A 72,089-nucleotide genomic window follows, 5' to 3' on the forward strand; every position below is an offset into this window, starting at 1 on the left:
TTTCACTTGAGAACCCTTGTCATGTACACAGGGCCTTAGTACCTGGACAGTTGTTTCACACAGAAAAATCAGATAGTTGTGTCATCCCCATTTACCTCATGACTAAATAAAAATGTGTGTAAAACGCTAAGCTGGAGGTTAAATAAGGTTCTCCTCTCCAACTGCTGGACTGTTTGCCTACAGCTCAGTATTATCCCAGCAGCTTGCTGTTGGCAAACAGCATAAATAAAGGGGTCAGAATCCAGTAAAACTGAACGAACACGCACACACAGGTTTATGCCTTTCAGACAACAGACTAATTGTCAAAATGAAATTAGAATGAACCGACCCTGCCGCAAAAAACATTTGCTTTTTAAAATCCCGGCGTGACCACAACTTCAGTGGATAACACAGAGGTGTTGTTGACCCAAACGCAGACAGAGAAAGCACATTAGGGAGCACACTGATTTTCCATGCCTCATTTAAGAATTTCAGAACAGAGTTGTGCCCTGTCCGGTTTGCCCTTGGTCACCAATGAGTGCTGTGGTTTTTTTCTGGAGCAAGGGCAGAGCGGTGTCAGATCAGAGATGCCTCCTCTGTCTCCAGGTGACAGAGCAAAAAGGAACGGGTCATTGGGTTGCACCAGGGGAGAGTGGCGGCAAACAGAGTATAGGACAAAATGCTATCAACTCTCTCTACCATACCCTGATGGCATTAGAGACGGATGGGTAAATCTCGCGGCGGCAAAGGCACACGAGGGACGACGCTTTCCACCTGTGTGAATATGTGTGAGTTGCACGCTTGTGTGTGCGTCTGTTTGTGCGGAGGATTGCACATGTGCTCACACAGCTGTGGTGCGAGGCCCCGCCACTGACCGACTTTTCTCTTGAACGCCGCATCATTTGAGCACACCGAATTGTTGTGATTTATTTAAAAAAAAAATTCAAAGCAACCTTGCAATTAAAGCGAAGCAAACATATTGAAAATGATGTGCGTCTCTGTTATTTGCTGCTCTGGCTGCCACATATGGGCCACTGGTGGTCTTTATGTATACAGCAGCAGTGAGTTCAATGTGCAAAGTTGAAGGACTATTATGAGGTATAATTGCTGTAGTATATCAAAAAATGACCATAATCCATTAGAGATAAAGAAGCTATAATGAAATACTATCTTTTTTTTAACTATATTTATCTCATGGAGTGGCGTCCTGACGTGTTCTCAGCCTGTATGATCACACCCACTGCAGAGTAACCAGCCAGTAAAACGAGGAGTGTTTTCGTTCAGGGGCCGCATACATCCCAGGTTTATGTTGAACATGCCAATCTATAGTCTCATGATAAACTTTAAATGTAAACTTTTAAGCTTGTCTTTGTCGTGGCGCTGAGTGTACATGATAAAGTGTCTTTATTTTCACAAAGATCTCAATATAAAGCCAATTTAAATGATGTTTTCCAGTGCAAAATACAGTGATTTGTCCAAAAAAACCCACCTTTTTTGCATTATGCATGTTTTCACAAACTCGCCCTGACAGCATAGCTGTTTGATGCATTCAGCCATGCATTCAGATAGCTGTGATTTATTTGCATGCGTTAAGATACATCTCAGTGACAGATGCCCATAGGAAATTACTTTTTTTCAGCAAATTCATCAACCCTTAAACAACGTTGTTCTTTGTTTTCGTCCTGATAATCCACAGGCTTTATTTAAACTGGTATCCTATAATAAGTTTTCAGTATGCTGCGGTTAGGTGGCAAATAAACATTTTCTTCGCGCAGCCTGTCATCCTCAGGCAGAGCCATTCTAAATTTCAGTCCGTCTAGACAGAAGACTAAAGGGAAAGAAACCACTTTCCCAGGATTATGGAACACCTTGCCTGAGGAGCTTGAACTAACATTCAGTGGGATTTATTTATTTTTTAGTTTTTTTGGGTGGTACACTTTTGACGCTGTTTATGCCCCCTCTTTACTGTGCTATTTATTACCCTTTACATTGCTTTATTGCCTTTTAGCCGGGGATGTTTTACAGTTTCGAATCACTTTCATCAGCTTTATGGCTGTGCTACTTTTGATATCCATCTTAACTTTGAAGCAGATGCAATATTAACCGTCTTTCTATATATTCATTTCTGATGGTATTGCCGGAGCTCAGCTTGAATAATTGAAGCTCTGCAGTTCTGCCATGTAAATGTATGAACACGGTCACATTTACTCCGACTATGGAAATGTAAAAACACTTGAACAAGTGGAGGATGTGAAAGTTGGTACAGCTTACACAACTTTGCTCTCCAAAAAGGATGATGGTGTGGCAACACAACAATGAAGGGCATTCAGTATTGACTAAAGAAGAAAGCTGGTGTGTGCATCCAGTTCCACTCCTTGACTTCTGTTCTAAAGGCGCTATTTATTATTCACTGAGGGGGTGAAGACAATAATGCAAATTATTATTGGATATGCATATATCTCTGAAGGAATAAATGTAGCAGGATGAGTTTTTCAAAGCTTGAGGTCTGCGCTGATTAAAATGTGTGCGATTCCCAGTAGGATACTGTGCAATTATTTGTTTGTAAAGATAAGTAATAAACCTCAGAAAATGAAATTCAGCTTAATGAAGAAAAATTACGGCTACAGAAATGCAGCAAGATTACAACAGATGTGTTGTTTTGTTTTTTCTTTATGTCAAAATTAAGAGCAGTGGAGGCCTCGAGGCTAGAGAAGCGGATTTAGATCGTATGTTTCCAGGTTTGAATCTCAAAGCTGACGGGTCACCACTGTGAGTCCCTGAGCAAGGCCTTTTGAACCGAATCAGCTGCCCAGAGTGGTTGAGATGACTGCACACTGCATCCTAAAAATAGGATAGGTAAATAGGGGGAAATGAATTTCCCTAAGGGTATTGATAAAATATGATTAGTTTAATTTAAAATCGCAACATTCTATGACAATGATTGTTCGACACCTCCCCTCAGTGGCTGCGATACCAAAGAAAGCATTTTACCATACATAGCTGAGTTAAATTAAATTGAATAGATGTGTTGTTTTTTTCATCTATGAGTTGTAAAAAATCTTAAAATGACATCTTATACATCTAATCACATCTCTGCTACTTGATGTATGTATGGCATGAGAGTTGGGGGTTGTGGGGTGCTCAATGGGGTTCAAGCTCTGAAGAGTCTATAGGAACATTTTGTGCATAATGACAAATCAATTCTAACGTGCGCACCCTGTACTTATTAGTTCAGTCATCAGGCAAAACACGCATGCCTCATTCAGAGTTTCTCTTGCTGAATTCACACAATCCTGCCCAGATCCAAAACTCTGCAATTTACAATCCCGTCTAAATTATACCTGCCAGTGCCAAAAAACATCTACCTAGGAAAAGTGTGTTCACAGCAATCAATATGCTCTCTTTCCTCTATGTGCCTTTTTTTATTTATTTTTTTTACTTTCCTGAAGCACAGATGTGCTTTTTTGGCAGCCGCCCCCTTTGCGGCATCTGCCTGTACCTCAGTGCTCAAGGATTAACTGGGACAACTGAGAATAATTAACCATGCAAAAACCCACCCTGACTCTTCATCCACCTGCCTAACAGGATAGATAAATAAATTGATGACCCTGGCTTGCATTAGTATTCAAGCCTTTCCACGAGGCAACTCTCAACTACTCTCTCCTTGGTTTTCAAAGGAGTTCCTCTTGTCTGACGAACGATGCGCCGCTCTGCCACTTTCGCTCCCGATACCGAATGTGTAGGTGGAAAACTTCAATGGTAGACCTCTGTGCCTGGAAATGGTATACACCTTCTCCCGCCTTCTCCAAACATAAGCAAGGAGATGAAACGGGTGAAGCGCTGACAGCAGGCCTAATTTGCGGAGCGACAAGAAATCCTGGCTCACTCTTCTTCTTCTTCCCGTTTCTATCGATCAGCTTTGGATGAAGCCTTGCAAAAACCGAACTCCTGCATACAAATGACTGAATGCCGCCTGGTGAAATCTACTTGATCTCGGTAGCTGGAGAAGCAGCACAAAATACACCACCAAGTTCTTTTTTTCCCCCTTCTATTTGAAAGCTTCTGAGCTCCATCTTGCATGTATAATCAACGGAAGGCTTCATGCACTTGGTGATGTGCTTTCATTTCTTATGGCTTGGTGGGGAAAACATGTACTGACTGGCAGAACATGAGCGATCAAGAAGTGCAATTTTGGAGCGGATGCCATTAAGAGGATTACTTGTGGAGTTCCCCCCGCCCCCATATTCTTGGTGCGAGTGCCATCGCTGAAACTACAGTGAGCACACATTCGTGCATGTCACATAAAAGAGTAATTGGATCATGTTAAAGGTAGCCAGTTAACTTTACCTCCTTAGTTGAGGGATTTGAAAGAAGAAGAAAAAGAGAACATTCCAGTTGTCGGGTGGCGGGTGGCAGGAGGGCTTTTTTTCCCTTAACCAAAAGGTCACACGATCGATGGGCACAAAGTGTGTGTCCATCCATGACAAAGTGTCCTTGAATAAGACATCTTGCAGGGAAAGAAATCTTTGAAAAATTCATCGAACCGTTTCAAAAACATTGTCATATCTGTAAAATGCTTTCATTGGTTTGCATTTTACTCATGAACACATTAATTACAATTTTCCTTTTTCAACACAAGTAATGAAGTGGGCAGGAGAATGTGCAGAAAATGCCACCGAAATGCCTCAGGAAAGGAAGAGCATTAGGTGCTGCTGAGGCTACTTGCCTTATAATGCTATTTTCAAATGACAAAATAATATGTTATGGATCATTTGACTCCTCTCTCAACCCCCCCCCCCCCCCCCCCCCCCCCCCCCGCCCAATTCCCCCTACCCCACCCTCCACTTGCATCTCCCTGAGACGGAGGCGTGTGTTGTTTGCAGGGTGAACAACGCTGCCTCTTCTAATGTGGCATCTGGCAACAGTGAAATATCAGCGCGTGGAAGGCAGCCGGGAGGGAGTGCGGAAGGAGGGGTAGGACGGTTGGGGCGGCGTTGCTGAGGCGAGAGAAGATCTGAACCTACGGCCAATAAAAGTGTCTGGCGAAGGGGGTATGCGGCATTCAGCCCCCCCCCCCCCCCTGCTGAAGCTGGAGGGTCTTTAAAGAGTCATCTCCTCTTTTCTGTGGCTGGGAGCTAAAGAGGTAATACAAGAGCTCAAGAGTCTCTGTCACATGATTCAGTGGGCCATTGTCAGAAAAGGTGCTCAGGGAGTGGAACAAACCATCGCCTGGGAAAATTACGCCAGGGAAGGGTGTGCGAGTATATGTACGAAAAAGGTGGGCGGGAGGTCATTTACGAGAGCGGGAACGGGTTAGCAGGCCAAAATCATTGGATGAGTGTGTGTGTGTGTGTGTGTGTGTGTGTGTGTGTGTGTGTGTGCTGTCGGCAGCCGCTGGGGAAAAGAAGAGTGCATGGGAGACTGTGGTTTTCCGCTGTTTACCATGACATTTGCCTGAGGTATCACTAAGCTGACCTTTCCGTCTTGTTTTTTAATTTGTGTTTCTGCAAAGATGAAAACACTAGCAGCTTGAGAGTTGAATAAAATAAAAAAAAAATAAAGGACGTGTCTGATGCTCTTTCACTTCATTTATTTTCTCTCTTTCCCTCTCTCTCTCTCTCTCTCTCTCTCTCTCTTTACATTTGATTTTGACAGGCTTGTGACTGTCTGTCTACACATTTGAGGTGCCAAAGAAAAGGAGCGAAGCATGAAAAATTCAAACAGACTGGGAGGGAAGAAAAGAGGGGTGGGGGGGAGTGAGAGGCAGAACCGATAGTGTTGCGATGGAAAAAAAAAAGAGGGAAATTTGCATCGGTAATAGAAGCAATGATTAGAATCAAAAGTGAGGCGAAGATTTACTGTGGCATGAATGGCACACTGGCACTTGTCTGCAATCGACTGTACTGTAGACGCCCAGGGCCACGATTACTCGTCTCCTCAGTGCATTAGAACTACGTCTGTTAGCTGCAATAAATAATACACAGGCTTGGCATCTTCTGCTCAAGATACCATGCTGCCACATAATTGACACATAAACATTTTTTCCTTCCCCCATCACTCCCTCCCCTTTATCCCCTTCACTTATTCGCTCGCTGGCGTTTCATCAAAATCGCAGGAAATACATAAAACACTCAAACTAATTAATGATTATGGAAGACTGGGGTAATGAAAAGTGTATAGATGGTGTAGGAGTGCTAAAACCCATTTAATTTCATTTAGAGGATTAATTAGGGGATGGAAACCCGGCCAAAAAGAAGCAGATTTATAAAAGCAGGCAGTTCAGCCAGTCATCCTTCACTCATTAGGGTGTGACAGTTGCCGGCATGCCCAGGAAGATGCCCAAAGGCAGAGTGACATGACCATTTTTCAAATTAGCACTTCACAAGTGACCTTGGTAACATACACCCCTTCTATAGTAGCATTGTTTAAACGTTACTTATATGTTGTTGCCAGAACTACTGTGTGAATCATTGGACTTAGTGCTGGTTATTAACATACTCTACATACTTGTTCTTTGTTACTTTCAAACCAGTTCCACGTGAAAAAGACGTGTACATTTATCTCACATTTTATATCTCACAATTTGTGACCCATAATGCAACCAGCAACCATGTTCAATCGAAAGGATCTATTCATTGTATGGCGTTCAGTGTCCAGATGATGGTGGTTTGACCTCAAAACATTTATTTTTTATTTAATTTTTTTTAACATTTGGAGGATTTTTTATTTTATTTTTTTTCAAGTTTGTAAAATAAGCACGAGTACACTGTAGCCTTGACACTTGACCTTTGGACAACATCTAGTGAGTGAAATGGAACAAAAAAAAAACCAGGAGGTAATACAGATCGTCTTGTTCTTACAAAGGGCATACCGAAATACTTGAATTTGAACTTTTGTTAACCAAAGTCAAATCCAGTCATAGTGAAAGTTTGCAAGATTTGAAGAAATTCTCCCGAACTCGAAACCCAAAAGGCAATCATTAGGCAGAGTCTTAAAAAAAAAAAAAGTTATTGTAAGAATCAGCGTTAACACTGAGAGAGTAGACTGATTTCAGCTTAATGAGTGTATACTTCATTCAAGACAACATGAAACTTTCTCATGGAAGTTCTCAACAAGTAGGTTGAAAGAGTTCCAACAACAGCTATCTGTGTGTGTGTGTGTGTGTGTGTGTGTGTGTGTGTGTGTGTGTGTGTGTGTGTGTGTGTGTGTGTGTGTGTGTGTGTGTGTGTGTGTGTGTGTGTGTGTGTGTGTGTGTGTGTGTGTGTGTGTGTGTGTGTGTGTGTGTGTGTGTGTGTGTGTGAGAGAGAGGATATATTGTTTAAATATGCACAGCAGATGGTGGTATTATTTCTAGAAAGATAGCATTCATTCTGCCTTAAGAAAATAAAAAAAAAAATAAAAAATCACAGTTTAACGGTGAGGGGCGGGGGAAAAAAGTATTGTTCAGCAGCTGCAGTAAGTCTTTCCTTTGGACATTGGACACGACAAATTCTGCACACGGCCCATTAGTGGTAGCTTTTTCGACTTTGCGAGCCCGCTATGTACCGGATATGTACCACTTAGGCTTGACAAGTGTAGGGTTACTTTGAGAGACTTTCTGAAATTTCGCAGCACTTTGAGACAAGCGCTGACAGCACTTTTCCATGAGAGTAGTGAAAGTGACACCGTTCTTGAGATGGGAGGGCGACGAGCGAGGAGAGAAAATGGAGAAGGAGATAGCGGAGAGAGGAAGGGGTGTTAGGGAGAACAGATTTAGGGTGTATGTGTGTGTGTGTGTGTGTGTGTGTGTGTGTGTGTGTGTGTGTGTGTGTGTGTGTGTATCGGGGGGTGGGGGGGGTTGGAACTTTGCTTTTGCATTTCATCTCTTGAGAGCGCTGACTTCAGCACGGATTAGGCGACGTGTTTGTTCTCACCGCTCTGTTCTCCTGTTCGGCGCGGGAGACGAGAGACGCTGTACTTCATGCACTGTCAAGGTCAGCAAATGCCTTCAGATAATGATATTCTGCTGTAATTTTACCTCTGTGTGGAAGCCTGCTGCTGGCATAAATAGATGAGGCCCCTCAGCACACCGCGGATGCTACAGGAACAAACTGTTTCGATGTATTTGGGAGAATAAGTCTTTGTAGTTGTGCGTTAATGTCCACCCTGTGTCAGTATTTGTGTATAAATTTGCCTCCACATTCAGCTTGAGGATACAGACCCAATTTAAAGCACAGTGTCGATTTTCCTGATTTCCAGGAGTTACTTTCTCTTTAAGACAGTGACAAAGTGCCCTGAGAATCTCCCCTGCCATTTGTTAAATGAGCCTAAGCAAGGCAAGCCAAGGCGAGGAAATCCCTTTTGAGTGAAAGATACAGGCAGTTGAATTATTGCCATGATAACTTTCTTCTGGTTCACAATGTGCCGGCTACCGGAGCTCGTGTCTCTATAATGAACCTCGTGGGCTTTGCAGAAGACACTGCGAGCAGCCTGAGCTGTGTGCGGTAGCCCTTTCCCATAGCCTCTGGCAACCCAGCACGCTAATGATGCTGTACTGGTTCAAAGTGTTCCACTGAGCACATTCCTGTGTGAGCAGGATACTCAATGCACTGTTGTGAGAGGTTGTGCGAGCATCCCTGCCCGTATTGGCACTTGTGTGCTTTCCTGTGTATGCGCAGCGGACCATGTTACCACAAGTAGCCTCACAGAAGTATATTGTGTTTTTAAGGCACACTGTGGATTAGGTTGTAATTAGTGGAAATTTGCTTTGAAGGCGAGTGAAATAGCTGACCGGCATTTGAAGGAGGAGCTGACCGAGGTACAAATAAGGAAATCCAGATGCTGCTCTGTCCCATAGCGCCAAGTTATGAATGCAGGATCAACTGTTGCTGGAGTCATTACTGCCGAGGATGATTCCCTAATTTACCTCATGCAATACAAAGAGGCATGGTTTCTCTCCGACTTCAGCTAGAACACCAAACATGTGCTTCTAAACTATTTACTAAACTGTTTTGTTAGCATTTTTGAAGTTGTGTACCCATTACCCCTCCCAAAATAAAAAAGGCTGTGTCCACGCATTGTAACAAAAACAAAGAAAACATTTTTACTCATAAATCAACCATTGCAGTTGCAACGCCTTGAGAAAGTCCCCTAAGGTGTGCATGTGGAACTCACGGATTACTCGGAGGAAACAAGAATAGATTCTCAAACAAGAGCAGAAACAAAAAGATAGGGGACATCTGGAACGTAGTGGTTCGGTGTAACACTTGGAATTACTTGGGAACAAGTTCGAACTGCACTGACTGCAGACCCAATCACTTTAACCAGGAGGGAACCGACACACTTGTATCTTATATTCATTCCCCAATCACATATATGTAGTTGTTAAATTTTAGATACAAATCAGTTGTTTTCACTATAGGTTTGATTCCTCATCACCTGTCGACCTGTCGACATGTTGAAGTATCCTTGAGCAAGACACTGAAACCCCCGAATGGCTCCCAATGGACTTGCATCATTACCGCCTCCATTGGTGTGTGAATGGGTGAATGTGACTAACAGCGTGAAGCACTTTGGGACCGCTCAAACAGTTGAAAAGTGCTATACGAGCGAAATCCATTTAACGTTCAGATTTCACACTTTTTTGCCCGAAAACATGCAAAAGAAGAATTTATTTAATACTTGACGTGCTACGCTTATAATTTTGGATACAGAAGAAAATGTGTGTCGAAGGGTGAACATTTTAACGTCCCTTTTTTTCACGTTTCAAGTGAAACGGCGTATCTGTGCTTTTGTTTCAGAGAAGTTTCATGCTACTCAGCCCACATTTTTAAAAATGATGTGGTTAACATGCCAGGCCATCGCGAGTTGAAGCTGCTGAAAACCAAGATCCACGATATATAAAAATGGACAAAGTATATGTACGTGAAAATGTCTCATATTACTAGAAATGGTACACAACTTGCTCCATTTAGACAAATGTAAAATATTCTTTTTTTTTTTTCTCATTTCAAAATGTAACATGTCACTCCAGGGATTGTCACAATTAACATAGACTGAGCAGCCATTTTTTTTGTTGTTGATCATTTTAGTCTTATTGATGTTGCAGAAGACAACTGCACCTAAGAAGCACTGTCATGTTACTGGTTTATATCAAATGATGAACCTTGAAAAAGGTCAGGACAAGAGATTGAAATGTCAGAATTGTCACAACTGTCTTCAGTCTTCCCTACAATAGCAATTGGTATTCTGGCTCTGTCTCTCTATTATTTTGAAGCATCATAGAATTTTTTATTTATTTATTGCAACCTGTTTAAAGCTGTGTCGTCCATGGCTAAAGTCACTAATGGAATCAATTATATTATTACCAATAAAGACTATTTTTGATTTATTGTCCGGTATAAATGTATGAGAAAATCACGAACACCTCGGTGTGGCCATCATACACAACTGTACTGAGTAATAGCTGTTATTGTGCAATACAGATTTAAGCTCATGTGTCACTGGGGTTCCATAACTGTTTTTACTATTTGTCCCATTCATTCCACCTTTATTTGCTCTTTAAACATCGGCAAGGTTGTAACAAAAAATGAGTGTTCATGTTCTTACACGAGCATCACATTTCAAAGTGAAATTCTTTTGAGGTTCTGCGGCACGCACAAGAAGACGACCTGCCTCTGCAACTTCTTCGGCAATTCTGTTTGAAAGTTGTCGCAGCCTGGTGACACGGGAGCTTAACCTCAGAGTAAAAGGCTGACGCTTGTTGGCCATTTCTTCCACCAAAAGTAAAGTCGCACTGAGCAAATGCAACCATTGCTCGATAAGTGATTGGTTGACTTGGATCCAACAGCAGCCTGATACTCTACAGAGGTAATGCAGTGGGATATTGCTGCCAGCTACCTGCCCTCTCTCAGTGGGTTTCTAACCTTTTTAGCTGGTGTGAAAAAGACAGTGTTGGAACAGTGGAATTATCTCGACCTCTAAGGTCTTGGCCATACACTAAAGAACTTCTGCTGACGCGTTTGTCGGCAAAGGTCTTTGTACCACGTCATCCGGCCCCTTCCAATACCAGCAGTTTCACTTTCCTTAATGTCAAGCCACTTTTGTGCATTCAGCAGCAGCCTGTTCCTCAGAGGGAAAGGTTAAGATGCTGTGTTAGAGGGTTTTTGGGCAGGATGCATCCTGTGCTTCAGCTGGAAATGTCCCACGGGGGGGGGGGGGGGGGGGGGGGGCACAGCTGAAATAAGCTGACAAGGCCACTTTGGCAGTAGGTCATTGTGTAAATGTGACCCAATTAATTTCAGATGCAAGCAAACAATTCTTTTGATCTTAGTTTTGGACAGCAGTGGCTCACACAAACTGCCCCATGCTGTATTATGTGTCAGGGCAGAAAAAAAAAAAAAAAAAGAAGTCCTGTGCCAAATGTTGCTGAGCATCTTGCCCCGAGGCCTGTGGATTCCCAAAGGCAGATCCCTGGGGTGACAGTTTGACTAACAAGTGGAGCTGCTGCTTTGTGCTGTTTGATCAGTACGGCATCTATAGACTGTTAACTAATGATACCGCCTGATAATGATCTGAATTTTTCTTCTGTGACCAGCCGGAGAGGTGATTTAGTATCTCTCAAAATAACCATCAGCTCATTGTGAAATGATCCTGTGGTTTTCAAAAGTTTCATTTCTGCTGGGTTGTGCAACCATGCAGGTTTGTTTCTGAGGTTTTTTTCTTCTTTTTTTTTTCTTGTTGTTTTTTTAAAATCACAAGACAAAAACATGAAAAATAAGAGGTTGTTTTATAATCAAGAACATGGCGAAGGATTGAACTGGAAGAATTACTATAACTCGATCTGTTGCAAACAAACAAAACCTTGACCACAAAATTTGTTGCGATCCACCTTAAGAAAAGATTAAAATCCCACATTATTTGGTTGGATTTTTACAGCAGATCAGGCTAAAAAAATGTTTTTTTTTTTAAAACCTTGGATTCATTGATAGAAATTAAAAGATAAGGAGAAACGAGTTGCTGCTGTTTCTACACGCACATGGGCAGAAGGACTATTTACTGTAGACCTGGCGTGCATGTGCAATAGCAGTGCTTCACGTAAGTGGCATTTCCCTCCGTCTACACGGAGACAGGGAGGTTTAAAGCAGTTCAAATTTGGGAGCTCTTTTCAAAAAAAGTCGCATTTTCAGTGGCTTTGAGGACCGTTGTCATGTAAAGAGACACCCAAAATACGTGCTTATTTTGAATTTGATGACCGAAACACATCTAAAAGAATCTAGGACAGAGGCATGATTCCATTTCTATAGTAGTCTGACGATGAAGTAACAAACTGGTGAGTTTATTTTTTTATTTTTTTGTTTCATTCAAGAAGAATGTTTGTCTCATCAGTGGCTGACATGGAATTTCTGTTTTGGCTGTTTTTTTTTTTCCAGAGTTCTCCTTTAAAACACAGAATGTTCCACTGTCATGCCATGCTGTTGTCAGTGCTGCAATAGGCGCTCTAGTAGTGGCGTTTTGGAAGGTGTACCTCGGTAAGAGAAACTTGGCCAGGAGGAGATGTCACTATTGTTCGACTGTGATCACACAATTCTTCACACAACTGCAACAGGCATTTGTGAATTTTATACTATTCTGGAAGGAAATTCCAAAAGTGTTCCTGTAACCATGCAGTGGTTACAGCACGGAGTTTCGTCTGAACTGCGTTATCACCAGTGTCCCTCGCTGACCTTAAGCTTCGCACCTTTTTCTCTTTTCTTACATCTTTTTAGTCCCTTACCCCAGGGAGTCAGTTACTTGTTCAAGCTGAAGGTTCAAGGGAGCAATGCAGAGATCAGAAATCTCCCATTGGCCCCAAAAAGATGGAGCCATTGGCTACCTCTGGTTTGGTCGAGCAATGCTTGCGGCAAGCTCTTGGCGCCCATTTTTTCATATTCCTCACGTTCGCTCGGATCTATATTGAACATGGTTGTATCCTTAAGCCCCCTGCTGGCTAAACATACAGAACATTCTCACGTGGAAGTCTCTCTGTCATAACCAATTAATGCGACATTTACGTCTGATCTCCCAGTACGGCTTCTCAAATGTCTTTTTTTAACTGTAGTTTATCATCACAGTGACAGCGGTTCCTCAATTTCAATGAGCAGTCTGCAGAGCAGGAATGATCATTCAACATCAGATGGATGTGCGATTTCAAATGCCCAAAAAACAACATGTGCCACCACAGATCAAAGAACTGATTGGTATGCGAGGTCTCTGTGGTCAAAGATTGGCTGCTATTGTAAGCTCAGTGTGAGGAAGATAAAGACGGGAAATCAACATTGGAGCCACCGTGATGCCAGGACAGGGTTACGTTCATCGTGCTGTTAAGGACAAGAAGACACATTGCGCTAATGACAGAATAAATGCAGTATTGACAAACACAATTACATGTACCTGTGCCAGAGACTCAGTACTTTAAGTTGAGGTTACACTTGTCTACGCTGACAATAGTCTCCATTTTGTCATTTTGTTGAATCCCATATACATTCGAATGAACATTGATACCCAAACAAGCTTTTCTCATATCATCATTAATGACGGCCTTCATATTTGTGGCATTCAATCAACAGTCATCTCCTTACCCTCACAGGAAGGAGTCTGTCTCTGGATGTTGTTTCAAGAAAAAAAAAAAAGAAAGAAAATATACTATCTTTACTTTATCAAGCCATATTTGGAATTTAACGGTCTGCACTAATAGTTAACCTTAATTAGACATGGTTGGAGTGGTGGGCCGGGTAAATGGTTGGGGGGTCAAAGGTCTCACTGAGGGAGTCACAGTAGTGGGTTATTAACCTGCAAACGTCTGATCTTTGTGCCACGCCCTTAAAATACTCCCCATAGGTAAGTCTAAGGCCGTGAAATGTTGTCGTGTAAACAATTATACATTTTCGAGTGAACACAGAAAACTTTTGTTTACACAACAACGGGGCTACTGAAAATGCAACTTTTTGAAAATGGCTCAGAAGATGGAAATTCTCTGTGTCTCCAAAGAAAAGAGGGGATTCATGCAACATGTAAACTCCTCCTCACAAAGCAAGTTTCCTCTTCACATCCTTCTAATAACCAAAACCTCTGAAAGGCGTCCTTTTGATTTTCCTCCTGGCACAAGTCCAAAAATAAGTACAATAAAAGAAATAATTAAATTTTTAAAGAGTTAACTTTCCCATCTAACTATCTTCTTGTCATACTGCACTGTGACTAGAGGCTCACAACACCTTTTTAATGTTACCTTAATGGAACACTGACAGCCTCTGTTTCTATGCATATATACGCTATTTGTGTTACCTTCCAGTGGACGCACAGACAAAAGAATTGCAGGTTTTCTGCATTTAAATGTAAATGAAACTCATTATATTCAGATTGAGAGTTTCAACATGCAAATAAAGTGGTGTATAGTGCAAGTGAATAAGATGTAATTATGGCGATGTCTTATGGGGCCAAAACAGACTGGCTGTGGTCGCTGTCCATGGTGCTGATTTACTGTCATGAATGCAAACAGACTTCACAATACACCCAGGATATAATACAATAGAGCTTATGTATTTAATTTGCATGAGCTGTTAGACTGTGGGTTGTTCACTATCTTTGTGAAATTTATTTAATTGCTTTTATAGTTTAAATACATACAAATGATGGTTTAACCAAACTTTATTGGAATACCAATCATCTATTTTAAGGCCTGTTCTTTGTTTACGGGAAGGTTTAATAATGTAAATGTTTAGTCGCACCGGTGAAGCGGGCGTCATGAATATTCACAGCATGACCAGAATGTGTTTGTGCAGAGTTGTTGTGGGAAATGCCATTTGCTTTTCAAAAACTGTGACAAGATCAACTTTTATGAAGAGAGTGTAGGTTGGCTAGGTGGGAGGTCCATCTGGCACTATGGGATGCCCTTGTCATTGACTGGGGGGGACACAGCATGGACATACACAAGGAGAGAGGCGACAGATGCCAAAAAGAAAGAGAATAAAAAAAAAACATTAATAAAGAACAAAAGAAAAGTCCATGTATTGACAGGAGTTGCAGCTGGCTGGCACCTGAGGGTGGCATATCCTTGACATGTGCTCGCCTTTCCTTGATAGCAAATGAAAGATGAGAAAGGAAAAGCAAGGTATGTGTGAATGTATGCTTTGCAGTTGCCGTGTGTGTGTGTGCGTGTGTGTGAGTGTGTGTGTGTGTCTGTGTGTCTGTGTGTGTGTGGTAGACTTTTCCGCTGCATCAGCTCCTTGGCGGTGTCTGTCTGTCGCCAAGGGGCCCCAGCCCTGGCCCCGAATCAGCCGCCGAGCTGTGTCCACTCAGCACTTCCCCTCGCCGCTGGTAAATTAGTCCCAGCAATATGCCACACTGCTCCTCACACCCTTCTCTCTGGTGTGCTATTGTTCATGCCCTTGAGGGAAGTGTGTGTGTGTGTGTGTGTGTGTGTGTGTGTGTGTGTGTGTGTGTGTGTGTGTGTGTGTGTGTGTGTGTGTGTGTGTGTGTGTGTGTGTGTGTGTGTGTGTGTGTGTGTGTGTGTGTGTGTGTGTGTGTGTGTGTGTATAAGCCATACATGCCCACGTTCACTGTTTTTCACTGTTTTCAAAAATATTTTTCAAACCTGGGCATTGATGTGTGCTTTACTTGTTTGAATATATTCTTCTTCATAAGGGAGGTACTTCTCTAGTTCACATACGTGCTGTGCGTAGTGTCTGAGGCATGTTCACACTTATCAGGTGTTTCATCTGAAAATGAACGCTGGTGTGATTTCACTGCAGTGCTCAGCGGTGATGTTTAAAAAGCAGGTCTCAGTGTGTCTTCACCAAATGTGGTGCTCTCTCATTCCAGCCTTGTAACGCCATGTATCATAACGACTTTGCAGTATATTTTGATATTGACAACACTCACATGTTGTAGTAATCGGCTGCATTTTGTTACATCCTTTGGTGGTTATTTCAGAATCCGGTTGTGTTTTGTGAACTTGCATTAAATAATAACCAACCACAAATAATGTCTTTATGCATGCTACAAGTCTTTCTGTTCAAATTGTATGAAATATTTCTCTCTCTTTGGACCAGTAAACTAATGTGCTCGTGTGATCACTTTTATTTTTAAGAAAGCAGGTTTATTCTACATTATTTCAAAGAAAATCTTTCTATTGTCGACGAAATCTAAAATTACTGCCTAACTGACTATAACATTGGTGGAAACTCAGCAGATATGAAGACATTTTGACAAAAATAAGTTAAATGTTGCAGAATTTTCAATTTGTTCCACCATTGGATGTCAAAATACAGGTAGTCTTTAAAGGAAAGAGATAATATTTTTTCAGAGTTTGGATGATTTGAGGATTTGAGGATAGGAAATTTTCAGTTAAATTTGATATTTTCTTGCTCGCCATGGACAACTTATTTCCCTGCATTGAATCCATCCTATCTGTAGTTTCAGTCAGGCACTCACAGTGTCAAACTGTCGAAAGTGGGATTTGAACCGGCAAACCAGAAGCCTGCTTCTCTAAACCACAACCAACAATGTCAATAACCACGTAACCTGTACCCCATTGTTGCTCCTGCAGATATATGTAATAACCTTTCTAAAAGCATAAAGGAAGTTCTCTGGTCAAATGAAGCATGACGCAGCGTTTGTCCTTCTCTTATTTGGTAGACTTGATAAATCGGCTCAGTTTGTGGTCTCTTGCCGAGTTTCTGAAGTTCGTCCCACAAAACTATGCTTTTATCAGTATTGCTTCAGAACGCTGCTACTCAGAAAACTAAACGTTCCCTATTCCCCATCCCGCTATAATGTGTCCATTTTTAAAATAAGATAAGCTGTTCAGCTACATAAAGTGTGGACAGTCAGAGGGTATAAATAAAGATATGACATTTAAAGGAGCCCACATTGCTGGCTGTAATGATACAGAGTCACCCAGTGGGTGGTGGAATTAACGAGGCTACTGGCTCCCAAAGCACATGGAGGGGGGCAACCCCTCGTGGCTAAAGTGCCTCTGCCAGAGCTGCACTGGCTTTTACTATCTTCACCACCAGCAGGCCGGAAAGGAAACAAGGATTCTGTGATCCGTGACCCCCCCAGTGGTGAATCCGATCACTGAAGTGGACCCCTAGCCTGAGGCTCCAGGCAGGTGTACAAGTGACTGTTCAAGGCGAAATCATCCGGGGCTTGTTGGCACAGCTGGGGCCCTTCAGTTTCATCACACTTGTAGATAATTATACTGCATTTACTTTTTTTTAATACATTCGCCAACTTTACTTTAAAGTGAGGTGAAACATGAAAATCCCAGTTTGACATGTCTTTATACACACATCAACGGGGCAGTATATATTTAGAAATTCCTCTCTGATAAATAAAACTATGATAAATAATGAACATTTTTTGTCATATAAAACAAGTTGAGTGAACACCGTCAGATTACAATCCATCAATATGAGAAATCAGACCATATCGTCTATAATAATAAACATTAAAAAAAAATTTTTTGAAGCTGGACATCTCATCAGTTTATTTATTCAGGAATTTATTAAACAGTCATCAATACTGAAAGTGAAAGTTGGGTCATTTGATGGATTTGGAAAACGCATTACAGCCGACTCACTAATGAAGCTCTTGGAGTACTGAATATGAATTATTGCCATTCATGCACACACATATTCTTTAGTTCTGCATGGTGAAGTGAGGGAGGATTTTTAATGTTTAACTCGATATGCAATTCTGTGACTTCACACAATATGTGTGTAGATCAGGGGTGACAAACACATTTTAGTCCAGGGTCCACATACAGCCTGATTTCATCTTCAGTGGTTTGGACAGGTAAAATATTGCCATAATAACCATGAAGTATAAAACAAAAAATGTTGTGCATCAGAGTATATGTGATGATAATATCTGTATTTTCATGAAACCAAACAATTGCATGCAAAAAATGCCGAAAAAAGACAATTTCATTGATACTTTCGGATGTAAAATACTGTAAAATGTCCCCCAAAAGACTTCTCCTGTCAGCCCTCAATGGGATTTTTAGTAGTATCCTAAAGATGTGCATTTACAAAGTACATATTTTTACAGCAGTTTTGTGACCATTCCAATATGAGTCACGCATTTCATACATGCATTGTTGGCTGTCCAAAAACTCCTTTTCTATCTCACAATCTCTTTATTAAAAAGTCAGGCTTTAGCTTTAGCTTTTTCTTTTTCTTTTTTTCTTTTTTTCCTTTTCAAACCTTTTCATTGATGCCGTTTTTCAACTTGTGAAATTCATGCAGTATTAACATACTGGATGTGCGTGTATGGATTGCAATGCAAAGGACAATACGGTCGATGCGGCCCCCTCGCATCTCCTTTCCGTCAACAGCCTTGATCAGCAAGGGGAAGAGATTGATCTTGAGATCAGAATTCCCAAATATTGCACAAACAGCAAAGCGTATCATCTGTTAAGACATGAATGTAAAACTGATACATGTTTTCATGCATGAGCAAAGAGCAGTGCAGGAAACCTGAAAGCGCTGCTGTCGGGATCTGAAAGGTTCCCTATCAGCTTTCAAGCCCACACATTCAAACAGAAATGCAGCCCCCATCCCAAAAGTGCTGAGTATCTTGAGGTTGCACTATTGATATAAGCCCCGGATCAATTGCCCCCGGCTGTCCAACCTCCGCTTAAATCAGACAAAAGAAGCAAGTGTTAGATGGTAATTTTGTATTGACAGGGACTTGGTGTGTAGAGGTGGGGGCATGGAGCCATGAAACATTTCAGATCAGAAAGGGCAAGCAATTTCTGGTAAGGTGGAGAAAAAAAAAAAAAAAAAAAAAAAAAAAAAAACCTGAATAGCAGCTAAGCTACAATCTAATTTAATTTGAGGAAAACCTTTTCCAGAGTGAGTTACACACAACAAAACAGGCAATCTTTCTCAGATCCAGCCCTCATTTCATTAATTCCCCAAACACATGGTTTGGGGCATAAATATTAGAATCCAAATGGTGTTCTTGGGAATTTGTAAGTGTGGAGAGAACATGCTGGCTCCCGTTGCCATTGTCTGGGGAAATGTAATTTTTGCATTTGTATGCAGGTGGAGTGGGCCCTGACTCCAGCGTGTAGATACCTCAGAGATGAAGTGCTGATATCATGTATTTCCTGGTTGTTTTTTTTCCGTTTCCCCCTACTAAGTTTCATGCCGCCCCACACAATTCCCAGGCACAACTTCATTGCTTTCCACTTTTCTCTTGGCGACTGAATATTGTTGTTTCCTCAAATCTCTCATATTCACATGCTGGATAGCACCTGGCCCATGTTAATACCATTCATCACAAACCTTTGGCATATCAAATGCCTTCTGTCAAGGGTCGTTTATATGCCCCCTTGTCTTTATGGGGAGAGCGGTCCCCATCGATGGCGTCGGGAATATTAAGGACGTACGCTGCACGTCGACGAGAAGCCAAAGTAAGTGCCGATGTTGTGAACTTGGCAGGGTGGTCAGTCTGTTATTTCTGTAGCCATTACTCATATTCACGGTGAGCGAATACAAAGTTTCTGCTCTACCATCGTGCACAAAGCTGTTTTCGCAGTGGTTCGGACAGCAACGACAGCTCATTAGTGCAATCCAGTGAACTCTGCTTTACTTTTCCAGTTGTCAATAATAGTTTTGTGAAACGCATTACTTGGAACAACAGCACTTTGCCATCGGATCTCATCCTATTAGCAAATAAGGTGAAATAAAAGAGTGGGCATTTGCACTGAAGGCAAAGCAATATTAAGAACAGAAATCTATTGATGATATTGCTTTGTGGTTGCATAATGATGACATAAACCTCATTGTAACCACATACACCACTCTCAACAGGTTTGCTGCTACACATTCATTGATCCCGCGCCGCATCGATGATACCACGTCGTGTATTTCTTTGTGTATTTCATGCCGATCCTCAGCGCGGTTCATTGTGGGCGAAGGAATCAACCAGCATCAAAACTAAAATCTTGAAGCCGGCGTCTCTGAATTCCAAAATCTTACAAGACATCGATGCCATAAAGTGGAGCTCACAGAAAACCACAAGCGCACACAGGAATCTTACGTAGAGCTCAGCTACATGTAAGAAAGTCTCAGTCGGCAACCATCCCTTTGGTATGTGCCGGGCCTTGAGAGACTCTAGGGTCAAACTTACTGTTAGGAGGATTCCCATGTGCAATGCACAGCTGTCCAACCTGCTGATAAAGCCAGGCCAACGTTTCCTCTCTGTGCTTTTCGCCTTGCGTTTGAGGTGTAAAAGCACAAAGCGCCATACAAGCTCATCACGTTTACTGATGAACTCAAACAAAAACATACTTCCGTTATGTATGCTTGTTTTTGTGGCATAGAATACAACATTTCCTGCAAGATGTAGTACTTTTATAAGCACATTGTTATTTCGAAAAGCAGTTATACAGGCAACTTGGAACACAGCAATTTATACCTGGTGCCTTTGGTATAAATGGAGCAGTTCTTGGCTGCTCTAGTTTGTCTTCATTCCTCCGTCTCTGCATGGCCGTGCTCATAAACTTTTGTCGTCCTGTCACTGTGTCCCATTAATTACACTCCCTTACTCCTGTTGAGGTTTGGGGGGGAATTTTATTTTACATGTCTGTGGCATGATGACAACGTCGGGACCATATTCAAAAAAAGTTCTATGTTTTTAGTGGCTCCATGTGTCATAAATGGACCCCCAAAATGTAACAACTTAAAAATACTGTGTATCCAGGGCCTCAGTTTAATGGGATTCCTGCACTATGTGAAGTGTGGCTTATAATAATATTATGTGCATCATAAAACCCCATACAACAAGTCAGTCAATCTGAATGACATGAAACGGTTAAGACGCCAGACTGAACACCCTTGTATGTTACTCAAAACGTTCCCATGTTTATTTAGACCTGCATTTTGATGCACTAAGGCAGTTTTGCTCCCCCAAAAAATCAACAAATAAATGAAGAGATGCCTTTTTTTTATGGCCCATTGTCAGCTTCATTTCCGTCATCTGGAAGTGGCCATTCTGTGCCATAATCCTGTCACAATTGCCGCTCTGTTTGAGGTTGATATTTTAATTTGGCCATTTGTATGACTCTGTGAAGCTCAAAACCTTTCTACCCCAGCTCAATTTTGAAGACGGAGGGAGCAGGAAAAGGAGGGAAGAGAAAAGGTTTGGTGCCTCCGAAGGAGAAGAACAGAACAAAATGGATCCAGGTAACGGGCGACTGCAGTGCGGCATTCAGGCACCCTGCTGCATATACGGCTCTCCGCCCAACTTTCTCAGAACTCTTTTCGCGGATGCAACAAACACTGTTGACTTTAGAGATATAAAATATTCATATGCGGCTTCACCAACAGGATGATAAAACTGCCACGTGACTGCGATCCTGCCGCAGAGGCATAATGTCTGAAATATACATTTGTAGATTTTGATGAGCGCAATAACAATGCAGGCAGAACTGCTGGTTCGGCAGGCACAACAGACGCCGCAGATTGCACCGTGCCATATATTTTATTTTTAATCATGCAAAGCCCCGAGTCTAACGACCAAAACAAAATGCTACATCAACGATAATGATAATAGCGTTCATGATTAAGAAAGCAAGGCGCTAGTAAAGTGTAAGAGAGTTTTGCGTTGACAGAAACCACATTTACTGTCCATATGGTAGCCTGGTGAACGCCATAACTCATGGTACAAAGCATGGCACGGAGAAACCTGGGAGGGGCACTCAACAAGCAAACAAGAATCATTAAAAAAAAAAAAAAAAAAAAAAAAAAAACACACCCAAGGAAAGGCTCACAATTATCCTTATATCAATCAGAGAAGCAACATTCATTTCCAATTATCTATAAATCATAGAGGCAATTTGTGGTACTAAAGGCTGTCGCGCAATCAGTGAGTGATTAGTTCAGTCGCAATTTCAACAGTGACACTAGACACAGACGCTAAAATAGTATGTCACAAATTAGAGGTGATGATGATCTCCGTGGAAATGTGCTGAAGAGTGGGAGAGCAGGGCAGATGGCAGAGACTTCATCATTGGCCTGTTGAGCAGCACACAGAGTATCTCTGCCAGAGCAATATCAGCCCCCATCCCATATGACCAATTATCAGGGTTTCACCTTGGGCTGGTGATGGTGGGTGGGTGGGTGGGTGGATGGATGGATGGATGGGGGAAGGGGGAAAAGGACAACCACACCTGTTACTGGGGTAAACTTAATTCTTAACACTTGCAGTCTATTCCTCTCTCCGGTGTCAAACAGCGACAACAACAAAAGGTTAAGCAGATAAATGCACTATTTATGCAGGACGATGGTAAGAGGTTGTTTGTAAGGGCTGCGATCGGTAGACGCGCCGCCTTTGATGCACTGAGCTACAACCATGGCAACCACCTCTCTAAATTTGTCAATTACACCTCCTTTGTGCTGGCCTATTGTTTGGTCTTTGCATGCCACACAAAGCCAATTTCTGGCTGTGCTCAACAGGAAATCCCATCTTCAAAAGGCAATGGGGAAAGGTGTTTATTGGATTCGAGAACCTGGCCGCAGATAAGGTGAATTACCCTGCTGTGTCATCTCCCAGATGAGAAAGTGAGTGTGAAATACGAGTCGTTTGATTGAGAGAAAGGAAAGTGAAACACGAGCGCAGATTAAAGCGTTAAATTGCTGGGATTTGTAAATGCCTCCGGGCCCCCCGTGAAATATTTATCTCCTAACATCAGTCAGCATACTCACAGATTACCGCTGATAATTAAGAACATATTCAATCATAATCGTTTTTACGAGGAACTTTTTAAAAGTCAGTGCAGTTTCTACGTTCCTTTGCCCCATGTAGGTATACTTCTGTCAGTTGTGGTTGTCGATAATCAAAAACAACCAAAAACTTTCTGATATTTAGTATGGAATTTATCCTCACTATGTTTAGCCCACTACACAAACCACTCTGGTCTGAGGGGAAAACATTGCTACTGAATATTTCTTACACTTCTCATTTCTTTGACATTTTGGGGAGAGGGGTCGGCCTACCTGAACATTATCTTTGGAATAATAACAGTAAACGCAATCTGATGTTGTGGCCCTGATTGAACCGTGTAAATGAGTGTGTTCACATTGAAATGAATGCCAACATACAGTGTGGCGTGAGGGTTGTGCTTACACTACAATGTAATGTGATCGGCGGTACAGCTACAAATAAAAGAATTTCACATTGACTGGCCAATAAGTGATTGAGGAGTTCTCAAAGAAAGACATTATTTTTGATCAAACGTCTAGGTCTAATTAACAGGTGAGTTTTTCCAAATGAAATAACACAAAATACATGGTGCAACACACAGAGAATGCAAAATGCAATACGATATAATCCTGCCGACACGTGCTCGTATGCATTAAGTGCACGGCGCATCATTTCAAACTGCTACAAGAAGTTGACTTGTGCTTTGACCAAAATAGAAATTGTATTTTTAATTTATTTATTTTTTATTAAACTCTGTAGTTTTGTTATTCCAAACACCAATTCTATGTCCCCAAGAGGTCAATATGGCTTACAAGTAGGATCCACATTATGAATAGGTAGTTAACATTCAACAGAAACCGGATTGCACATTAAATTGGCTAATTAAAACATTTTTAACAACATTATCAACATTAACATACACTCAAAACTCTTTGGCACTTCTCTGTTGGCTTGTGGACATGAAAACTCGTGACAGGTGCTGTGGATGATTCAGTTTATTTTCTTTCCCAAGCCAAACTGTATTTTGATGCCATTTTGGAATGATTCAAGTTCCTTTAAGTAATCAGGTTGTAGCCACTACTGAAAACGGGGGGGGGGGGGGGGGGGGGGGGGGGGGGGGGGGGGGGGGGGGGGGATCAATGCACCCTCGAAAGTGAGCTTATAGTTTTCCTTCTTATTTCTTCTTGACACATCACAGGAATTCAGATCCGGACAAAAATCAGGAACTCTGATCCAGTTGAATCTGAGGTCAGACTATATCCCCACTACATTAATGAGGAGTGTATTATTTAAATTACACGTCAGCCAGCAATGGGGCCGACATGTCGACTTCTCCTCCAAACTTGCTTTGGAAGTGGGATGTCTGACACCAATGTCACTGCTCCACCTGGCTTGAGCGTCTGCTGTCACCTTTGGGGAGCGAGCTGAGCACTTGCCAGAGTGTCGATCAGCCAAACTGTCGTTAGGCCAGAGAACAGTTACGCACTGCCAACTTTTAAATCGCTGCCAAGACAATTTTGTATGCAGGCATCTCCTTCAATTCGGATGCTCTTGCCTCTCTTGCCTCTTCCTCCATTCTTTTCTCTTCTCACTTCCCTCCATCCTCCTCACCACCTGTCCTGCATCCGCTGTGATCGAGTGTGAAGTTTCTCACTTTTGTCACCGAGACAAGGGATTGTGAGCGTGTGCGAGTCGTGTACGTGTGAGAGCGGACCGGTGCCAGAGACTTGTGGGGTCTTCAAGCCTGCTGGACCTCCCGTTTCCCCCCACCAGTCACCCCGCCGTTGCGCTGAAGTGGAGTCCATCTGCTGAGTGTCTGTCCGTCTGCCTTCCCAACCCACACAAGGACCCCTCACCATGCCACAAGTTCATTGAGAGTCCAAACCAAATGGAATGTTGCTGGAGACAGATGGATATTGGTAGTTAAAAAAAAAAAAAAAAAAAAAAAAAAAAATGTAATCAATTTTTTTTTTTTTTAAATGGTTACGCCATAACGCTGATACTACGTGATTTGGCTCATGAGAATCTGTTAATGAACGCTTTTTCGGTGTATTTTTCATTTCTTCCTTTAGATTCTTCAGCACGGGTGTTGTGACGTCTCGTCTGCCCTGATCGATGTGGAGCCGGTTTCAAAACCGGCAAATGAATTTGTAAATGACAGACTGCGTTAGTCACCTTTTACAGTTTAGTTATCTGTTGCAGCCAAACTTGCTGAATCATTCACGCATCGTGACCGGGGAAAGTGCCAGGCAAGCGTCAAGGGGGGGAAGACCAGCACCAAACACCATTAACTCTTTACGTATTGTTATTCAGCACACAGTTTATTCTCTTGTGTCTGGTAGAGCAGCCTGGGGGAAGATAACCAGAAGTTATGTGACCAGGCTTAAGATGAGCCCCAGCAGCATGTGGAGGAGTCGAGGTTACGGAACTAGATTGCAAACATTTAGGAGGGGGAAGGAATAAAATATAGGTAGTTTTACATCATATGAAATTTTTAAAATGTTCAGGCTGGTGAGTGTTAAAAAGGAACGGCTCTGAGGATAAACTAGTGGATGAATTTCTTGTAACCTCTGCACCTAAGCAGCACAACTGACTGAAAGAAATGCAGTTACCTTTGAACACTTGGCTGCAACACACATATTGCAAAAGTTTCATCAACACTCAGCAGAATACATGGATTTTACATGCAGAAAAGGTGTACGAGGCATGTTATTGTTTCCCAAATCTGCACAGCCCTGTGCTCACAGTGAAGACGGGACTGGCTGAAGCAAAACAACAAAGAAAAGTAGCAAAAGATTCATCCGCCTAATCAGTGCGCGGACTCTAATTAGAAAACATGAGCATGATTATGAGGAAGAACAGGCAAAATTAATTAATTTAGCTTTTTCCATTCCATTTCCCCCATGTCGGTATATTGTTTTGACACTACTAAGCCTCACAGTATATTAACATGGTTCCTTTGATCCAACAGCAAAGACACGCCTCCATTTATTAATACACAGATATTTCCCTTGTGTTCTAGAAACTATAAAATTCTACTTACTAATTGCATTTCTGAACAGTCCAGCTTATACTAATGATTATTCTGAAAATAACTCTGCGGCTTGGCTGACTAAGACGTGACATTACTCCACTAAAAAGCCTGTAAATAAAGACAGTACAGACGATAAGTCTACAGTTAAAAGGATTAACTTTGTATTAATCACCGTGTTTAAAAGTTGTTTATTTAAAAAGATAAAGGGAAGTCACGGACATTGAAATCCTGGGAATGTTCTCAAATTGCTGCTTGCACAGGTTTCAGTGGAGATTCTGGTGGTTAGTTGTCAGTGCTGTTTAGGTAATTGCTTTCTCTGACCATGTTTGAATGGTGGATCAGCCTTACTTTGCACAACGGATGACAGGTTGAATGAAAGGTGCAGGTGTTCTCGTACACGGGCAATGTGAGGTGTGCGATTCAGAAAAAAAAAAAAAAAAGGAAAAAGGATGTATCATCCCACATGAGTGGAAACGCTATTTACTGTGTTAAAAAGACTCTCCATTATCAGATATAATGAATTAAGTGTTAGAACAAGCAGAGAATGATGAGGTGGGAAAACACTTCAGGGCAGATATACCATCTTTCAATCAAGCTGTATTAAATAAAAAAAAAAAAAAAAGAGAGAAAAGCTGAAAAAAAAAATCATTCTCTTTGTGCATTTTGTTAACTTATTAAATCGCCAGTCACTTCCAGTTTCAACTTGGAGCAGAACAAAGCTGCTGACAATTAATTGAAGGCCTTTTCATTAATCGCCATCAATGTAATATCCCGATGCTTTGACTCATTATGTTTCGCCCGTTATCAATTCAGCATGGTGGTTAATGTTTATTTATTTAACCTGATATGGTCCACAATGGCAGTGAGAATGCATGCCAGAGTGGAGATATATACGCAGAGCAGGACCTGTCAAGTTTGATTAGCACAAGAGCGGCGCAGACAAAGAATGAGAAAACTCAGGGGACTCTGCTCAGTTTAACGCCATAAATCCTTCAAAAGAAATCCTTATGAACAAGCTTTGTGTGTTTTTGTACTGCATTAATGGGGACATGCGCCTGTTTTCCTCCCCAACCATGGATGGGACGACCAAAATGAAGGTTCCGAATTGGGAAAATTAGTAAGATTTAACATTAAGTCTTGAAAGAAAAAAACATTATTTATTAGCTGTGTGTGTATATATATATATATATATATATATATATATATATATATATATATATATATATGTGTGTGTGTGTGTGTGTGTGTATATATATATGGCAATATAAGTGAAAATAGAGAATGTGTAAGCATTTTCCTAGTTCTACATAAAACTAATATATTTGGATACTTTTTTCTTAATATACTCTATATGACCTCGTACATATTCATTTTATATGAAGACTTCTGTTCAGGGTCAAGTTTTAGAGTTTGTGGATAAACACATGGCATATATAGGCGGAATTGAATATGCCCTCACAAAATGAAGTCAATGCGCTGCTCTCTAAAACAATAAAGAAAAGAGGTCTGTGTGTATCAAACCCAGTCCATCTCAAGCTCCTTTTTTTTTTTTTTGCCTGACCACAAAATAGTCTAAAAAAGACAAATAAATGCTCACTGAATACCAGTATTGAACCCCTTTGTGATTACTTTCTCCAAAAAGCCCTCCAGTGACAAAAAAAATGCCCCATTTGTTACCTCTTACATTTCCATTATGGGTTCTAATAACCTTGAAATATATTTTTGGTACAAAGATGCAATTATGTGGAAAATATATTGTGCACCTTTACTGCAGCTAGGTATTTTAAGAAGAAAGAATGGTGAGAACTAATGCAGCCAGAACCTGAGCCCCTTCAAGTATACCTATTAGGTTTGATGAATTGAACCTGAAATGACTGGAATCCCTACAGTGGAGCAAATAAATAAGCTTTTCTCCAAGGGACAACAACAGAATAAGTAGAAGATTTACTGACAAGTTCAGGAAAGGGGGAATAGATTTTTTTTTTTGGGAAAGGGTGAGGTAGATGTTTAACCTTCTGTTTTAGAATGGACTTTATTATACAGTGAGCAATGTATGGCCATGTAATGTGGATGGAGTCATAGGGCCAAGTCTTTTTTTATTAATAGACACTAAAGTATATATTTCACTGAGAACAAATATCCCACCAATACTGGATGACATTCTGCAATTTCTTATGTATGTATGGAACAACAACTCCAAGTAAGTTGTGGATGCAAATAAATGTTTCATAAAAGCAACTACGGCGTGCTTTCAGACTAATCCATGACATTTAGCAGTCATCAACATTTTATCCATGACAAGGTCGCATGTGTTTGGTTCGTCTGCCGTCGCTTTGACCTCTCATGCATCTGTTTTCATGGCTGAAGTTACGACAGGAGCTTCACGTGGCACAAAAGGTAACAACCTTGGCCTCACTTCTCTTCTCCCGCTGTCAGAGCTTGCCTGTAGAGTGCAGTAAGGTCCAGTTGTGAAGCCTGCTCCGAAGTTATGAGAGGTATGTTGTGAGTGTTATTCTACACAGGGTCAAAAGGTAACTCACGAGTACTGTTATTCCAACTCAGTCCAAGGTGCGGCAAAGTTGAAAAAAAGAACTTCAAACCAAAATGGAAAACTATTGTTGTGTTATAGGTTTCCGTTTAGATGACAACGGTGCAGCGCAACTTTTTGGAAAACTCTTTCCAAGGTGCAACTTTTTTGAAAACGCTCCGACTCGGTTCCCATGGAGATGGCCGAAGCGCTGCTAATGCGCACGGGCACCATGGCCGTAGTAAATAGTTCTGCACGAGCAGATGGACATTAACACCAATGGCGACCTCCAGACTCGCTTCACACCCAAAAGCCACATTCTCCTGGTACTTGTTAGTTTCATAGTTGAGAGTCACTTGTAACAGAGATCTATAGTGTATATATTTATCGTGTATTGTTGCCTGTGCACGTGTGGTTTCATTACAGAAAGAAACAACAGCACCAACTACTGGCCCAACAAGAAAACGACATTGTTTTCAGCATTTCTGCCATTTCCTCAATTTTTTTTTTTTAAATTTTTGCTTGAAACATCGCGTAAGCAGGTTCGGACTTTGGCTTTATGATAGATGTAATGGATTAAAAAACTTGATCTTCCATAACTGCTGTAATTTTGCCATCTTCAGGCCACAAGGAGGGTGGAGCAGCTTGAAACTGCCCGTGGGCGAAACCTGCACAGATGACCAACCATCATACAGTTGACATCTGTTGGCTATGTATAGTCACCAATCAAACCTGGCATCAGTGTCTTCAGAAAGGAATAAACTGTCATGCACATTCAAACCCTGCAATAGTGCCAAGCACAAATGCATTTCACATTGAGAGACACTTATTGATAAAGGGTCAAAGTGAGGAAGGGTTTATATAGTAGCCCCAGTGATGTGTTTTTGCTGCCTGTACCGCTTTAAAAAAAAAAAAGAAAGTCAGTTGAAGCAAGTATAAACAAAGCTCACTAATCCACCAAATTCACAAATGTCTGCACACACTTTCCTGGCTTTATCAATGGCAGTCCAACACGGATCTCTTTGGATCCTAACGTGCACTTCTTTATATTCTGGGATGGGTGGGAATAATAATAGAAAACACACACATGCGCAGGGAAAACATGCGAGCTCCAAATAAAAAGGCCCGAGGGTCTTCCTGATTGGAAAGAGTGCTTACCTCAACACCACTGTGAGTCTGCAGTGGATAAAAATGATTTATTTACTTCAAACCGGAGCATTTAAAGAAAAATGCAAGCACCCCAAATTTGTACTTGAAAACAGTCATCACACAAATGTAGTTGTATTCCACAAGGATAAGAATAACCAAAAGAGATATTTCTTTAAAACTGCTTTTTAGCTGACGTCAAATCATTGAAGGTAAAACTGGTACACAAATAGCTTTTCCTTGTTTTTCTTCAGCACATTCCTCAACGTGTAATTCATTAATACAACTTGGCAGCATAAAAACCCATTCCTCCTAAATGAAGCCTCTTGTGTGAGAGTGTTGCGGCTGCAGCTTGTTGGATAATGTGCCTTACTCATGGTTAATGAACTGTGCAATGGTGATCAGTGCCCAGTTACATACAAATAGAGCCTCATCATTTTACCTGAAGTGGACCGATCTTTCTGTGAGCTGCATTTTTTTCCTTGGGGACTATTTTATGGATGGTCCATATGAGTTTCCAAACAGTCACTTTATTTGTGAGTTCAGTATTGTATGCGTATTATAATTTTTCATGATTGTGAAGATGACTCATTCATCCCGATTACAGAAACTGCCGGTGATTCTCCAAGAGCACATGGTAAATATCACAGCTTAATAACTCATTGTGAACATGTGCATGAGTTATTTGACTGATGAGCTGCAGAAGATTCCACTTTATTAAAGCTCCAGTTAATTAATTAACATTGTATAGTGGCAATTAATGGAGGATATTACACTCTTTTGTAAAGGCAATTCTACATTTAACTCAGGTAATGAGTTTGTGGACCTCTGCCACCAGCTGTTGGTCTGCAGTCTACAAAAGAGTTTCGTAAGACTTCCCAAGGTAATCCGACTTAGTTAAAATGCCGGGGACTTTGATTATGAAGAACAAAAAGGGAAAGGCACATGTGGGGGGGCAGCATTGTTGCATGGTTCCCCTTCAATTAGATTTAGCTGTAATTGAACCCCTGGGGAAGCAGTGATCGTCACAATAAAGTGCGGCATTACCTCAAACCGGATTTAGCGGCAACATGATCCTCTGCTGCTCTAGGTGAGACATTTAATTAAGTCCCATTGCTTTTGCAGAGCAGCCATATAACTGAATTAACAGTGGAGAGACCCACCAGGCATGCGTTCACTCACTTTTATCGTCATTCTCATATACAGTACTATCTGACTCCAGAAAAGCATTAACAACAATAGGATTTGAAGGCATCTTAGTGCGAGAGAGGGACATAAGCGGAACAACGCTGAAACTTTTAATACAAGAAAAATACAAATAATCAGTCACATCACACGTGGACTAGTTTTATGTCTGAATGTCTTGGAGCGACTCCAGACTGTGTTTGTCACATCACACAGGCAGCCAAGTGTGTCTGCACCGTTTCTCCACTGTCTGGCCCTATTGAAGTTTACTGAGATTTACTTTTGCAGTAATGAACGTTGGTTTGGGAGGGCTGCCGGCATCGACATTTGTGTGTATTTACGCGCGTGTTAGCAGTGTGTGAATCAGGGCGCGCTTGATAACACCCCGAGTCTCCCTCTTCTCATTACCGCCAGACAAATAAATGTTGCACATCTCCCTGGAAGACTGGCCAGGGCCAAGGACCAGAGGATTTTAGCCTACAAGAGTCTTACTCTGGGCAGGGCATTTACAGCCAGACTTTAGCTCACTGTGCAGACACACACAATCAGCCACGGGGGAGTGTAGAGAACAACTGACACACAGGAGCGAAGGTTGGATAAATAGCAATTCGGAGAACGGTGATAGGATTTTTGCCAAAGGATATGAGGACATTGTTTGCCACATTTGTCATCTGTAAAATTGGCGCTGAACAAGGTAAACTTGACTTCATCATATCAAGTTTTGGTCTAAAACGTGTTCGTGTTCTAAAACCTGTTTGACCCTACTTTGATAAAATTCGGTACGCAAAATACTATCCACACTCCAAGTCATCTTATGGATTGTTTTATCCAGTATTTTTTATTTTTTTTAAATTTAATTACAACAGTCAGTATGTTCAAAATACACAGTCATACGAAATATACAATATATACGAAAAGTCGAAACTGCAATTGGTGCCAATCAATCTCAATATTTCATTAATTATGACAAGCTTTGTGAGAAGATATACCAATACTAGTTTCCAGTTTTGCGGAACTTAAATGTAATAGTTGACCAGTCCCAAAACCTTGCAATGCAGAGGGATGCATTTACAAATAATTGGAACAAGATACTATAAATGGACCTGAGCTTTCGGTTTGCTGGATTTGCAGTGTGATCTAGGTTTTTTGCGTTTTTTTTATCCAATTATCGAAATGTGCATAACCCAATGGTCTTTAGGAAAGACATTGGCATGAGGTGGCATAAATGAACCCAACATGATTTGAAAGCTATTGTTGTGATGGCTGGCATGCCAGCAAAGACACGTGCTAAAGACTCACAACTCGATGAACCCTTGAGGCAGACATAGCAACATCCAACAAGACCAATCAACTACTTATGTGAGGGAGGTGCCATGATGATGCATATGAAGGACGAGCGCTACTTAACGTGACATCAATTTTGTACAATCCCAGTACAGAAAGGTAAACCCCGATTTCCTGAATCCGCCCTGTATCAATTATTGCATTACATTTGCTGCAGAATTGTGTTAAATGTTACTTGGATTTATGATCAGTGCTTTTTAGGCTGTTTATTTATATGCAATGTTCACTTTTATGGATGTCTTTACATGTACATATACAAATCTAGGTCTTAAAATGTATTTATTTTTACTCATTACTTGAACAAATACTAGGATTCCTCTCAGTGTGCCACTAGACAACATCTGTCATAGTAGCCCTCAGGCTTACTCTGACTGAGTATGTAGGGTCAATAGATCTAAACTGACCCAAATCTCACAGGGCAGCCTAGGCACAATGCAGCAAGGGGAAGATAGAGAGAAGGCACACATTATATTCTCTTCTTTTCTTTTTTCCTGGTAAGGGCACGGACACTTGCTCATTCGCCTGTCACACAGAGATAGACAGATGAGACATGAGAAGTTAATGTCAGGGAAAGCAAACACGCTCAGGCATGGAAGTAATGCACGTATGTGCTTTCACATTCAAGCAGAGAGAATAGTTTACTGCAGGGTTCCCTATATATGATGGCAAGGAATGGCTTTTTCTTCTCAATCTTTTTCCATTTCATTTAGCCTCACAAAATTTCAATCCAAAGCTATTTTCCATTAAGACACTCTCACTGGTCCGGTAATCTCCCGAAAGAGGCCTTGCAGGGCCAGCTGGGGAGAGGCTTTGTGGTCACTGAGTCTTCTTTTCAATCCCCTCTTAGGGAATCCAAAGCTCCAGAGATCGCCTAACCAGTGGACAAATCTGGCCAGTTCTCCCCAAACAGGACCTTTTGCGCCCTGCACCGGATTACCTGCTGATTCCCCTAAGTACCAAATGTCTCCTCTCTAAAGATTTAACAAGGCCCGGGGGGGGAAACATCTGATTTGTTGGCTGTGTATTCGGCAGAGTTCCCCCTGGCATAATCCGTGGTCAGCATTATTGAGTCCAACTAATCTAGATGTGCACTGAGTTTGGACAAAATTCTGGTCTGAAGCCTTTTCACATGTTACAAACTTTCTCAAGGACAAGCGATGACACAGTCAAGGTCAAAATCAGTATTCTATTTTGTTTAGATTATAGCGATGGATTATGGATTACCCATCAGGCTGGCATTTCGCTTCAAGGTGCAGGAGATATACAGAAGGGGGGAAAAAAAGTGATTCTTCTTCAGCTTTCCAGTGGCATGCTTTCTATAGCAAATCAAAGTAGCACACAAGAAATAAAAGATTGCTGTCCAGAGTTATAGTTCTATTGATTTTTGGCCACTGGAATGCAAAAAATAAAAAAATAAAAGACAAACAGAACAAAAGAGAAGTGTGCTCACATGTAAGCAAGCAGTTGTGTCTAGATAGGGAGCCAGCTTGAATCTCCAAATCCCATTGGAATCATGTTTTTGGCCATCTAATATATGTGCTGCTTCTAACCTTGCCAGTCAATGACAAAAACATATGGCTCTGTGTGTTTAGCAGCTCATAACTAACTTTGCTGCTCGTAGCCAGACAGCTCACATATGCACCTTCAACAGTATCCCGCATCATAATGTTTAAAGTGTCACACTTAAAGCATGTAATGTGAAAAAAAAAAAGATAAATGCTGAAGACTAATGTGGTAAATGATTAATGGGGATTTAAGGATTTTCACGACATCCACCACAGACACACACGTGCATACTTCCTGTGGATACCATCATCTTATAAAGTATCCTGACAGATAATAGTCGTGGAAGCAGGCTTTATAATGACAATCAAATGGTTTCCTGTCAAACCTGGGTCCCGGCATTTCAAGTAGGAACTACATGTTATTACCCTTATTGACATTCACAGCATTCATTCCACGGTTTCAAGAAAGACTGGGGCAATTGCCCTTGAGTATGATACTTGAATAAAATTTATATAACTTCCCGCTATTAAGATATCTTCCCAATGGATATATGAGATGGTATCGCTCCATAATAGATGTATTATTTATGACCAGTCATGCTTTAAAGTCAGGCCATAAACAAGTGACTGAACACAGGAAACAAAAGCCAAATGGGAGACAGACGGCCTTGGCTGTGTTATGTTAAGGCGTCTCAAGATGCCCCCATGCTACTGTGAAGTCTATAAAGGCCTGATTAATTACTTAATATCACTCCATAGAATTTTAACACTCTCATTATTACAGCCAGTTAAAAATAGGGAAATATATATATTTAAAAAGAAAAAAGATTACAAATCAAACAATCTTTTTGACTGGGAGGTTTTCACATAACATTAAATCTGGGTTATTGATGGCCAGCGCCATACCTGCACTGTATGGCTTGGTCATATGTGACGCCAGAATGTGCAAACACTAATCACAAGGTACATTGATTGTTATGTTTAATGTGCCATTTTCATTACCGCAGATGTAAGAAATAATTGAAATTCCTTTTGCTTTGCCTTGTGAATAGCTTTGCCTGCAGGTTGAATCCTCCAAAAGGGAGAGGACAAAAGCGGGAAAGTGTGATCAAGACCCGTAATTAATTGAAAGTCTTGTTACAAGGTTTTTTTTGATGGGATTTGTGCTATGGATCACATGCATTCTGTAATTTTTTATTTTATTTTTTTTTGATAGAATATGTACCATGGATCACATGCTTTACGCTGGAAGAGCACATCTATAGAAACATGTCACTTAATTCTATCATATAATATGGCACCCCAGGGCATTTAACATGATAATGTCATGAACATAGATTTGTATAGAGAACAATCCAACATTTCCCCCTTGAGTCAGAGCTTGGTGACTGTGGAAGCTGCGTACAATGCATGAGCTCTGACAGCGCATAGAAATATCCGACACCAGCATTTTGGTAGCTCAATCCTTCATCCCATCCCGGCCATATGTTGAAATGTCTTTGACAACACACTGAACCCTGAGCTGCTGCGAGGTCAAGCAGTGAACAAGGCAGCCATCAACATCGGTGTATTAATGTGTGTAGGAATTGGTAAAGTGCTTTGAGAATGGTGAAGAGGTGAAAATATATATATTATATATATATATATATATATATATATATATATATATACTGTATAAGTGAAGTGCATTTACCCTTTACAACATCTATAGTAAGTACCCGTGATTATAGTAATGGTGAGAGTGCTTCTTCATTCACCGATCTCCACCAAACAAGCTACCATATTAGAAACAATTGTTCTCTACAAAAGTAATCCAAAAAGTTGATCATTGTTGTTGTTTTCAACCAGGATGACTCTCACGTCACAGTCAGCATACAGAAGTATACATTATCTTTTTGGTGCTCTATGGAGCATTTTCAACAACAGTAAACACCGCAGGTTGGCAAAGCTGCTCGCTGTAATTCTGGGGGGGGGGGGGGGGGGGGGGGCAACAGTGCCGCACCAGAGGACAAAGAAGAATAACTACAAATTACAGGAGATGGGAGGCATAAAGTTAATGACATGTGACGTATAAATGCATAAGGTGAAAGAGAAGAGGAGAATGACTGTCATTGCATCAAGGGAGGTGGCTGAACCCAACAGGAGGACAACAAAATGGTTATATTGAGTCACCTCAGCCAGTTCTAACAATAAGCTTTGTCAAAAAGAAAGTTTTTATTTTTTTATTTTTTTTTAACTTTAACTCTCAAACTGGAGAGACGTCTGCCTCCTGGGCCCAAGCCAAAAAAGAGGCAGCCTGATAATGAAAGATGTAGCCAAGCGACTAAAAAACACTCTATGCACTTTTTATTAATATAAAATAACTTTTAACTTGTATACAAAAAGTAAGGATTTAATTGCACCTGAATTGATCCATGAGTCTCAAAAAATGCTGTTCTTCTACCTCCATTCATACATTCTTTCCACATTTTTTGACATCACTATTCGAGTCATTGTCGACTCGTAACAGGTGATGATTTGATACCTTCCGAGCCTTCCCAGCTTTGTCTGGCCAAAAGGATTCACCTAATTCCTTTTGGCATTCATGCCACTTAGCTTCCACTCTTTGCTTCCAACTCTCACTCTCTTTCTCTCACTCTTTGGGGAGTTGTCAGACAAGGATAACACCTCTGTGTAGAGAGAAAGAGAGAATGAGTGAGAGTGGGAGATGGCTGCTTTGATGAAAAAAAAAAAAGCACACTGAAGAGTCAATTTACTTAATAACGGATTTTTTTTTTTTTTTTTGTTCCCTTTGGGAATGAAGTGCTGCTGGTTTTACCTGTTAAGAAGACTACTGTTCTTAAATCTCATTATGAAAGGGTTTGAAGTGGAAAGGTCTGCGCTCTGCCAAGTGATGGTGGCACTTCGTGCACAGTATGAGCCCAAATTGTGGAAGTTTGATTAAAAAATGAATTGTTTCAAATATTAATCCACAGTCAAAAAACAAAAAAAAGCAGTCTTAAATGTTAAGGTTTTTAGCCAAACCTTAATGGTTCATCCATCTTTTAAGGGGTTTTATCGACTTTGGGGGGGTGGATTACTGGAGCTGACCCTGACAAACGCCGTCCATAATAGGGCAAAGACTGAATTTGCTTCAAATACATGTTTTAAGACTTGCTGCAATTTCCATGCAAACGGCAATCGTTTTCAAAACATGCAACCATGAAGGGTTTCTGAAATGCAAAACACAGCAGTGAAGTGTTCTCACTATTCTGTTTTTGCATTTAAAAGGCACTCTTCTCATCAAGTGTTTGATCCAACATGTAAATAAAAGAAAGAAAGAAAGAAAGAAATAACATCCCCAAAGTGTTCTACCTTTGCTTATGATGTGTCATAAAAGTCAGCTGCACTTACTGACACCATTTTTCACAAACAACAGTCCTCCTGACGAGATACTCTTCAGCTTGGTTTTGTTCATTTCTGTTGATGTTGAGCAATTTTTTCTTTCTTTTTTTTTTTTTTTTAATTCATTCCCACTTCACCACGACTGACCTCTACTGAAAACACTTTCTTATAGTAAAAGTCCAAAATTAAAACACTGACATATTTTCAGATGTAATTCAAACGTTCCTGGTCATTCCGCAGTATTTATTTATATATATTTAATTTTTTCATACCGTCTGTATTAGAGGTCACACGGTTTGGACAGAGTGCAAACAGCCTTTCTGCACCTCCAGCATGAGGAGCAGCACCCTTGTCCTTCAATGTTCGATGTTCTTTCGAGCTGAAATCTTCTCCTGACATGGATAGACACACAGGAACGATAAGAAACGTGCCTGTTTCTGTTTATACAAATTAACATGTTTACAAGTTGGTCCATCTAAACCTCACATATTCATGGTTAGTTCATATGTTATTGAGACCTTTGTGGCCACACTGATCCAATCAAAATAAATCCCAAGTAGAAGGCTTTACTGTGATTTGTGTGAAGCATAGCACCTCCTACACATCATTAAGATCAGCAAAGCCCAGGCCATCTGGTGGCTTCGTATTCAAAATGCATGACTTGGTTTTGGCTGCAGACTGTTTGCTGCATGTCATGCAGCTCCCTCCTTCTAATATGTTCCGTCAGTATATCCACCATCAGCTGTCTAATCAAGGAAAAATCCCAACGGTTTTATTTTTTCTCATCTATGATAAAGCTGCTTGCACCAGGCACATGCTCTAATTGTGGTTACTTCCCAGTCTTATGGAAACATACCAGCACTATTATTATATATATATAAAGATATCCATTTTGGTGGGAACAGGTAGATAGAGTTGTTCAAGATTAGCTGGTTAAGGTTTCCCCTATGCATGCAAAAACAAGTTTGTATTAGATTTTCTATATATTTTTTTTAACCTTGCCCCTGAAATCAAACTTCAATTGGTATAAACAAGGATTGCCAGGGATACACCAAAGCATAAGATAATGTAAGTGCAGGATAAATGTTATAATGTGATCAAATGAGATGCTACATTCACTCATCGTAACATTTACCCCTTGGCTGCCCACTCACACTGCCCCTATGGACATTGTCAGTGTCTCTGTCACCAGTTGTATGCCCCCCCGAAATGCGCGTGCCTCTCTTCTGTCATGCACACAAACACACCCACACACACACACACACACACACACCCAGAGACACACACATTGCGGATGGCAGTGAAAATGCGGAGAGAGTCATCCTGTCCGCCATGACTGCAGGGCTTCTGGAAGAGTGGACACCAATTACAGCCAACCAGACCGAGCCAAACACTGCTCCAGTCCACCAACCGCCCCTCCATCCGGCCGCCACAACCCCGACACCCCTTTCTCTTCGCCTGGCTCTGTTGCTTTCCCTTTGGTCATAGCTGTACGATGGCCAGCCATGTGTTACAAATGGGATAAACTGCAGCGGTTGGGTGATGTGCGTGTGGGTGGATGCGAGTGGGTAGCCATGGCAGCCAGCAGCCAGGACACAGGAGTGAGTGAGATAGAGAGAGAGAGAGCGGACACGAGGGGAGGTTGGGGTTGTGGGTTTGAGAGGAAAATAGGTGCAATTTTATGCGTGTGTGAGAGCCTGGCTGCATGTATTTGCTTGCATGTGTGCATTTTGGCTTTGCATGTGGAAGTACACGTTTGACAGCTTAGAAAATATGACTGCAGAGTAAACACCAGCTACGCTCATCCGACCTGCACAGAGAAAGAAAGCAAAGTAAAACTGTGAAGCTCCAGTCTCTGATGTACCTCAAGTGCTCATCAGCTGTGTTTGTTTATCCACAAGGTTTCATTTATTCCCGTGGCCCTGGCACACTTGGCAGGTGGAGGGGGTGAAAATGACTCGTGCTGGTGAGCGCTGCTGTGCAGCGCTGCCAGTCCCTGCCTTGGAAGCACATGGCAGATCGGCAGGCGCGCTGGGCCACCATATTGACCTGGCACTGACTGACACATGTCGAGAGAGGGAGGTGTGAGGAAGAGGGGTGGAGAGGTCACCGGTCCACTCGTCTGTGTCATCAAATGCTTCTCGCAGTACCCCCATCGGATGGATGGGAAACATCTGTCTGGTGCCCCACCGCCCAACCTCAAACCCTACCCCCACCTCCATCCCCACCCTCAAGGGCAAGAATAGCTTGAATCGCTTCCACTACCCCACACACACAGAACTGCCTGTGCAAACCTGCAGAACGAACTGAAAACAAATAGCGTCGACCTGGGCACTGCTGCACCCGCCCTCGGGCAGATCATCTGGTGACAAACAAGCTTAAGAACCATTAACCACAACTGACCCTTCAAATGATTGATGTACAAACAAAAAAGCCTCGTGAGATGATTAAAATGCTATCCTTTTTTTTTTTGCCAGCGTAAACTTCAGACACCAAAAGGAGTCGCTCAAGCACAGGAGCTGCTTGATGATATCTTGATCTGAATCCATTTGGATCTGTCATCATTTTGCTGTGATTAACCACGGCTCCCCAAACACCTCCATGGATTCATGCACAGACTCTATCAAACAATTGGATTGGAATGGAGTGCCTGACGTTGGAAAAAGGCCGGACGAGGTGGATTGATGTGCTTCACACTGATGACAGCTTACTCATTTCTAAAAAAAAGTAAAAATAAATATGGATGCCGTGCCTCTATTTAAACCATTAATCAACTGCACCCGATATTCTGCGGGACAGTTTATGCAATAAGGGAGAAACAGAAGCCAAAATTATAACGTCTATGTGTGCTGTTTATATCACACGGCACTGCAAGGCGATTAAACCACAACAGAAACTCTTGCGTTAAGCAGTAAAGGTCCTCCACTGGTTTTCCATTAGCTCTCCGGATTTTATGTTTATAGTCACACCCTTGTGCCTAATTGCATCCTTATATCTGCTGCGTACACATTTACATTTACACCTGGCATTTAACTGACACAGCTATCTTGCTGTGAGTGGGCAGGTAAGGGTTTAGCATCTCGCTCAGTAACCATTTTGACAAGCCAAATAGGCCCTTTGTGGCCACACATTTTAGGCTGCGAGGATCAAGGATGGATTATAGGTTAAGATGGGGGCTTGCAAGCTGCAAAGAGTGCACCAGCGTACAAACTAGGTCTACATAAGGGGGACGTTTATTGAAGCATTAATTTGATGACACTTTATAAGTTGCTCATTTATCTCTTGTGGACTTTTGAAATTATTTATATATCTAATTTTAAATGTATTCTCTCCTGTCATTAACGATGTGGGTATGTTGGAAGCAGCAATGTTAATCAAATAGTCTACCACAATGGTCCAGGAGGACAAAGTAGCATGTGATTTTAGAAATACTGTACACCGAGTGTTGGAAAATTTGAGCAACATCATGTGAGAAAGAAGTGAGAATCTGTATATAGAAGTGATCGGGGTTAATGGGTGAACCAGTCACCAACTGTTCACGTGAAGGACATTGTGTTTGAAACCATCAGAAGGCAACTTCCATACATCTTCAATATTTGGTCATTGAAGACCCCATTTACATGAAAATGTGTCAAGTGAAAATACATCGTTCTTGTGTTTTTGTTTCAGAAAGGTTTTGTAGACACAGAAATGACAGTGACACTGAAAACTTTGTAGTTTTCATGTAGGGCCACTAGTGGGTGCTGTTGCTCAATGAAACAAAACATGCGCACAGACAACAAATATGCTATAGTCATTACAGTGGATATCTATATGGAGAGACAATGGAATTGGACTGCTATTACTGGTGATTCTCAGTCATAAAACGTCCCAGGAGAAAATAGACTGTGAGTCATTACACTCTGGTGGCGGCCATTGTTGTTATTGTCCATCTACTCACACATTTGCAGAGGAACTCTGCATGCGCACCACTACCCCTTGGAGCGTTTCCATCATCTAAATGGGGACAGAGCCCAAGAGCTTTCAACAAGTTGCACCTTGGGAGACGTTTTCAAAAACAAGAATTTTCAGTGGTTCAGAGTGCCACTGTTGTGTGAAAGGACACTCAAAATGCAATAGAAGCTTTTCTTTTTCACTTGAAAATGTAAATTGTAAATTAAATATGGCCTTAGTTTGGTGGCAGGGTTCTCCCAGGACAGGTTGCCATCACAGGGCAAATAGACAGACACAAAATTCTGGCAGACACCAAAAGTCGCAATTAACACACTTTCATCATCATCTCTAGAAAACTGGCACATACACAAAAATAAAATGCAAACTCAGAAAGGCTCCCTTTCCCAAACTGGGGATATTCTTACTATGAAGACTTGAAGGTGAAAATGCCCCACATAACTGATCTTTCACTACATCATAATGTAATCATGCTCAAAGTCCCTTATCTAAAGTCAAAAAACATGAAAACCTAAAATCTGACTAAAGCCTACGGTAAATATATTCCTTTAATATAGTCAAATGTCAAGAGTTATTCTTACCTTAGCAATAGCAGTAGGGCATTCATAATGCAAAAGATGTTTCAGTACTAATTCCTTGCTGTTATTTGTAAAAAGGTTGTGTTGGACTTCATTATATACATACAAAGGATATGATGTATTTCCTTTGTGTGAGGGTCGCAATGTAGTTTTGTGTTAAACTTCTCCAATGGAAGCGAATACTTAGAAAAAAGTATTCCACTCCAACTCATGCAAAAAATATATACTCAAACCAGCTGTCTTGTAAATTAAGTATTCAACACTTTTTGTCACCATATTGCACATTTCCTTGTGATTTACAGTGCGTAGAAATGCACATGAAGCAATCCCCACCTTTATTAACATAAGAGCTTTCCTTAAACAACATCTATTACCATTTAGGTCCTCCTCCACCTCCTTCTCGTGCCTCGTCTTCTCATCTAAACCCATTTCATATTTATGATGCTGATGATGACTTTTAGTGGTAATCTGTTATACTTCCCACAGTTTATGACTATGTATTTTTTGCTGATGTAGGTGTCTGACAATTTATGATGGGGCACAAATGACTCTTGAGGAAGGCAGTTACACACTACGGCGATGCTCCCAAAAAAGCGTGCCGCTATGGCATTCCATCTTGAATGGGTAGACTGAAATATTATTAAACGCGCAATCTGAAAGAGTTAGGGGCATCCAAATGTGAGTCGACTGCTTTAGTTGCAAGTGTCTGTGGCAACGAGAACACTTGCAAATAAATGCAAAAAGCTCCTTGACTGCTCATCCAGCGATCACTGGCCTACGTCCAACTGAGGGCGACCAAAGGATACCCTGAACACGTTCCCCTCCATCCCAAATAGGTCTTCTCATGGCAGAGTAGTATCATGGTTCCTACCAGATGGATTAAAAAGTCGTAACATCAATGTTCAGACTGCCCACATTTCATCTTTATGGTATTGTTAAGAGATGACTTGCTCTTAGTGTATGCCCGATCTAAGGTGATGACAAACTAACGCAGAGTTTTGGATGTCAAAACCAACACGTGAAAAGGATTTTTTTTAAGAGTACATTTTAGGCTCATTCGCTCTCCTTAATCCTGAACACTGCTTCTCCGGAGCACATAGCCGCAGTCGCTGTTCAATGCACATGATTTCTTGAAGATAAAAAGTTAGTACCATTTATCCACATTTACAAAAGATATAAGAGATGAATGAACGCAAGTACACGAGTTAATTATTTAAAAAAAGCCCCCTGTCTGACATAATATATAACCTCTGCTACAGAGTGTCTGCTTGACTGACCTGTGTGATGGCGTTTGTTCTCACCCCAGCCTCTTGATCAGACCACAGCCCAGATGCTAGCCTTAGGCAAAGCTCACTGATGTCCAATGTTTTATTGAGATGGCTGCCAATGCACAGTGCTGTAATCGAAGGCTTTGAGATTGAGGTTAGCAGGAAAGCATTGAGTTCACCAAGTTAAAAAAAAAACAAACAAAAGAAAAGAAAAACACATAAAAAAACTCAAGGTGCCAAACAAGCTCCAGTTTTCTTCCCTCCGTGAGGAAAGAACAAACACCCAGAAAATGTGAAAATGAAAACAAGGTCTGTGGTTTGCATCTCAACTTGGTTCCATTTTAGCTGTGAAGTAGTGAGCCAAATCTGCCTTTATTCTAATTGGTAAATGACAAATTAGACTTTGCCAATACTTAATTGAAATGCTGGGCTAAATGCACCCACGCTGTTGCAGCCATGCTGTTGTGAGAGTAATTACCAAACTATTACACAAATGTACAGAGGGGGTGAGAATTATCATTTGTCTTCATTGCTGGAGTTGTGAGGATATTGCTCTTGGGGTCAAATCAATTCATACTGGCTATCCACGTAGCTACAGAGTGGATTGTTTCACTTGAATGCTGATAGAAAACCATTTCAATTATATTTGTCCTAGCCAATGTTCAAGCCATTATTATAAATATACGTATATATTTTTTTTACCCATTATGTCGAAAGGACGTATGCTATTGTTGCCCTGACCTCGAGCTAAATAATTTATTTATTTCCCTTTTTTTTTTTTTTTTTTCTTTCAGAAATGGAATTGAAACTTACAATATGAAAACATTTTGTCGGAGTGTGGCGAAACAGTAGGCTGCACACTTGATTTCCTTGTTTGTCAGGTATCCAACCTCAGATTGCTGAGATTTAATTTCATCATTTCAGTAAATAATGTATTTACTTCAGAGTACTGCACTGCCATGAAACTTTTACTCAAGCTTGATCAGGGCCTGACAGCTTGAAGACAGTAAAAAAAAAAAAACCTTTGCAGAGGAACATTGTTCAAAATCCAGCTTTCGCTTTAGCCAGTGTAGGATCTTTCGTACTCTTAACACTGCATCTCCACCTTCTTAAGCGCAACACACATACACATACACACACACACACACACACACACACACACACACACACACACACACACACACACACACACACACACACACACACACACACACACACACACACACACACACACACACACACACACACACACACACAATTACTTGTTATTCCTCCAATGTCTGAATATACCTTAAGGGTGTGTGACATTGCGACGAAGTTCCAAATGAAATTGAAATAGTCTCTTGCGGTCATAGATTATAGATGGTCTGAACTTTGAGAAAAAAAAAAAAAAAGCATTTGTCTTTTATTTCTCTTTGTACTTCCTAGAACATATAATAAATCTCAAGATGATAAAACTTGGCATACTAATCTTGGTCTATTTCCATCTACCACTTGAGGACTAAAAGGATTTTGAGCCACAGATAATGTTCCTCTCTATCTGCTCTGTTCTTCCCAAACCTTTTGTGTTGCTCCATTGTCTGGCATGTGCACAGGCCATTTCAGGACAAAAAACGCCCCCCAAAAAAACCCTGCCAGTACCTAACTCAAAATCACACTGCAAAGCAGAAAAGTCTTGCGACATGGAATAATCATTTTAGTTCATCCATTTCTCTTTTGTCTTGGCGTGTAGTTTGTATAAGGTGCGTCTTCAAAGCAGCGGATTAAAGAAAAAATTGCTTACTGTGTGGCTTATTCTGCATCCGTTACCTGCTGATTTCTGTGAGTCCAAAACTAACCTGACTTCATCTAGATTCATCTTTTTTTTTGGGGGGGGGGGGGTGGACCTTGATATTGATGAAGGAGGTCAAACTGGTTGAGTACATTGCAAACACACAGCGTGCTCAAGATGGACCTTCTTAGTCAAGGTTAGGGATTTCACAAACAAAACAATAGGAAAAATATCACAGTTGGTAGAATATGTGAAGTAAACATAGGTCTCTTGTGATGTGTCTCGTTGACTGGTGCAACTTCTTCCTCTGTCCTGGGATTTTGTGCCTCGGGAACAGTAGTTCCTCACTTGTTCCAGGAGCCGTCATATATGTAGCTCTTGGAGGTCATTGTTATTTGAGTGAGAAAATATTTGTGTCTCTTCCTTGGACTGTCTGTAGAAACTTGCCCCAAGCATTCTTCCCCCTTAGATCAGTGACTGTCTAACCTCGGCTTTGAGACCCAAATGGTGGGCAGAAGAGAGCAAAGGGGGTCCTGAGGTGTCGCCTGTGTGTCAATCAAAACCACTTGTAAGGGGAATATCCCAATTGTTTTAATTTGAAAGGTTTCTGATTTTTACACGCATGTGAGAAAGGTTGTCTACCAGCATCTGGGTTCGTGGTAATGTTTTGGGGTCTGCACCTTTTCTCAGAGGCAATCTGGGTCATCGTAGAAGTTAAATTGGCCTCTCATCATATATGCTCTCTAAATCAAGGTAGAACCACATAGCTAAATTAAGTGTCACACTATTGCTGGACACAATGTCAACTTAAAGAAGATCCTACATAGGACTGCAGGCGAAAGCAGAATATAAGCTCTGTATGAGGAGTGGCAAGTGGTGCCAGATTGCACTGATAACGTCATTGGCATTAAGTGCCTGATTAGTTGTGACTGAGTGTCGGTGAACCACCCACAGGTCCAGTAGAGAGTGGTCATTTCATTCACAGCAGCTGTCAGTGTTGACGTCACGTTATATTTTTATACCAAAAACACCTAATTAAAGACCCGTGTAGTTTCTCTCTAATGATGTCGGTTTTCTAAGGTGTTTGCTGTCATTAGGCTGAAAGAGTTTATAAGAACCAGTTTTTTTTTAAACCTTAGTTCTAGAAATGGGGATGCAGCAGCAGAAAGTGGTTTTTAGATGGTTGTACTCATCCAAAACTTTGCACAGAAACCTTTGTCTTGTGTCGTGTTTTCGTGAAACTCCCAATGTCAACAATCCAACCAGTAGATATATTCCACGCGGTGAACAGCTCAGTGTCTGCGAGTGAGCAAAAAGAAGGTGGTTTGAACTCCGGTCTCAAGCTCTCGCTCTGATTTTTCATTATTCATACAATCACTTTGCATATTTACACAAGAGCGCCAGACTACAAATGTCACTGAGACTGCGAGTGGGTGCAGCTATTCCCCTACTTAAACATCTAGGTTTTCAACTGATCTAAATCCTGCTACTTTCCAGTGTTTGAGTGACACAACAGGTCTATTCGCGGCGTACCAGAGGCTTTCGGTCCCCTATTTCCACCCTCACGCTACTCTGTCATTTGTCTGTCCAGCCTTCCCTCCATTTCTGTGTGGATTCCAAAACCCTTCACCAAAAAAGTGAGCAAACTCTCTGTAACTACACATCTGTAGTTTTTTTTTTCTTTTTTAACTTGTCTATGTATATTCTCATCTGTCCAGGTAGGAGCAAGTGAATCAGGTCAAATAACCTTTGTCATATGTCTTGGAAGACGTTTTGCGTCTTTTCCAAGTGCAGTCATTATTTCTTCCCGTACCCTTGACTAACCCAGCTCGTCACATTTAGTTGTGTCATTTAACACGATCCCCAAAAAAAAAAAAAGGGTCATCTGACATTAGCTCAGCCACCCACAGAGGATGTACACACTAAGCTCTTCACTTCCTCCCCATGCCACCGCAGGTGTTTTTGTCTACGTGCCAACGATCTGGCCCACTTGACCGCGGCGAAAAACGGGCGGGCACAACAAATGCCGGTGGCAAAATGATCCTCTTTCAATAATGCCTTCACGTGATTTCAATTTCCTCTCGTAAAGAGGTTATAGAGGAATACTTATTGGGGCAAATAGTTCTTCCGATCTACAAGGAAATAATTGGCTTTTAGCTGTAGCGAGAGAGAGAGAGAGAGAGAGACAGAGAGAGAGAGATTTCCTTGGCTGCCTGAACACAGAGACAGCTCTGGAGTCGCTTGGCATGCTTACAGCATTAGCAGGGGACCGGCAGTGTGCAGAGGCCCCAATGACAGGGAGAAATAATTATGAACGGAAGCAATGTTCAAGCCAAGAAGCCAATTTGTAAATGTCTCTCGGTTGCTGCTGCTGGTGTGTGCGTGTGCGCGCTAACTACATGTGTGCTTGTTTATATCTAAACACATTGTGTGCGCGGCCCATGTATGTGGGCGTCCATGCGGGCTTGCGGGATTATTAGTGGAGTCTGTTAAGGCAGATGTGGATGTGATGACTCCATTCGTCACCCCTTCTCCTGACCTTTGGTCACTGAGCTTGAACCTTATATACTCGGCTACATTTGCCACATTGCAAGACAAATATTTACCTGTCAAAAAAAGACAATTTAATAAAATGATAAACTCCTCCGTGGACGAGAGCGTTTTTTTTCTCTTTTTTTCTCCTTCCACAGTCTATGTAAAGCAAGTAATTACTGCTGAGCCTGAGTTATAGGTCAAGAATAAATATATTGGGAGTAAGCAATTAAGTGTTTTAAAGTGTGTCCTGCCGCTGTTATAGACATTCCACAACTGACAATCATGTAAACCATTAGGCACTGAAACGTAAGACTTATAATCATGTCTGAAGTCGTATTGGGTTTTCTGTGGAAAAAAAAAGAGAACAGAGAGGTAGCACACCTAGACTCTGCTACTTTAAATATCTATTGAAGGATAACCTCTTGAAACAGGTCATTTTCATGGCGGTCCAAAATAAATGTAGAACACACAACAGAAGACATAAGGTGCTTAGGCTCACATTTTCCAACCCGCCATTCCAGCCAAACGAACAACCCATGGGACCATTATAACACCAAGGTATTTAATGGTATTTAATTAGTATATGTCAAGAGGTCAGACCAACTGAAACACCTTAAACATGATCTTGACGTCTGTAGCGATGACACTGATGAAGCCCCACATTTAAATAGGTCGTCAATATTAATATTGGCAAGTTTCCCCTCCACAAATGTGTGGAGACAAACAAACTAAATATTATTCTAAATGGGAAAGTCAATTAAAATCAACACTATTTGATTATCAAAAGTTACCTTATTTCACATTTATCCATAAAAATGGTATAAAATGAAGAAATGTTTGATCCAGCAAAGCCAATCTGACAATAAGTAAAGGCAGTTTCTTCATCCATCACAGGGCAAACACATTTCATGTGAAAATGCAAAAATGTCATTCCTTTTTGGGGTCTGTTTACATGACAATGGTGGATTTTAATAAAGGCTCCCAAGGTAGAACTTTTTGAAAATGCTCCGTCTCAGTCTCTATGTAAACATGGAATAACGAAAGGTTTTGTAAACACTGAGAGTAATAACAATGGCGGCCTCCAGAGTGTCATGACTCCCAGTCCGTGATGCTTTTATAGTTTACTGGAGTCACCAGTTAACCTGTGGGAGGAAACTGGACTTCAGAGAGAACCCATACACAAGAGGAACATGTAAAGTTCACGAAAGCTTACGGAACCAGACACTGTGGATATTCCTCTTGCAAGACATAAGTGGTTAACCACTACATCATAGTGCAGCTTTGGCTACTATGTAGTAATTATTTTCCAGATATGAAAAGTAAGATTACCGATAGACCGATACAGTGACCTAAGGCTATAATTGAATTCATTTATCGTGGATTCAATGTACGGCCTGAATAGTGAGTGTGGAGTCAATCGGAATGCCCCGATGAAGCCGACTTTAGATTTTCGGCTCGCAGTTCCCTCACGTCCTCTGGGCTCTCTTTTCGGCAAAGTCATCCCTACCTCCCAATTTTTTCCCTCTCACTTTCTTTGTTTCAGCCTCAGGGCTAAGTCGCCAGACTCGTAGGTGTCACCTGGTTTGCCTGACGGTGTCCCCCCCCCCCCCCCCCCTGTCTCCACACCTGTCGCTCCTGCCACAGTCCTCTCAGTTCGGTCATCAGCGCCGTTCGGGGAGAGAAGAGGAGAGGAGGTGAGGAGGTGAGGAGGTGTCTCTTTTATGACAAGAACCCTGGCTGGAGAGTCGTTGTCCCCCCCTAAAACCTGGCTTGGCGAGTGATCAAACACATTGATATCACCTCCCCTGGTATGCCAAGGCTCTTTTAAAACAGGATGAAGAAGTCGCCCTTTCATATAGTTACACTTGAATGTCAGTAACTTTGCACTACGGTGCCTCAGCAGAGAGGAGCTTCTTTGAGGATCTGCTAAAAAAAAAAAAGAAAAGAAAAAAGGCATATTTTGTGATGGAGGGGAAGGGGAAGCAGGGGATGAGGGCTGGGGGAGAAAATGAATATGTATGTGCATATTTATCCGGAAAATGATTACTTGCTGGAGCATTCATTAATCGTTTTTTCATAATTCATTCTGTGCATATTCTCTTTTTTTTTTTATTGAATTTAAACAAACCCATTAACGGGGATTAACTTCCCTGAATGAGACTTTGGTTCTCTTCCCAATTGCTTCCAAAAAGGGCCCCTTGTTCCGTCAAGTGGAATTACTTGCGAGCGTCTGCAATCTCCTCTGAAAAGAATTATAGAACACAAGGGTGTGCTACACCGTCCCTCCTTCCCATTTTAGCCACTCTCCCTCAAGTCAATTTATAATCACTTTTCAAAGGATATATCCTTTCATTGTTCTTTTTTCTTTTTTTGCAGAAGGGTGTGTGGAAAATATTTTCGCAGTAATGAGCGCATTATTGTCTGTTGTTTTTAATAACTGGTAATTTGTGTTTGACCATCATCACCATCTCTCCCATGGTTGTTGTCAAGTTATTTTCCTGGCCTTTGTTGCTGCTTATTACATGGCACTAATTATAGCCAGAGGAGAATTGCTTTTCTGGACCCTGACCTCTTCCTTCCACTTAGGGCCGTGGCGAGAATGAAAAAAAAAAAAAAGAAGAAAAAAAAAAAAGGGCTGGGCAAGGAGTGAATGAAACAGCTAAAGGAGGATATGGGGAGCTTTGTAGCCGATTAACCACGAGGCATACATTAATGATAATTGGATGAGAGGATATGAGAGGAGCCTTGAGCAAGAAATGCACTCCTTTTTTTGCACTGCAGTGTACTCCAGATTCTCTTCATTTGCCGCACTCCCTCTGAAGATTTGACGAGAGCCAACAAAGAGTGCTATCGAGTCCAAGAAGAGGATATGACGACTCCCCACCACCCCTTTTGTTTTCTTGCTAATGGTGCCCCAGATCTGTAATTAGAGCACACGTTGCTTATTGCAGCGTATAGGTCAGACTAATTTGCTTTTAAAATTACATTCAAAATTCACTCTTTTTTTTTTTTTTTAACAATCATGTTCATTTATCACAGTTTTCCTTAAATGTTATAACATCATATTAAAATGAATGCACTAATGGGGATACTGTGTTTTCTTTTTTATGGCAATTGCCACCCAAGTCAGCGATATGTGGCCCAAGGGTGAACATGGCCGCCGGCAATATTGTTCCGCGTTTCAAGTCTCCCAAGCAGGTGCGCCCCGGCCGCAAAGCTCAAATGAGCACACCAATAAAGCCACAGCAACTCAGGGGCATCCCACTCAGGTGCCTGCTCGCAGGAAATGTGCACATGCATAAACACACACACATGCGGAACAGGCAGTCATGGCTGTAACCTCAAAGTGCTCACCGATTGTGTTGCAAGATGAGATTTACTTGCCCCGTTGGCACAGCTTGAGAACGGCATGTAAACGATGCCAGCCAAGCCAATTAGCTTTGATTCAGACATGAGACAGGAGGCCAAGTATCAGACGGGATGGATTGGTATGGCTGTGACGATTTTCAGCATGACAGTATCCAATATTACCCCGACTGGAGACGCGACAAAATGGAACAAAACCCTCTGGCATGAGGTGGCTGGAGAAAGACAGGTTAAGAAAAGGGTGTGAGAAATTGATAAAATATGCATTGCAACATAGTGCAGGATGGTCTATGTGCCCCCATTCATTCATCACTCACTTCTCCATTATATCCCCTTCTCCCTACTTTCCCCCCCCCCCCCCCCCCCCTTCCCCCTGGAGCCCTTTGGTGAAAAAAAATGCCAAATGATCACGCTTCTGTGAGCACCATCTGGCAGCTCATACACTTATAGCACCCATCACATCTCCCGGTTTTCTGCCAACCTGCACTACAGTAGTACACTTAACCCTTTGTTCCGCGGGACAAGAGTTAAGAGAGGGACCCGCAATACGGACGTTCACGATTTGATCAGGAAATTAGAAGCTACAAAGCAGGCGACATACGTACTGGGTTACGCAGGACATACTTCAAAAGTCAAGGTTGCAAGATGTCACCTCAGGAATCAGGCTCCCAGAATTCACTGTAATAGTAGTCTTCAGTTAATTCAGTACATTTAGTATGTAAACCCAGAATTATTACATTATCTACTACTAAATTATGCCAAATCTGTATAACAGAGCAACTAATGCAATCTTACTATGCGCAATTACATTTTTAATGGAATAACAGTAAAACGTACTGGAAGTTCATCGGCTATTTCTGAGTTGTGGTAACTTGGGTTTACAATGTGGCGTGGCAGCAAGGAGTACTAAATACTTAGTAGTCACAAATTTATATTGACTTTTAGCTAGTGAGATACCATACAGGTACTTCATCTAGGATAGTAGAATGCCTGACCATATATAACACAACACATCCACTGCACATTGTTGCGTTACAATTATTTAATTATAGATAATTTGCTTTACTCTGCTTTGGTGTTGTTTCTTTTCATTTTTGTAATAATCCAGATTATATAGAGCCTCTGTCCCCATCATCAAACAGTTCACCTTAAGATAATTGACATTTATAGGTAATGCCCCAGTTACTCTTTCACGTGCACCAAATATTTAAGCAACTGTGCTATTTCTTAGAAAATATTAATATTAATAGTAATTAGCAAGTAGTAACGTGTGATAACAGAAATTTTACTTCACCTGTAACTAACAATAAGGGCCGTAATTCCATCTCTTATACACTCCAATGTTCAAAAATTCATCAGGGAAAATAAGAAAAATCGCAATAACCTTGTTTCGTGGGCATATTAGATCATTCTTGATCAGACTTTTCATGTAGAGCACCTTTCATTCAGGCTACCACGATTCAAAGACGGTTGTCGATTTGGGACAATATAGAGTTAGTATGACACAAAGCATGCTTTTAGAGTAATATTCACATACACGCACACACGCAAACACTTTTAATGTATTGGGCATCAAATAGCAACAGGACACCTTTGAGTCTTTAGTAGTTAAACATGTATTTGTTATCTTGGTAAAATTGGTTGAAATTTTGAAAGAAAAGCAATCGCAATTTTAACATTGTGTCTTTCTTAGGCAATGCCTCCCACTTTAAAAAATATAGTGACGTACGTATTTGCCATATCCTACGCTATAGCACTGGAAACCGCATCTAATGACTTCAGCAGATTAGGAAAGACAGTCTGCCTCAGTGTTTCTTTTCAGGGCACTTATCAATTTGTATGATTTCGGCAGCCTTCAGCATGCATGTTGTCACCAATTGACCCTCACAGTAAGGCTAGTGCTACTTGCTAGCGATGGAGTGGCTGCCATTGACTGCTGAATCTCAAAACAACTTCAACTTTTTGTGAAAAATCACTTTAATGATAGTTTCAAATGAAAAAGGTTCATGTTTTCCTTGCATTTTCCATGCTCTATAAGGTCCTTTATTTTAAGTGAAAACAGAAAACTTTCAGCGTGCTTTGGCTGTCCGTTTACACAATACTGCTCGGCTCCCAAAGTTGAACTTTTTGAAAAGGGTCCAACTTTTTGAAAACAGTCCAACTTTGTAAAAATGGGAGAAAATGCAACTCTTCCAAAATGCTGCTACTGGCCATGCGCACTATGGCCGTAGATGAGCGAGTACCTAGAAAACCCTAACAACAATGGTAGCCTGGGACTTAAGTAGTTTTAAATTTGAGAGTCACGTGTAATAGCAATCCAACTTGATGGTCTGTCTATATGAATATCTGTGTACACGCCATTGTTAATGTTCATAGCAGTGCTGTCAAAACTAACGCGTCAATTTAATTAACTGATTTGAAACGTTTAACTCGTCGTTTACTTGTTTTTGTGTTTTTTCTTTTTTTACTTACTTACCAGAGCAGCCGCATGTGTAGCGTCTATGGGCGCAGCACTGTGACGACAGAGCAGCACAATACCGAGTGGAATAACATTAAGGCAGAAAGTTTCACTTTAAAAAGTTCATTAAAATATAATGATTAATTATTTTATGTATTTATTATTTTGCTAATCTTGGAGAGAAACAGCATTCACACAAAGCTAAATGGATGTTAGAAAAATAGTCTTTGAATTTAAATGTAGTCCCTGTGTGTTGAGTCGACATTAATTCTGTGGTTTTCCCATGAAGAAATATCCAATACAAGCTTCAGTCTTCAGTAGAAAACCAATGCGATTAATCGCAATTAATTAAAGAAAATTGTGCAATTAATCAGTTGGTTGTTTTTTTTTAATCAATTGACAGCCCTGGTTTATTGCATGTTATTCTATGCGTGTGTATGTGTGTGTGTGTGTGTGTGTGTGTGTGTGTGTGTGTGTGTGTTTTCATTGAAAAAAGAGACTGGCACACCAATAATTATCATTTTCAGTGTTTCTTCCATTTCTGTGTTTCAAAATGTTGCCATGTAAACAAAAGTCATATGTTTGAGACTCTTGGTGTAAAGAAAGCTAACGCTATCACTGAGAATGAACTCAACTGGTACATTGGATTAGTGACATGCATTGATTGCTATAATACCGGCATGAAAGGGAGGGTATAAAGCATAAGCCAGTTTGGTTGATAGTGGATTATATCCACAGAAGTTATTATATGGAGTAATGTTTGCTTAAAATAAACACATTCAATGTTTTTAGAGATAGGATCACAAAATGGCTCAATTATGAGTAAAAAAATGTGGAATATGCCAATGAACTAGATCTCAGATCGCAGTGGGCTTGATGGTCATAGTTGAGATGAAACACATTCATTCTGTCATATTTCATATGCTATATCCATGGGATGACAATTTTAGCCCGTCTTCTTCTGGATGTTAACACAGTGTCAAACAATATGTACATCACCCCATCAAGTGACCCACAAACTGCAGTAGAAAAGTGAGGCGATGGAACTGTATTTCCGGTTTGGAGATTGAATCGATTGTCGCCGCATATTGTATCAGGCAAAGTGTGCTGTGAACTTGATAATCAAGTTTTCGTGGCGCCCGGTGCCAAAAAGCAATTCGAGAAAGGCTGAAATGGATTGTGTTAGCAGACCGAGATAAGATAAATAATTCTGTGGCAATATGACATCCAAATATTGATATAACATTGTGTATTAAACAGTTCACAATTTCCCTGAATGCGTGTGTGGATAGTGGACAACCAAACAACAAAAAGAAAGTGTTTAGCAAAGATTTGTATAACAGTTTGGTTTCTATGCCGCCAACAGACTAACAGTGCTGAATAGATCAGATCAAGTAATAAAGTTTTTTTTTTTTTTTTTTTCAATATGCATAACGTATGCTGTGAAAGTCTCCCTGTCTCGCATCTAAACACAAATTAACGCAAGTTTATTTCTGTCAGGGACTTTGATGCAAAGGACTTATTGACCAGTTTGGGCTTTTCTCCTCATCTGATTTTCCATCTTGCTGAATATTTCAGAGGGTGTAAACACATGATACTGTTGCCCCAGGCAATAAAACACATTGCAATTTGTGCAACCCCCAAAAATTTGAAAAGAAATCAAACATGTCGAACTATTAAACTTTTTTTTTTTTTTTGTCATGACTGCTGTTAGAAAATTGTCCAGTTAAAGTCCTAAAGTGCAACTCCTCAGGTTCTGGTTCAAATCGCAATGAGTGTCAGTTAATCTGGGCAGGCTTCCCATCCTGAGCGACGGGTGGCAGCAAAAAAAAAAAAAGCAGGAGAAGAAATATAAAAATAATGACCGGCACAGTTTTTGGCAGCTGCTGAGAAATTTGCTGGGCGGACAGGTGGGAGGTGAGTAAGCAAAATCTGGAAAAATGAGAGCTGGAAATGCCGGGTATGGATGGAGGAACGAAGGAACATGAGGCAGAGTGAGAGGGAGCAAGAGGCAGAGACTGACTGACAAGTGTGAGTGAGCAAGAGGAGTGAAGAGAGAAAGTCAGAGTGCAGATAGAGACGAAAAGAACCACCGGCCAAAATCTAACACCCCCCCCCTTCATTCTGCGGAAAAGCCACCAATTACAGGCCTCAGATCTCCCTTTGGCAGCTCCTCTGGTGACACGACATCAAAAGTATCTCAGTGCCACTGATGTGCATTCTGGACATTATTCGTCATGGGAAGTATACAATGCTTTTGAGGTAGTAGCATTTAAAGCCCGCATCAAAATTGTTAATTTTATTGAAAAATACTCTCAGCCTTGTGGATGCATGCAAAGGGCTACATGGTTACATCACTCCTGCCTCACAACAGCAAGGTGCCCAGTTCAAATCTCAGTATGGGGACTGCTGTGAGGTGAATAGGTGAATGGCTGTACGGGTGATTGTGAGTATGCGTGAACGTCTTTCATTCGGATAAAGCAGTCGGTCGGTCGGATGGTTGGATGGATGCATGATTGGATGGATGGACGCTGTCACTTGCCAGATACTTTTCAAATGATATACATTCTGATGAGCCATTCGTAAGGAATCAGATTCAGTGTACTTTTTTATTTTTATCCCAGGGGGAAATTCTTTCTTTAGTAATAATGTTCAGGAAGGAAATGGATTTCCTAAGAATACAATTGAAATATTATAGAATATTGAATACTTGAATCCAAATAATATGGTAAGCAGCTGTTTAGTATTAAGACTTGTGGTCAGACAAATGGGCAACTTTAAGACACACTATTGATATGGAATGAAGGCATTGTTAATTTTCTATATTTGGATGAGTTTAAGGATTTTAAGGACAGCTATGACAATATATTCAATAAATGTTCCATAAATGAGTATAATCTTTGTTTTCAGATGAAATTCCAGGGTGAATATATACTTTTTTTTCTTCTTTTTTTTTTAAATCTTCCATAATGATCTTCCCTTTCAATAACATTGTCGTAATTAGTGCAGTCTGTAGAGGTCATGACAAACTTGAGGTGTCAAACTCAAATGAGCTGGGGGCCCCTGGTCATCTCTTTAGAGAACCAGTTCTCTATTTGAGTAGCACAAAAAAAAAATGCATTTACATTTTATTTTATTTTTTAAATCAGAACATATCATTCCCTAATTCTTAATTATGTATTTAAAACATTTCAGTGAAATATCACATTTTAAAAAAAAAAGAAACACTTACTCAGGCTAATCATTCATTGATCATGGAAAAGTGTAAAAAAAAAATGTTTTGCACAGTTTTTCAGCATGTCATTCTGCTGTTGCCAGCATCAACATTGACATTTAGTGTGTATACTGCAATTAACTTAAACTGTTTTTTAATCAGTGCCATACATGAAAATAAACATAACTGACAGCAATGGAAATATTGATATAATGGCAGATATTTGAACAGAATGGGAGAGATGGTGCAGAGAGATTAAATGGGAACAGATGGGTGGTAAACTACCATATAGATATATATAAGTAAGAGGAATCAGTATTTGTTGTGGCCCACCCTTCGCCTTCAAAGTAGCATCAGTTCTTCTCACAAATGCACACCGTTTTTTCAAGGAACTTTGCAATTAGAACCCACATAGTAAATCAGAGAACGTAACAGAGGAAAATTAGCATGACTGACTGAACAATTTTAATCATCATTTTGATTGGATTTCGATTTGTTTTTTGGGATTTCAGACATTATTGTAAACGTGGACCTGTTGTTTACATTCATTGTTCTTGACCTCAGTTCGGCATGAAGGTATCTTGCCTGGAAGGTTATACCATCTGCTATAAGACGAATCTACAGATGCCATGAAGATACTGACTGAAAGGTAAAAAATCAAAACAATTTCCAAAGCTCTATTTGAGCAAAGATAATGAGCCATAGCGAACACATCTGACAAAAACAAGAACAGTAACAGCATTTGCTCAAGGCTGATGCTAAAATTAGCCAGACAGACTAACCTGCTTGAATGTGTTTTCTGAAGCATTATGAGTTCAATGGTGGAGTGTCACATGTTCCTCCTCACAATCTGTGTATATATATACGTGTATATATATATATATATATATATATATAAAGCTTTGAAATCAGTACCTGCATGTAAATTGGAAGTCTCACTTTGACAACACCATGGGAATTACTGTTATTAAAATATATGTCAGTGAGTGGATAGTTTTGAAAAGGCTGCTGTGTAGGATTTTTTACATTTCACAGCAAAGCCACAGACTGCAATCGAACAGAATACTGTATGTTAACGGTGGCATGGGCTACATGCAGTCCATGTCAGTGGTCTTTGTAAAACTTAACATCATTTTCAAAAATGGTATTACAAAGAAGAATGACAATTAACCAACAGCAAACTATACCAACTGCAATCATGTCCTAAAAATTGCAAGTCTAAATGCATTTTGGAGTTCAATGTAACAAATTGATGCTTTTCAATTCAATAACCTCAGTTAATGACTTTTTTTTCCAATTTGCTTCCATTTGCATTTAATTCATTTTGGCTGTGTGATTCCCACCGATGGGGGCTCTAAAAAAAGATGTGCAGGCATTGGTAAAGTTAGATCTGCTTTTCTTTTGCTAAAACCAATATAAAGATCCAGAATCTTCGCCCTTAAGCCAATCTGAAGATCTTTAACGGGAATATCAAAGATGTCGCTGGGACCTGGAGAGTAACCATAACACATCACAGGTAGGGTCCAGGTGTTTGTTCACCGGGGTCTGTGTTCCATCCTTGGGCATCCCGTGGCCTTGAGTAATCTGTAATGGGAGATTACCAACCAGAAAATAACGGCACACCAAATATGAAGTGAAGATGGATCGGGCACACGCTCAGGACAACCCCCAGAATGTGTGACGGGATGAGCACCATCTTAGAACCCGCCGAGAGGTTAAGTAAAGTCACTTTAATTCTCATACGTTATGAAAAAAAAAATCTGTTACAATTTGACTCTTTGATTTTTTTGGTGGCGCCTGCAATGAAAAAAGTTGTGCTCATGTAGGAGAACCGAGAGTGGCCCCCAATGGCCCTCCTCACACATGGTTCATCATTTTTAAAGTGTATTTGATTGGGAAGCATTTTAATTCATCTCGCACATGTCCCACAGTGTCTTGCAACATTTCCAGTTGTCTCAAAGACACTTCTTTGCACTGTGCAAACTTTAAAAGTCTTAAAATCCTGCTATACTTTACTGAATGTGACCATGCACTGAACATTGCAGATTAATGCCTCCTTTCCCTTCCAGACAAGTTACAGCCAATTCGCCCGGCAAAATTATCAGTATTCTCACAAGCACCCCTTTCCCACTGCAATCTCTATTCTGTGTAATTGATGGGAGCCCGGCTATTGAGTATTTTACTGGAGCTGTCTTCCCTGTAATTTCAATCAAGACTTTAGTGGGACAAATCAATAGGATAGGGTCTAAATGAGAGACTATAATGCTGACTCTGTTCCATATCTGTCACATGGCCAATGTATTACACCCAGCTCTTGGAGGCTTTCTAATCACCAAAGCGCATATGCTCACAAATGCTCACCCAGTCACAGTCAATAATATCATAGGTCTAGATTAAATTGAAAACATGTGTGGCATTAATTAATTGCCGGTGTGTTTACACAATTTCAGAATGCATGTGTGTGTATACATATACACGTGTAAATACATTAATATTCCGTTTCCATAAACATAACACATAGATTAATGACAGATAGCAAAACCAGGATGTGGCACTTCAACAACATATTCGTATAATTTTCATCAGCATGGTGATCTTCTTTGGCACTTCACCCCTTGGACCTGTGCTGATACGTCGTTAGCGACAATTCCCTTGTTGTTGACTGTGTTTGCAGTTTTCCTTTGCAGTTTGTGGATCGACGACACCAACAAGCCCGTGTGAGTCAGACCCAAGATTTTTCTGGCGGTTGAAGCCAAGTGGAACGTTGTTTGTCTGGGCCTGCAGCCAAGTCTTCCATTAGGCCTTTGGCCCAGGTGAACAGTAATTAAACAAGGCTGCGCTGAGTCGGCACTTCACATCTCCCGTGTCTCTGCATTCACGTTATTTTTGTTTATGTTGCTCTCCGGCGGGTTTTTTTTTTCTCTCTCTCTCTCTCTCTCTCTCTCTCTTTCTCATTGGAGATCAGAGCCATATGTCTGCATCTGTATCTCTCGCGGCGTGCGGAAAAAGTTGCTTTAGAGCAGAGGTTTTCAAACTGTGAAGTAGTGTCTTCCCACAAGGGAAGGAGGGGGAGGAAGCTGGGGGTGGGGGTAGCGCGGGGGGGGGGGGGGGGGGGGGGGTGCACAGTGAGGGGAGATACTGTGTGAGATGAAAGGGATAGGTGCATGGTGATGGTGTGAAAAACAAGGGGAAGTTACTTGATGTAGTATCGCCTGCTGATTTGGCCCCCTCACCAACATGGTCAGCAGCTGCTGCCTCAGTACCGACTAGAACACACATCACACCACACTGAAAGTCTTTCAAACCTATTGGTTACTTATTGGTTTAATGGGCTTCAGAAATTCTGCTTCATCATTATCCGAAAAAGATAGTAGATATCGCTGTAATCACGCTGTATATAACCTCTTGGTACTGGTGTACTATCGAAAAAGTAGTTTAAATATGACTTTTGCTTGCATTCGACAATGCACTCATGCAAAAAACGACCATGTCCCCGGAGTATATGGACTGGGAGTCGTGCCACTCTGGAGTCCGCTATTGTTGTTATTGTCCATCTATGTGCGCATGTGCAGAAAAACTACGCTGCTCGGAAAAATAAAGGGAACACCTAAACAAGTCCAGTTTGGAAGCAACACTAATTGCGAAGCAATTCCACCTGTTGTCGTGCAAATGAAACAGACAACATGTGGAAATGAGAGGCAATCAGCAGGTGGTGACCACAAACCATTACACTGTTCCCGTCGTTTCTGGCTGATGGTTTGGTCACTTTTGAATTTTTGTTGGTGTTCTCAGTCCTAGAGGCAGCATGAGGCGTGTCTACGGCCAACACAAGTTGCTCAGGTTGTGCAGCTCATCGAAGATGGCACATCAATGCGAGCTGTGGCAAGAAGGTTTGCTGTGTCTCCCAGCAACAGTGTCCAGAGCATGGGAGGAGATACCAGAAGACAGGCCAGTGCACCAGGTGACATGGAGCCAACAGCAGGACCGATTCCTCCTCCGTTGTGCAAGAAGGGACAGGAGGAGCACTGCAAAGAGTCTGGGATTCCAAATCCAGATCTCCATGGGATAATAATTCTGGTTTACATTGATTTATTTTAATGCTATTTTGTTCTCAACGCACTCTACTATATATCGAATAAAGAGTTTCAACTGCAATGTTTCATTCATTGAGATCTCGGATGTGTTATTTGTGTTCCCATTATTTTTATATAGCGCTGTAAGCAGCATTTTAGAAATGTTGCATTTCCCCCCGCATTTTGAAAAAGTTCTCAGTAACACAAAGCGAGCAACCTTGATGTGTGAACAAACATATAACGCCTTTTTTTGTTGTTGTTTTCACCTGAAAACATTGTCGGGGAAATGGGGCCTTAGCGTACATGAGTATTCCTAAAAGCTTCTAGAAGTCTGTTAAACATCTGAAGATTCTGGTACAACCCAAGGTATTGCTCAAAAAAACAGTTTATATTGTTGAAAAAGCATTTTCCAAGACATGGGTTGGTGAAATTCTTTGTATGTTTGTGAGCATTTTTTTTTTTTCAGATTTTTTCTTTTTAGCGGCCCTTACACAAGTAAAAGTAATTCTCCACCTTTGTGAACAAAGTTGCACATGATGATTGATAATGTACCACAAACAGCACCAAGTAGGAGTAGCTGGAGTGGGTGGAGGGATAATGGGCTGAGTGCTGTACCTTTTTTTCGTTGTTGTTGTCTTGTTGTTAGATTTTACCTTGCTCTCTTCCTGTATGCCAGGAATCTACAATCAATTTTAGGACGAGAGGAGGGGGTGGGTGAGTGAGTGCGTGTAGAGGGGGTGAGTAATGTATAAAGAGAAATATAGGACTGAGTGTGGGGGTTTTCACCAGGAGAAGGAGAGATAACAACCCCGAGAGCACATAAGCAAATAATATGGATATGACAGACGGGGCACTGCAAAGAGAAAAGAGGGAGGTGGAGGGTGGTGGAAGTGACAGGAGAGGATGCTCTCCCACCGCCTTCACTACGGCACATCCTCACTTTTCACTCATCCCGCTCCTCTCGTTCGCTCGCCGCCCGGTGTTGGTGAGAGAGAGCAGCCCCAGTGGGGAGAACACAGACCGAGCAAGAAGAGAGACTTTAAGAGTGGGATAGTGCTGAGGCTGCATTCGCGCAAGATTACAGCGCGGGCTCGCTGATCGGACTCTCCTCCATTTTCTCTCCTCTGTGCTGAGAGGAGGCTGTCTCCCTTTGATCGCACTCCCAACCAATCCGATGAGGTCACCCAGGTAGAGAAAAATAACGACCAATCAGATCGAGGAACGTATATGTGTGTGCGTGCGCTCGTTTTCGGAAAGGGCTCATGAGGAAAAAGACCAATATTCAAATCTTGTGATTCATTCCCAGCAGGCACCAAGAATCGATAGCTCTTTATGAAGGGACTTAGTGAACTAATTAGGTAGCTGAATGGCCGTGCATTTCAGATGAGCTGACCGTGCGCGCCCTTCGAATTAAGTCGCACAACGGCAAACCGACAGCAACTTAATTCATGACCGCTCCCTTGAATCCATCTCTCTCAAAAACAATTGCTCAAACGCACACACACACACACACACACCGAAAACAGCTCAGGTGTGTGCGCACAAAGCCATGTGCATTTCTGCACATGTCGACAAGCTTGTAAAAGCTTGTCGATTGTTATCGCACTGGATTATTTGTGTTTTGGTGTCGCGCGTGACAAGTTGAGCAATGGAACATCAAAAAACTAAAGGCTGGAAAATGGAAACTCGGAGGTTATGAGACAGGAATTATAATTAAGGCTAATCTCGGCGTTTCTTTCTGCACTGCAGGCAAAACAGTTTCACAGCAACTATATTGTGTGTTTTGATAAGTCTCTATACAGAGCAAAGAGTAATATTCACTTTCTGGAATTTAATTTGTGAGCAATACAGATTAGTTCTCGCTTTTAAAAAAAAAAAAAGAAGCTTCATATTATATTTTATAACACCTACTGTAAGATTATTTCAGAAAGCCAGGACATCTGTGGTTAGGTAACTTTATTTATTCATTTGCATAAAGAATAAAGAATAAACATTGTCACCACACATGGCTGCTCAATGTACAAGAATTCTAAATGACTTAAAAGCAAAAGGAAATGCAGGTCGGGGAGGAGTTTGACAGATTCAATGCAGGCGATCAATGCTTGGTATCTTGTGTGAAACCAAAAGATACTTTATGTTAACAAAACACATCGTCATGTTTTGCTACTGCAACTTTCTAATCGTCAAATATTTTAGTTTTTTGGTTCCTGATTAAGCATTAGTGGATAAGACACACAATATAAACTCTTTGGTTTATGTTGTGTTGCATTCTAAATTCTCAGTGTTTTGATTCCTAATAATGATATGATTTGCAATACATATAAGCAATGATGTAATGATTTTAAGGAATGGAGCAGTTTGTTCATGTTATGTTTAGTCATTTTCTCTGGATTGTTAGGCTTTCGACTGTATGAATCATTTTCACCAGAATGTTTTTTTTTTAATTATATTTGGCTGATTTTGTGAATTCAACATACTTAATCATTGTTCTCCTATAGACAGAATCCTATTGGCTGAGCATCTTTTACTGACTATAAATACTGAATATGTATTGTGCATGTTGATATCAGAATAAAGCTACATTTTTGCTATATTGAGCAGCCCTACCAAGCCACACACACTTTCCTACATACCCTTTTGTTGAGTGCAATAGCACTTTTTTTTTTAAACTTTTTTTATTTTATTTGGGGGGGGAGGGTAAAGTAGAGCTGGTTCATTGTTGTTACATATGTAGTATAATTAGAGGGTTGAAATATATTGCATTTCCTTGATGTGCCAAACACATTTTCCTGCGTAGACACAATCAGAACCTACTTGAAAGCATTGCAAATGCTGTTTATCAAAGTGCTGTTACTGAGGTTTTTGAATGATGTACTGTAATGTTTCATCTGTAATGTTGTTGTTGTTTTTTTGTTTGTTTTCATTCATATGAGGCAAAAAGGCCATTACCGACACTCGTTTTCACCACTTAAGGAAATGCTGAATTGCAAACCCATGATGGTCAATTTGATGCCAGTAAAACCTTGCAATTTAAGACATGTCATGAAATTCACAAGTCATGGGTCATTCAAAGACTTTACCAAGACACACCGAATGCAAGTCACTTGACATTTGAGGTGGTAAGTTTTGGAACGGAACGTGTTGGTCGCTGCCGATAAAGCCGGTGGAAATGACCGCCCTCCGGTGCCACTGTCTTTTCCAGTAAAGAAGTTACACTTCAGTAAGACATTCATAGAGCCGCTCATGGCGGCACTCCAACTCTCCAAATACACAGTTTACATTTAATTCCATCTGTCCGCCTGCTGCAACACATTTCCACAATGAGCTCTCCACAAAAGGGAGGCTGCAATTAGCCCATATACCTTGTGGCGGGCACACACTCGAGGCGCTTCTCCGTCTCTGGCGAAGCTCGAGAAATGGCCAGTAATTATTGTCAGGGAGGATATTAGAGGGACCCTTAGTTGTGGTCGATTTGCATGCAAGTACGGGCCCTATGGATCATGTATGCACAATTAAACAAGAAATAGTCAACACATTGCTTGTGGCCTCTTAGCACAGACCTCGTGCATCAGTGAAGTGCAACTGGATTTGACTAATTGTCAATTGAAGGTAGTTCAAGTTCTCCCTTCCAATGAAAGAAAAGGCTGCCGGGTTAAAAGCCTTGGCAATAAGAGCAATCCACGCTCGGTGTGAAATCAGGGCCAGTCCGAGACGTTTTAAGGCTCGAAGCAGGATACATTTCAGGGGCCATACGTAGCCATACATTGACAATTAATCTAAAAGCAAGAAAATTAATGTGAATACTTGGAAGAAAGGAATATTACTTCATTTGCCACATATGCAAGTAATGCACAGTGGAATTCCATCATTCCTTTCTGTTCATTCTCTGACCCTCAGTATGGAGCTTTTGACCCTTCATTATAAGAATCTGAATAGATCTTGAAAACATTCACACTGTGCATCCCCATTGATGTTGCTTGTATTATTTCCACGAATTATATTGAAAGTGAAAGATTAACGACCTTGTTTAATGAAAGGTTTCACCATAATCACTTGATGCCACCAGACACTGTGTGAGTCATTGAGTCAAATATAGCGGTGGGGTTTGCAGCTCAGCTACAGCTACATAGCTCGTGTCAGCACCCTCTTGACCTTGTGATTGTTTCATTGCATCTTCAACCTTCAATCTTTTTCTCCATGAGGGCCCTTGCTGGTATACGTCACGTTATATTCTCTGAACATGACTTTATGTAGTATTCATCCAGGGTGCCTCCTTGTGGCCTCGGGGGACCTAAGAAGCTTAATTTGCTTATAGAGGGGTTAGTCCAGCTTCTTCACATATTTTTTTAACAGGCTATTTTGAGGTGGATTTTGAAGGGATGGATGTTCCATGTCAGTTCGAGCTGGACATGGGGGTGGAGAAAAGGACCGTTGTGGGGTTTCTGCATGTTAGGTGACGGTACAGTCATGCCTGGTAGTGCTGATTAAATGCCTTTTATACCATGTAGTCAGTGTGTTGGAATGAGCATTTGGCATTCAACAGAGGGAGCCCCACTCTTAATCAAATAATCAAATTACTGGCCAATTATGAAAATCGAGAGTAAAGACTTTTTTATTTTTAAGGGAGGGAAGGACTAAGTCATTCACGATGATGGCAATGACAGGATTAAGCTACTAGCAGAGGACAGAAAAGCAGATGCGATTAACAACAAATAAATACAGGCGCCTATCTATGTGTGAATCTTACGTACAACATTTATTAGCCTTTATACTGTATCTGTTGCCACAGCCATTACCATTGGTAGTAGTTTGAGTTTTAGAAGTGGAAAACATTGCAACTTGCGCATGCATTCTTCCTCGCCATGACTTTTTGCGAATAAATTTAATCATTAGTTTCCAATTCAGTTGTGATTTTGTATATATATGCATTGCTATGAATATATATTATGGATTTATTCTTGTTTTCTGAGTACACTGATGGCACTCTCGCTTTTCTGCTGACTTTTTTTTTTTTTTTAAACCTTTACTGTACTTGGAGCTTTTCCTCACTTTTGTTCCTTGTTCTAGAGGAGTAGCAAAACCCTCCGCGCCTCCATATCTGCGGATATTCAAGACGATTGGAACTGGCTCTTGTTTGGATGTTGCCTGCACTACATAAGAGAATATTTGCATGAAGCTGAAGGCTTTCTCAGCTCTACCCTGTGGTGTAGTTGGGCGCTTTTCGAATCTCAGCCGGGTTTTGATCTCATTCCTGCTGAATAGCAAACGTCCCTGCCCTGGGGAGACCAGAGGGCGGAGTGCTTGGGTTGTATCGTAAGCCAACATTTCAGGTCACTGTATCAATTTTAGCAACAGTAGTTTTTGGCATGTTTCTAAATTATTATCGAGTTTTTGTAACAATTCTATATACACGTGCTATTTGAAACAAATCAAAACAATGTTAACGTTTATCATTCATTCTTTGATTTCTGGTATTTTAATTGTGTTTGGAGCTCTAGAAAAGACTTGGCTGATAAAATTGAACCGTGAAACTCAGGAGTTAACGCAGCACATGAATCTAGTCTGGTTGCATACTTCATTCTGCTTTATTATTTATACATTTGAACAAAAAAAATCAAAAAAAATGATGGACACAACTGGTTTGTGATGAACGTTTGCAACCACCACTCCTGTATTCACTGTACTATCACATTTGGAACAAGGAATGCCAGTAGGCAAAACCGCAAATGGGCATTTTGGGATGGTGGTTCAATGTTTTAAGAATATATTTTCATGTAACAAATGAATAAGATAGTGTGTATTGTGTGTTTGAATTAACTTTCCGATGGACTTGCAGCCCATCTCGCTGTCCGTGACGCTAGTTCAGTTAAAACATGTATAGAAGGTAAGCAGATGGATGGCGGCTCTTGAATAAACATATACTGCAACTTAAAAGTGCTCTGTGCTAATTTAGAATGTAAAATAAAGCCTGAAACGAAAAATCCCTGCGGCTCCACGTATATAACAAAGCTGATTTCTGCACAAAAGAAAGCCCTCCGAGCCAACTCCTATCACCGCACTGTTGCAGAGAGATTGTGCAGAATGATTGAAGGGTTCCAGTCGCTTGGCAGGATTACTGGTTTTGAGATGATAGCAAGATTTAATAGACCTCTGGATCCAAAGGAAATACACCCACTGTGGAAGAGAATGAGTCTTTGCCCCTCCCATTGACCTGCTCCTGCCCTCCCACAGACCTTCCAACCTTCATCTCAGATTGGCAACGTCTCGGTCTGTTTGAGCTAAAAACCCGCCTACCCATTTTTGGACCTTCTGTTTCTTCACATTACTCGAATCCTCCAGCTCCTGAGGCCCTGGAAACCTTTCCTCCATCAAGATTGAATGTCTTCTTCATTCTGGAATCACCTTTTCAAGCACTATAGACTCTCTTCAAACAAAACAAAAATACATTATTGAGTTTTGATACATAACACTTATTATTTTGGACCTGACATGATATGTACATAAATTCTATGAGCTCTTGTTCCTTCAGCGGTTTACTCAATGAAACAATTCCCTTTGAAACATTTTTAATTCAAGCCATCAAATTGAGCTTAATCTTCCCCTTTGACCCAAATCCTTTTAACCCTGCCTCACTTCAATCTTCACATCCGTACTTTGATCTTGTTAACCTCTGCGTTTTATATCTTCAGCACTCATTGACAGTTGGAACGTCCTCTCTCGACAAATATGTGGGCTTGACAGGTGCATCAGATTTTTACTGATGTCGTTTCACTGTGTTGAAACTACAGTACATTACGCACATTATCTTCCGTATCCTTATCTCACAGAATCACCTCTGCTTTTATCTTCGACATAATCAGGGTTTCAGAAGTAAAGCCTTGGTCTTTTTCAGCATGGTTAATATTTCGAGCAACTGAATATTTTAAAGGGGCATGAGACTCTCCCTTTGAATTATCATAGATGAATTTTTATTATTTGGTACTTTGATAAAATTCCAAGGGCAGCAGATTTAAAAAAAAAAAAAAGAAAAAAAGACATGAATTGCAACCTGTAGCTTTAGTGTTGTTTAAGAAAACCCAGAAAGCGTGAGATTGGTTGAAATACTGTTGTAAATAATTGCAAAAGTGACAGCTACAATAAACATGATGATGGGTTAAATCAGTGGTTTTGTGTGGTTGGCCTCTTCATGTCTGACATTCTTTAAATCCATTACACCAAAGAGCTAAATGAGATAAAAAAAATAATAATTATTGACTACCAGGTATGACGGTTCCAAACCAATATACAGTACAAAGACCTACCTATCCGACTTCCTCCTTAAAAGTCGAAGCCTCTAACTGTCACACCTCCGATTGTGCTTTTTATTGCATCTGGATCCCACAACAAAACTGATACTGTGAAATTCCTCAGGAAGTTCAACATCATCCAAGATTCATAACTCAGTGTGACACGAAATTGTAGCATTGTGTGATCTTGGAATCGATACAATGATTTTCACTCTTGTTATATTAAAGTTGGCTGCATTGCTTTACTTTTATATTTTGAAATGAATTTGATGTCTTTTTTTTTTTTTTGCAGTCTGCTGATGGGGCAGATTTAATTACAGTGAAAGGGAAGTTTTCTCTTTCTACGGAAAACTCAAAACATTTGGCTCAACGACTGGCCCTTCCAGCTCTGCCCTGTGCTGGAGGTATGAGAGAAGGGTCACTATAGGCCACAGAGTATTACTCCCCGCTGCCGAGAAGCTTTAATAGTTAAAGTCCCAATCACTTGAAATGCTGTTGTGTTATCAGGGTAAAAGAATAACACCATGAGACATGTCAAAGGTATGTTTCAAAAACCTGTCGCCCTGAAGAGAAAAAAATCACTTATAAACAATCTAAAGGCACAATGGATTAAAAATAACTAGCACCTCTGCTGACAGCTGAATGTTTTGCACCTTATTTCCAAAAGCGTGCAAAGCAGATGCAGTAATGAACAAAAAGTTGTAACACGTATTGTGCAATGTACATTGATCTCTTAGCGTAGACCCTTCCTTTTATACCCTTGTATTTTGTCTGATTGTTAACTTGGTGGCAAAATATGGTAAATATGACATCTAATGACTCATATATGACAGATCTCCTCTGACTTTAGTTTTTGAAAGTGAATTATTTAAACTTGTGTCATTGAACTCTCTTCCATTCCACCTTAGGCTTAGTTACTCCTCGATCTCGAGTAAGATGAATAAAGAATAGAGGTACGGATGCATGTTTAAATTATAGTGCGGAATATGATTGTTTTTGTTCTTCCTCCATCTTATTTTCATTCCACGCATCTCGGGTAACTGTTTCAACTCCGCCAGTGAATTTATTGTTGTTGCACTTGTTCTAAACAAAAGCAATAAAAACTACTAACTCAGTGTCGACCAGACGGAAGGTATCGATCCCTTCGATCGCCATTATCTCACGTGGACAAAAAAAAAAGCTAAAATGATGGCAAAATAGCCTGTATCACATCACGCCTTTCGGAGTCGTCTCTCTTCAACTTTTTTGACCTTCTTTACAAAGGCCAACTCAATCCATTCCACTTCTAATGAGCCATTTAAACATTTAAACAATGGGCCATTTAAATAGAAATCACGCAGATGTCACTGTGTCATTTGTGAGAATACAAAATGGTTATTCATCATGCAGGTGCTGTTTTAAATGCCAAAATACATCTTTTTTTTTTTTTTTTTTTACTCTGATCCTGCGGTCAAGCCAGTAAAAGCATCGTGGGCTTGATTTGTTGCTCCTCTGACCAACAAATATGTCGACAGGGTGACATTTCAGGTGTGTAAATCTGATGACATTTCCAACCTCTGCAGTGTCTCATGAAATGGAAGTAATTGGACGAGGGTCCGTATGACAATATGAAAATGTATGTGTATTAAGGCAACCTTTTGTAACTGGAAGAACATTTCTCTAACTTAACCCTTTATAGGGCGCTCACTGAAATAGTTGGAAATGACCATTTTTGATCCAATTTTGTTAAGTGATTTGAAAATGTTGTATAGATAAAGACCATTATACTGGAATACTGCAGTATTTATTATCTCTAAGTATATACAAAGTCAAAACAACCAAAATCACACAAGTATGCATTTCTTAGCAGATTCCTCAAAAATGTTTGTGCACTCTTGTGACATGTAATATGGTATGACAAAAAAATTTCAAAATAAATAAAAAAATTTCACCAAATTATTATTATCCTCTATATCAATGGTGCCAAACATAAGGCCTGTGGGCCAAAATCGGCCAGCAAGAGGCTCCAATTCGGCCCGTCAAACCTCCAAGCGCATCGTACAAATTTCAACATGAACACAGATTTCCCCCCCCCCCCAAAAAAAAAAAATAATTTAATGAATGTATCTAACAAGGAAAAGAAAACCCGTTGAGATCAAAACCTCTTTTACAATGGTGACCTGGCCAAGCGCTCTTAAAGTCCAAAAGAATAGCGGATAAACACAACATTGAGATCTGAGCTGAGCTAAGAAACGGACAGGATGAAACGTTTTCTGTTGCTTCTCCTAAATTATGGAACGAGTTACATGATTTTGAAAACTAATCTTAAAAACATATTTTTATTCCTTGGCATTTAACGCCGCTTGAGAGTCTGATCCTGTTTTATTGATATGATAGTTGTTTTTTTTGTTTAGTTTTTTACTATTACCACTTTATGTTTTTTATGTCGATTTATATCAAGTACTTTGTTTCATGGTTGTTTTTAAAGTGCTCTATAAATAAAGTTGAGTTGAGATGAGATATTGGCAATGAAGACCAGCGAACAAACCAGCCTCAAAGCCAGGCTGTCAGGATGAGTTTGTAAAAACATGCATAATGCAACAGCTACTTTTTTTTTTAAGACATTTTACTGTATCTTGCACCAGAAGGTGTAATTAAAAATAACTTTTAATGAGATTGTAGTAGTTCTCAGTAGTAATTGCTTGGTTTATCAAAAATATAAGCAGTTCTAGTCATGTTACAGTAGTAAGCTAAGGATTTTTGTGTTTTTCCCGTTTTGCAATTTTTATCTATTTGTTGTTTTTTTTTTACCCATTTTCATTTCTTTTAGCCATTTCATCTACTTCACCAATGATTTCTGTGCTCATTTCCCCAGTACATATTTCATTCGCCACTGCGTAAGATTTATTTGAATATACTTTGATCAAATGTTATTTCTCAGTTCAAAAAAAATCTTGGAATATCAAATATCAGCCATTCATTTTTAGATACTTTCCACAAAAGTGTTTTTTTTCCTTTTTTAAATCCACAAATTCCTGTGAACAATTTCTCCTTTATACATCTATGAAGTCATTTTTTTTTCATACGATTTCCATTCGGCTCGATGTTTGTTGTTGGTTGTGGCGATCGGTTACTGAGATAGGAGTTCTCACCAAACCACTAAATAAATGGAAAAAAAAAATAATAATAAAAAATGTTCCTTTGATTGCTAATCTATTTTAGAACAGCATAGCTGCAATTAGGAGGGGCAAACTATGACAGGCAATTTTCCAATGGTGTTAAGACACACAGCCTGAAAGTCATTTTCTTAATCAGATAGAACTTCAAAACATTAGAAGCCTGCCATCTCCTCTGGGAGAGGCAGAGATACGGATCCGGCAAAGGTTTCAGAAATCTCTCCTGGGAGAAGAATATGTGCACAGCTAAATAAATCAAGAAATAAATAAATACCAGAGGAAACAAATAAGTTTGCACTGCTGGGCAAAACATGGTACAGCCACAATGTGGTGTGTGCTATCACCCCAGTTAATTAGGAAGCACATTAAACATAAGAACATGATGTTGAATTCATAGCAGATTTATTTATTTTTGTGTGTGTGTGTGTGTGTGTGTGTGTGTGTGTGTGTGTGTGTGTGTGTGTGTGTGTGTGTGTGTGTGTGTGTGTGTGTGTGTGAATAGTCTAGAATGAGAAGGGTGTGATATCTTATTAATTAATCTGGTGCTCATGATTACAAAATACCCTCCAGTTAAATGCATCAAACTGAAAATGAATAGGCACGTGGATGATGAATTAGTTAAGTCAGAAGATAAATAGTTTTTGATGAATGGTTTGATGTTATTTCTTGTGCATTCCTGGCACAATGTTCGCCTTAAGTGGGAATCAAAGTCCAAACACGCACGCGCACACACACACACACACACACACACACACACACACACACACACACACACACACACACACACACACACACACACACACACACACACACACACACACACACACACACACACACACACACACACACACACACACACACACACACACACACACACACACACACACACACACACACACACACACACACAAACACACAGACCTGTCCCAGGGCTCTAAACAGTGACTTCAGAGATGTGTTGGCATTAATCCACAGAGCAGGAGAAATCTTGTCTCGGAGCAGCGACGCTGCCACGTCCCTTTTGTTCATTTTCTTTGGAAACCGTTTTTTAGCAACTTTCACAACCCCCCCCCCCCCCCCCCCCCCCCCCCCCCCCACACACACACACACACACACAAAAAAAGCCTCTCCGAGTGAGGCCGGGGCAGCGCTGTAATTAGTCAAATCTTTTGCCCGAAGCCGTTGTAAACAACTGATTTCAAATCTGGCTGGTGACCCCGTGGAATTTCAATTAACAACATGAAAGGCATGTCGCTTTTAAAGAAACACACTTTAGTGCGAATGGAAAATACACAAGGACATCTTCCCAAGAAACACCAAACGCCCTGTACATAAATAATCTGCATGTACGTTCCTTGAAACACCACAACGGGCAGATAAAAGCCACGCGTCACTTGAAGGGTGCGGTAGGATCATTGCCACGGCCGACCCGCGTGCAAATAAACGTACTCATTTTGCATGAGGAACTTTTCACGTGGGAAATAAAATCCGTTTTTATAAAATCAGCAGCGCTCATGAAAGTGATTTACGTGACATCAGCAGTCTTGTCAGAGAGGCAAATAGTAAAGTATCCTCAAATGTTTAAAATGAAGTGCAAGA

Source organism: Lipophrys pholis, assembly GCF_963383615.2.
Source record: "Lipophrys pholis genome assembly, chromosome: 18".
NCBI lineage: Eukaryota > Metazoa > Chordata > Actinopteri > Blenniiformes > Blenniidae > Lipophrys > Lipophrys pholis.